Source organism: Taudactylus pleione, unplaced genomic scaffold, assembly GCF_031769625.1.
Source record: "Taudactylus pleione unplaced genomic scaffold, aTauple2 ptg001990l, whole genome shotgun sequence".
Taxonomy (NCBI): domain Eukaryota; kingdom Metazoa; phylum Chordata; class Amphibia; order Anura; family Myobatrachidae; genus Taudactylus; species Taudactylus pleione.
The window spans coordinates 1,428,592-1,500,680 of NW_028286386.1; the positions used below are offsets into that span (position 1 = coordinate 1,428,592).

The 72,089-nt window shown below is 43.5% G+C and overlaps 2 protein-coding genes and 1 pseudogene across 5 annotated transcripts in view; 1 reads left to right on the plus strand and 2 right to left on the minus strand.

Annotated features, from left to right (window-relative positions):
- Window positions 1-2,414, minus strand: part of FAM193B (family with sequence similarity 193 member B) — a 69,804-nt gene extending 67,390 nt beyond the window's left edge. The window contains exon 1 of the mRNA XM_088465442.1: window positions 2,165-2,414. Coding sequence (XP_088321568.1) covers window positions 2,165-2,308 — 144 coding nt within the window. The 5' untranslated portion in view covers window positions 2,309-2,414. The remainder of the gene's footprint in view (window positions 1-2,164) is intronic.
- Window positions 2,415-8,944: 6,530 nt separating this feature from the next.
- ITFG2 (integrin alpha FG-GAP repeat containing 2) lies at window positions 8,945-46,037 on the minus strand. Of its 4 annotated transcripts, XM_088465452.1 has the most exons (12): window positions 45,793-46,035; window positions 45,606-45,701; window positions 44,644-44,685; window positions 43,057-43,216; window positions 39,243-39,379; window positions 37,904-38,049; window positions 37,589-37,683; window positions 30,579-30,632; window positions 30,270-30,361; window positions 25,893-26,010; window positions 25,637-25,810; window positions 8,945-12,653 (listed from the first exon to the last, which is right to left on the minus strand). In XM_088465452.1, the coding sequence occupies exons 1-12, from the start codon at window positions 45,886-45,888 to the stop codon at window positions 12,541-12,543; spliced, it is 1,323 nt and encodes a 440-aa protein (XP_088321578.1). In that variant the 5' UTR covers window positions 45,889-46,035; the 3' UTR covers window positions 8,945-12,540. The 4 variants fall into 4 exon arrangements, with proteins under 4 accessions (XP_088321578.1, XP_088321579.1, XP_088321580.1 ...); XM_088465453.1 differs by lacking the exon at window positions 44,644-44,685; XM_088465454.1 differs by lacking the exon at window positions 8,945-12,653 and having other exon boundaries at window positions 25,643-25,810; window positions 25,893-26,066; window positions 45,793-46,037.
- Window positions 16,064-16,182, plus strand: LOC148435806 (5S ribosomal RNA; annotated as a pseudogene).
- Window positions 46,038-72,089: the final 26,052 nt, after the last annotated feature.

The window sequence follows — 72,089 nt, forward strand, 5'->3', positions numbered from 1 at the left end:
ACAGAGTTGTATGTAGATGGACTCTGTAAGTCGCATGCTGCAGTGTGTATTGGTGGTCAACCTTGTGCGACTTTATGCAAATGCGGCTACAAACTCCTTGCCTGGTGTACATTCGACTGGCCAAATGTGTAAGGTCTGAGACGCCCACTTTCAGCGCCCATGTACACTGCAATACCGATTGGTCAGGGCCAGCTCTAGGGGTGTTCGACTGGTGCGGTCGAACAGGGGTGCCACCCATACAGGGCACACCCCTCCCCGACATCCTGATTTCAGCGAAGTGGCTGAAGTGGCCCGCAGGTGGTGAAATCGGGAGGTTGGGGACCCCCACTGCCGCAGCTGTGCGGCGGTGCCGGACCCATGGAGTGTGAATTGATGTAGCGCGCATGAGGGAGAGGGCTGGGGGAAGCCTAGCCAGTGACGGAGGGCTAGGCTTTACCCCCAGCCTGACGTTATTTGGAGGCGTGCCATGCGGGCACGCCTCCAAATAATGGCACGTAGGAGCATGGCCTATGGTAATGAGGCCACGCCCCCAATTTCGGTTGCACGCATGCAAAGCCGCACGCGGTACGCTGCGTACCAGGCCGGCACAGGGTGCTCAGACCCCTGGAGCCGGCCTTGCGATTGGTGCATCCTTAACTTGCCACCATTGGAACTTGCACTATCGAAACTTGCACCAGCCCTATAGCAAGTGCAGTTTCTCCATCTGACTATGGCCTCCTATACTTGCGGTTGTGTGGCTGTGACACACTCGCAACACTCCCATAACACGCCCACTGTACGGACAATGTTTGCATTTATTTCTAACCAGCTCCCAGCCCCCATCCAGGAACGTCCATCACTTGTCCACAACATTTCTGATTCTGTCTGTCATGATGGCACCAGCACCTTTGTACGTACACTCTGCGTAACGCATGCACGGTAGTTTTATACTTTTTTTGCAAAGAAGCAAAAAAAAAAAAAATTACTAAACTGTGTGAGCATTGCGTGCGGCTCTGATTCAGGCCCACTGTGAGGACTGTAGACAGGATGGATGATGTACGCACTTGTGAGGAATATGGGGAGGAACTGTAAAGGCGGGTATCCACTTATAGATATACAAACAAGAGCACGATAACGACGTCGTTGTCATGCAATCGCTTGGTTAAATCGCTAAGTGGATACCCCCCTTTAGGAGGACAAGAGTTACGTTTTGTGAAGATTATAGATTGGAATAATAGGTTAGGAATCGGTTATTACAAGCTTAGATTTGTGTAAAGGCCATGCAGACCCAGGACTAGACTACATCCGGGATGGCAGGCTGTCCCTTCATTTTTTTATTCTGTATGTGCGCTAGCATCAACAAATATAATCATTTTAATCACAGGTAGAAAATGTAACTTTTGTATTTGCACATGTCCTGTGGCAGCGTCAAGTATCCAGAAGTAGCACCACATCCAAAATGGTAGGAAGTACATGTTTAGTGTGAGGATGTTAGGCAAGGGGGTGTAATCCATCTCATATAGGTAACAGTGGATGGTATTAGCAGTTGGTAGAAGGGTTTTAATAGGGGTTGTTCCAATTAAGCCTGTGGTTGGACTACAAACACCAACATCTTGGGACATTTTCTAATATATGGAACTAGTGCAGGGATATGCTATATTGTTTAAGTTTAATTCATGTGTTAAATGTATTTTATACACAGGCGTCATCTTTTCTTTGATTATGACATAGGAGAGTATAGAATGATGCTTTATAACAAGGTGTCCTACCATGCTGCCAGGCAAGAAATGATTGTGCAACAAATTTATACAGTAAATCTGACCAAACACCTGCAGCCTGGGAGAACTAGAAAAGTATGAACGGCTGGTAGGTAAATGGGACTGCAGGGTGGCAGAAGGATGGTTGGCATAGGAAGGGTAGGTAGGGAGAGAGGTGGATGGCAGAGGGAATGTAGGGAGGGATGGTTGGCATAGGACAAAGGTACTGTAGGGAGAAAGATGGTTGGCATAGGGATGCTAGGCAGAGATGGTTGGCATAGGGATGGTAGCTAGAGGAATGATAGGTCGCAGCAGGTGTGCATCACCTGTGTGCAGGCAATGTAGGACCGGTATGTACTATATGCAGCATGTATGGAACCAGGATGTACATGCTACGAGGATGGCAGGTAGGGGGTGTGGCAGTTTACCTGTCCACCTTTGCACATCTCTTCCAGTCTCTCTCCTGGATCTGCCTCTGGTCCATCACAGGCAGGAGATTCTTTCCCCGGCCTCTGTTGACCCACTGCTCGTTCTCTCCGTATGCTCCCCTGCTTGTTCCGCCGCCTGGTCATTGCTCGCTCCTACACACAGGTCCCTTTATCCACACAGTTCACTCCGACGCCAAAAATAATCCCCAAAGACAAAAACACAGACCTGTACACCTTGGACAGGACAACAGCCAATATGGCGGCGTGCTGGGGACAATTACCACGCCCCTTGCCAGCAGGGTAAAGGTTATAGGGCTTCAGGCATACAGCATGAACTTGATGTTGTAGTCGCCATCTTATGTACTGGCAAGTTTCCATGGATGTAATACAGATAAACAAGGCACAAACGAGCACCACCATCTTTAGTGTGGGCAGGGCATGCCTTCATTATAGAAAAATCTTTCAACTCGATCTCTTTTAAATAAGTAAGGAGGAGCAAATTAGCATTACTAGAGATACAGTATAAAAATAGATGACACTCCCACATAACACATTTTGACATGCTTAACTGTAGAGTTCTGTAGTGAATGGGAAAGCTCAAATAAGACAAACCTACAGTGTAATACAATACTCATTTACACACTCCTGCTATGGTTATGGCTACCAAACTAGGAACAAAAATATTTTGTACTAATTTGCTGGAGTAAGTAAAGCTGAGTACACATTAGACATTATATCGTCCACAGCAGATGCATACCTCCCAACTGTCCCGCATTCAACGGGACAGTACCATTTTTCTGGGACTGTCCTGCTGTCCTACCCGCGGGCTACAGTGTCCCACGGTGGGGGGGAAGTTGGGGGGAGCATAGCAGACCAGTGGGTAAGCAGAGGTAGAACAGATGCTGTGTGCACTAGTGTAGAGAGAACCTGGGGGCTGTGGGCACGCCCCCATAGTGACGCAAACGAGGGGTGCAGAGTTTAGGGGAACCGATAATGTTCCTGAAAGTCTACAAATGTGGTGGGAGCAAACTGGATAAATGCCAGTGTGCAGTAAATCTATTAGATATTAGGGAATAAAAGGTGCTTCCAAATAGGCTGTGGGGATGTATGAGGTGTGAGCAAGAAAAGTCTGTTCGCTGTGTCCCAGGTTGTCAATATAAATCGGATAGAAGGGTGGGCAAAGGCTGAGGCTGGTCTGTGAATACGTGGTTTACGATGGGAGAAAATCTACTCCTAGGCCTGGGGATAGAGCATTTTTAATATCAACCCATTTCTTTATGCCAGGAGGAGAGTGCCATGAGATAACATGACTCAGTTGTGTGGCATAATAGTAATTCTGTAACAGAGGGGAGACCCAGACCACCGTTAACTGTGTGTTTGGACAGGGCCAGACGCACAATCGTGGTTAATTACCCTCACCCCAAATTAATTTTGTTGGCACAGATTTAATTCAGATCACATCCATGTCCAAAAATAGATTATTGAACGCATTTTCTTTTTCTGATTGAAGTTTAGGAACAGCAGTCATTGACATTAAACAAAATGCGTAATTTACTTGTTCATACTGCAAAGATAAAACTTATAGAACATGGATTTTTCTTCATTCCCTAGGTAATACTGGGATTCTGCTTTGGGAGCAGTTGTGAATTAATAATATACTTTGTAGTTTGTACACCAATTCCACCCATCTTTACCTCAGTGATCCTAGTGGCATTTGTAATGAGTGGGATGGTGTGTACTGTGCATGCACCTCAGGATTGCAATAGCACTACGATCACGCACAGACATAAAGCCATCGCAGAGTGAGTGACGGGACATAAGGTGTTTGGAGGTTGTGACGAGGGAGTGGTCAGAGAAATGCAGGCATGCCTGTCCGTTTGAACGCTGTTGCATGGGTGTGCATAAATTAGCCACTGCGACGGCATTCGCAGCTTGAGTACTCACTGCGTGCAACGAGAGTTGCAATTTCTGAGACAGGTCAGACCTGCTGTAATTCTGCGTGAAGGTCCGATGTTACAGATGAACACCATACTTGCCTACTTTTGAAAAAACATTTCAGGGAGATTGTGAAAGCAGCACCTATAAGCGCGGCAGTAAAGTGGGCGTGTACTGCTACATCCGAGAGGCGTGTCATTAAATTGGTTTATATCCAAATGTAAATGAGCCTCAAAACAGTTAGTAAGATCTACTTGTTGATGAAAACACACTAATACTTTTCAGAAAATGCATGTAGTCATAGGGATCATTGTGCCTTATAACCAATGCAGGGAAATTATACTAATGATCCCATTTGAATATAATAGATATATTTAATAAAAACCGATAGATGTATATATATATATATATATATATATATATCTAACAGCTTCATAATGGGGGTAAGATGAAATCAGGGAGATTGCTGGACTCTTCAGGAAGATTGCGACGGTTTCAGGGAGTATCCCTGACAATGAGGGAGAGTTGGCAAGTATGATGTATATGCAAAAATGCGAGGTCTTACGGATGTGAGAAAGCGATAGTGGGCGTCTCCATGACAGGTGAGCAGTTGCAAACATTATATTTTCGCAGAACTGCGTGCGTAATCTCAGCTACAATCGCAATAGCGATCTGTAATGAATCATGCCGAGTCTGCAGATGCACAAATTTTTACTGATAAAGGCAAGCACTGAAAAAAACTTTGTTCTATCACTGTGCCACTCAACTATGCTATTTGGACTATTGCGATACATACAGAAACTTTTAATTATTGGTAAGTGCAAGTCCTCCTTCCTTGATCCACCTTTATAGAGGTGCGTTGAGTCACTCACCAGCCATATATAGAGAACTACTCCAACTACTCATCTGGACAGGTTGTGAGGGACATGTACAGGATGTTCTGCACTACTATAAATAAAGTCACATTTACACTCATGTAGGATCATTTATCTGAAATTGCAAATCACTGGGTTCTAGCATATGGAAACATTATGGGGTGTTCTGCATTAGTATGCTGTAGAAAAACATTGCTGATATGAGCCATATAATGTCAGATTAAAAATAATCGGTCTGTCCATTGATGATGAGTATAATATTCTCACCATCAATAGACAGACCAATTATTTTCAATATATACTGTATATCCACTGATATTTTATTTGACACTATCAGTCTAACAGACATTTTATCTAACGAGCTGAAACCCATCAGATATTATGGCCAAACACTGCAAGATATTTTAAAGTGTATGCTCACAATATCCGCATTCCGCTCCTGTGAAGGAAGAGGAGAAATGTTGGGCGGTCAGCCATGGGAGTGCATATACTGCCAGATGCGGCTGACCAATTATCGCCTATACCTGACATGCTGAACATTTTTGCATGTCTAATAGACCGATAATTACTGAACGGTCGCAGCAATACACTGTTCAGTTATTGGCTGATCAGGTCGATAATTGGACAGTGTATACCCAGCATGAGCAGCAATTTACCCGACAGACCAATAACTGCTGTTTAGTCGTGGCCATACACAGTAGCAATGACTATAATTGCACAGTCAGATAATTGGTCTCTGTCATAAGGTGCATACACACGTAAAGATTTTCTGTCCAACCAGCCAACTGGTTGATTGGTTGGAATGAAAATCTGGTAAGGTATGAAAGCAAATGACAATCAGCAATTTGCTCCCAAACGCCGGAAAATGGACAAAAACTGTTGTATGAACAAATTTAGATCAAACATGTAACAAACTTGTCTGACGACAATTTTCATCTGTTTTCTGGCATTTAGGAGCAAATTGCTGATCATCATTTACTCCCATACGTTACCAGATTTTCATTCCAACCAATCAACTAGTTGGATGGCTGGACAGAAAATCTTTAGGTGTGTACCCAGCTTACAGTGAGTATATCCACTATCAGATTTGAGTACCATTTATGGGCAATATTTACTATAAGATCAAGTTTTTTAAAGCCCCCAAACAAGCCTGATTTTGCGTGTACAGGTTGAGCATACGGGATGCAGTCAGGATACGGGCGGGCGCTATCCCGCCCGCCGATATCCCGACACACTACATCCCGACATGGGACTAAAGATAGCAGTCGAAATCCTGAAGCCTATCATTAGCCCCAATACGGAATCCCGACACACACCGAACGAAGGTATGCCGATCTTAGCGTCCAGCCGCGCGGGGGGAGTGGTTAGGTATAGGTACACCTGGGGGGATTTAGGGTTAGGCACCCCCCGGGAGGGTTAGGGTAGTGGAGGGGGGTTAGGCTTAGGCACCACTAGGGGAGGGGGCAGTTAAAGTTAGGCACCCCCCTGGGTTAGGTTTAGTGTGCGGGGAGGGGTTAGGTTTAGCCACTAACGGGGGAGGTTAGGTACTAGGGGGGGAGGATAGGGTTAGGCACCCCTAAGGGAGGGTTAGGGGGGGGGGGGAGAGGGGAGGGTTAGGGTACTTACCTTCAGCTGTCAGGATTTCGACCTGCTGGGCTGCCACTATTTGATCCGGTTTAGCCTAAACTTTTTGAGCGCCATCTCCAGCTTCGCTTTCTGATAGTTCAGTGTACACAAACTTTGTTTCATGACAAAAATTATTAAAAATATTGTATAAACTTATTTTCAGGCATTGTGTATAAGGTGTATGTGAAACATAAATTAATTTCATGTTTAGACGTGGGTCCCATCCTCAAGATATATATATATATATATATATATATATAGAAATTCAAAACACTTCTGGCCCCAAGCATTTTGGATAAGGGATATTCAACTTGTATCACTACAGCCCTTTTAAATCCAGCCCTCAAAGAGAATTGGTAGCTTTGAAGAAACAATCTTTAGAAAATATAACCCTATGACTCTTGTCTGTTTACTTAATAAAACATTAAGGGGTATATTTACAAAAGTAATAATTGGGCATACTTGCCTACTTTTTGGCTGCCTCCTCCAGGTCGGCACAGTGAGGAGCGTGGTGTGACACAGGTGGTTTTGATCGCATCAACGTGGTCCCGTCCGCTATACGATGCAGAGATTACCGCCATTGTAAAGCGTGGGGGGCTAGATGGCGCAATTTAGTGTGAATTACATCATCGGCCGCCCGGACTGTCCACTCGGGAAGTGGGCTGTGTCGGACTAATGCGGCCAGGCTCTGGGAGATTTGCCCACTTCCAAGTAGCCAGGAGCGCAACTCGATTTTTGAAAGCTTCAAAGTCTTTCAGGGAGAGTAGGCAAGTATGATTTGGAGGTACCCGAATATATTAAGGATCCCTTGCCTGCATCATGGAGGGACTGCAGCTGATATCTGTGATATCTGTCAAGGTCCCTACATTTCCTACAGCTGAAGCAGCCACCATTGCTGATAGGCTGTCAGATTTACCAAGCTCCAGAAAGCATCAGTAGTCTATGTGCTACAAAATTATTGGGCGAGGAAGGCCACACGAGTGGTCAACATTAGCAATCACTTCACTTCTTACACATTGCAGGGATGGCTTCCTTTTAGTGTCCCTGGATGTTATTATAATACATATGGGTGCATTATTTCTTCTTGCCGTGATTAGCGGTGATACATATGGGTGCATTATTTTCTTCTTGCCGTGAATAGCGGTGATAAGATATTATATTGTCTTGGGACAGCTGGGGCTGTTTGCAGCTGGGGTTATAAGCACCAAGTGTTAAATGCACAAAGTGTGATTACATAACAGTTAATCAAACAGTTGAACAAACATAGATCAACATCTTAGGTAATTTCAGATTAAGAAACTGATTGCTTTAAAATTTGTCTAAAAATAACAAACCTAAAACTCACCATGTACTACACATTTCTTTTTATCAACTCCCTCCTTTGTATTTTCTCTAAGGATATAACATCGACTAACTCTCCCTGCATCTCACCTCTCTGGGCACACTGCCGCCCTGTTGAGTCACTCACCTCCTCTAAAAACTAATGAGCTTTCTTTTCATCAAAAATTGACTATTACAGCCTCATTGTGTCACTATAAAAAACTTTTACACACCTACAACTATATCTACTTCTCCATCCTTCTGCTTTTATTATCTGGTGACATATCACCAAATCCAGGCCCCACACACACACACACACACACAGCGGATTTACTATGGAATAAATATCCTGCAAACCTCACGTCTCCCATCACCCTCCAAATCAATAAATGTGCCTTATAGAATTCACACTTGATCACAACTTATTATTTTACATCTCTTTACAATAACTACTTACACCAATATCTACATTTACCTGAGACTGCTGGTTCACACATTAACCAAACTCTCTAAATAGCCCTTCATGAAGTGGCTTCAGCTACCCGTCAGACTTCACGTAAACTGACATAACAGCCATGGCTTTCCACAGACACCTACAAAAACTGCCTCTTAAAGTAGAATGTCAGTGGCGTAAATCTTAATTCAAATGACTTCCACACATACTGTAAAATATTAATCCAGCATCTGTCAGCCTAACCCTCTGTCCCATGCTCACTGTCTGTTTGCCCATCCCCTCTAGAATGTAAGCTCTCACGAGCAGGGCCCTCTTTCCTCTTGTGCTTATCCTTTCTTTACTTACATTATCTGCTCTATACTCAAAAGCACCTAACCCGTGACTTTTGCCATCCTGCTTCTGTTGCAGCAGTGTTTATATACCATGTACTTGTCTTGTAGTGTCTTAAACTGTATGACACTGTTTTCTTGTTCTGCTCAACTGTTTATGTACTATGTTTGTGCACTATGTTTATGTACTATATAAGGCACTGCAGAACCCTTGTGGCGCAATATAAATAAAGGATAATAATAATAATAATAATATTTATTGGGTCTTAAACACAATATACCCCTTTACCTGAATGATCACAAACCCTTAGGGGTAAATTTGCTAAGAATTGTGTCTGGTCGAGATTGAAATCTTGGTTGTGTTTTACCATTTTTTACAACTCACAAATTTACTAAAGGCAAACTTGGGGTAGAAATCATGAAACTCACTGCAAAACTCGGGTGAGAACACAAATATAAATAAATACACCATCGGCCAAACTGGCAAGTACTTTTCAAATCCAGGAATACAACTCGGGAATTTACCAAGAATTGTGATTATAATTACAGGTGTAATTTAGCAAACATGGTCCCAAAAAGTTTTAAATAGACTACCTCCTGAGCTGCGAGTTTGGCAGAAACATACACAGATCAGTGTAATTTGTATATGTTTCTGCCTCTAATTTCTCTCTAAAGGGTTAATTCTTTTTTTATTTTTTTATTTTAAATGACGTAGGCTTCCCTCTCCCTTCCCCCACAAAGCATAACCAGCCCGGGCTCCTGACAGTCTCCTGCTTCTAAAAAATACAGGGGGAAAAACGTGTAGGGTTCCCCCGTATGAAGCAGCACTGGGCTCCCAGAGGGGAAATATGGGAAAAAATGGCATGGGGTTCCCCCTATTTTTAAAACCAGCACCAGACTCAACTCTAGCCAGGGTGTAATGCCACTGTCATGGGACCCTTTCACCGGGTCTCCCCGACAAAATCATTAAAACCCCAAGCTAGTCAGCCAAAGCCAGGGATCTCAGGGGAGGTGGAGATCTGAGATTGCTGTACTACTCCATTGAAGAACTTTCAGTGTGGTTATCCAACAATTCTTGTCCCGACAGAGAGTTCAAATATTCAAGCACATTTTAACCTTAATCCCCTCTCTAACGGTTTGCCCATTTCTAAAACTGGCTTTCTGGAGATCCCACAGCTACAAAGGGCTATTTACAAATAGACATGCTTTTCTGTGTGCATGCCACCACTGGAATACACTGTCAGTGATAGACTGAGGGCCAGACCCATGACACAGTTTTAGGAAGATTTATTTTTTTTGGATCCACATGCATCCCAATTATCTGACAACATGGACAAAATGGAAAAAAAAAAAAAAAAGAGCCAGAAGGTGCATTTATGGGGCTTCTTTTAGACACAAAAATATATACATATTTTCTTTTTCTCCATGTGTAAAAAAAAAAAGGTATTGTAGCTGTAATCACATACAATTATCACCCTAACCAAACGCATCACCTTACTAATGGCACCAGCATGCAAATGTCTGCAAGGTGACAAAATAATGACAAAAAAATATTAAGATCAGATTGGTGGCCCAATATATTTCTGATGCAGATATATAAAGGCTAGTGGTGCATCAATTATTTCATCTTCATTTGACACTAGGGGGTCTATGTACTAAGACTTGGCGAGAGCTAAAGTGTATGGAAATAAAGTACCAACCAATCAGCTATCATTTTTTTCAAACATCCTGTAAAGGGACAGTTAGGAACTGATTGGTTGCTACTTTTGTCCGGATTCAATTAGCTGTGATAAGTCCGAAACTGGCGTTAAACGGGTTTTTTCCTGAATCGTTTTCGGGGAAAAGTTATCAGGCATTTCAGATTCTGGGGCTTTTCACCCGGGAAAACTATTCCAAAATCCCTATTTTTGAGTAGAAATGTTGGGACTACATAACTCCTTGGGCGCCCCCCTTAATGACCAATTAGGCAAAAATATTTTTTTAATTAGCTTTATTTGGCCAATAACGTCAGTTTTGGGGTGAAAAATTGATTTAAAGTAAAGGGATAGAGTATTTAGGGGGGCCGTATAGATGGGATAGGTGATTTAAACATTGCAGATGGCAGCGACAGGTGTATTTTTAAAAAAAATAAAAACGTGCCCTAAAATGACTCAAACATAAAACACTACACACATTTATTTTGGCCCAAAAATATAGCTCTCTATCAGGGGCGTCTTTAGAGAGGAGGTGGCCCGTGTGCATCCCCCCGACATGTGCCCCCTCCTTTAACTCCGGTGGCCGTCAGCCGACTGATGCGGCTGGCCAGCCACGGCAGAATCAATAGACTCTGAGCACTAGTGTGTGCCCAGGGTCTATTGTGCATGTGCAGAACGCCGGGGAAATGGCACGGCGATCTCCTCACAGCGCATGCGCAGAACACCGGAAAAATGGCAACGCCATTTTCCGGCGTTTGAACAGTGCTGGGAGACCAGATGCGGGACTTCGGAAAGGTAAGTAATACAAAGTATGGGTGCAGGGTGTGCGGTGCGGGCCCGTGTGCAGAGCACCCCTTGCACCCATTATAGATACGCCCCTGCTTTCTATAATTTTTTCAATTTTCACTGTTTGTGTTAATTGGCTGTTTATAAGCCGTTTTCTCAATTTAAGAACCCCAAAACCTTTCATTATGGCCACTAACACACTTCAAGACCATAGGTTCTCAAACACGGTCCTCTGGACCCCACAAAGGTCATGATATCCAGGTCACCCAGCAGCTGCAGGTGTATTCATTACTGACACATTTTAAAATTTCTACTGGTGGAGCTAATTATGTCACCTTTGCTTCTGTGAGGAGATATGGTAAACATGCACTTTTTGGGGTCCTGAGGACAACGTTTGAGAATCTGTGTTCTAGACGATTTCCTTTTTTTTCTGAAATAATGATAAACGTGAGCACATGCAAAAAGGGTTTTGATCCAGAGAAAAAGCTTATAATTTTACTGACTCTAATTGATTTATCCACTTTATCTCTCTCTCCAAGACTTAGTCCTTTACTTCTAGTGGTCTATGGCCCTCATTCAGAGCCGCACGCTCTGAATGAGGGCCGCCCTCCATAAAAATGGAGCGTCCTCCTGGACGCTCGTATAGCTGTGGGTCACCACCCACAGCCTATACGAGCGTGCAGTTTGATAGCCGCGATGGTCGTGACCATCGCGACCATCGAAACTGTGAGCCGGAGCCTGCGGTTGAGGTTTTCAACCGCAAGCTCCGGAGTGATTTTGGCTCTATCAGAGCCAAAATCACTCCCACTGACATCACTAGTGATGTCAGTGGGCCGGCTTCTGACGGGAGGCGTTCCCGTGGGAATGCCCCCGTCAGGGAGGCACGCCCCCGGCACGCCCACCAAAGGGGGCATGCTGTCAATCAACATCGACAGCACGCCCCCTTTGATCAGACACAACGAGCGAAGGAAAGTCCTTCGCTCGTCGCATCTGGCGCATGCGCACGACGGAGCTCCCTCCGTCGTGCGCATGCTCAGTGCAGAACATCGACCCACTTGCGAGCGGACAGCCGCTCGCGAGTGGGTCTGAATCAGGGCCTATGTACTAAGTTACTGGTGCACAGAAAGAGATACTAGCATTGCTGGCCAGTAAAGGCATGTTAAGTAAGTACAGTGCAACAATGCTCTCTGCTCAGGCTCCTTCATGAGAAAGTAGAAAATAACCAAAGGCTTTAATATTACAGTACAAATGCTTATCCTGACATATCCATCAAGCACAACAGGAATGTTGGATTGCAAGAGATGTAGCATAGGATAATGATTTTGCATTGCGTTCATGATGAGTGTAAATGTTCTAGTCAAATTCCAAATGTCTGTGTCCCCTTCTTTTCAGCATAGTGTTTGTGTTCTTCATTAGGAACATACATAGTTTGATGTATCAGATCACGCACAGCAGACACATCATTCACATCTGAAATACAAGAGAACAAACAAGGTAATGAAATGAATCAGTACATTTGAAAAATAGATTTATACCTGTAAGTAACAAAGCAATATTAAGATTGGGATTTTCACAAGCCACTAAAGATATGGATCATCGTAACTATTTCCTAAACTGTATTTGTTCTCAATGTTGATTGATTCAAAAGCAAAAAGAAAAAGTAGGGCTAGTTGCTGGGGCACTCTTGTATCAAAATTATTTTTTTATATATATAATATATATATAAAATATAACTTTTAATAATCATATTAAAATTTTGGAGAAGGTCCCCACACTGTGTTAAATTTAATTGTAATATTAAGTGCGGAGTATGGCGAAATAATTTATCTTGTTTTATTTATTATTCATTAATTTAATAATGTTTTAATTATTTATTTTCTAGTTTTTATTTAATACAATCTATTAGGAATGCCTCATCTGACCTTTCAATATTCAGGAAACTTACTTCGGTGGCACGTAATTTTTATAATTACCATATGGGGAATCATAAAGATCTACGGATCTTTGGATTGGAAAAGGTCAAACTTTGAATCCGAGGAGGGGATATAACGCAGGAACTAATCAAAAGAGAGAGTGAATGGACATTCAAATTGGGTGCTCTTACTCCCAATGGAATGAATGAATACATCAACTACAGTACATTTTTATAAATATATGAACTTGATGCATTTGGGATCCTGTTCCCCTCCCTCTCTTCTCTGCCTTCGCTATCCTGAGTGGTTCTTTTCTATCTTCTTATTAAATTATAATTTTATAGTTTATAATTGATATAAAGAGTGTCTTATATTTAGAATTGATTGATCATTTGAGAATATTATGTCTTGGTGCTTTTTAATAGCACATATTTTGACTTCATATAACTTATAGGTTTGGTGTTTTTTTTTTTCACATGTATTTAATTTATTTCACTTTTTGAATTTAAGTGCTACACTTATATAATCACACTTATCCAGTTAATGGCTGTCTTACAGTCTATTATAATTGTGGGACTGCACATATAGATCACCTTATATAACTGGTTTTCCCCTCACATGGGTATGCAGCATTGTATGAATATATATATATTTACGTGTGTGTGTGTGTGTGTGTGTGTGTGTGTGTATGCAGAGGCATAGACAATTTTATCTTTATTACAATACACAATATTATTTATGTGGATTGTAGGACATATATAGCTATTTCATATATCACTTTATAGAATTGCTTTCTTTTCACACCTTCACCTCACAGGTATTCAGCGTTACACTTATAGTTTTACACTTTTATTATTTACACTTCAGTTTATACATAATCTTTTTTTGATATGACTGTTGAGACTTTTATATATGTATGCACGGGCACATACATTTTCACATACCTTAGCACTCCTATTATAATTTACCACATTATTTATGAAATGTATTGGTTACATCCTTTTTTTCTTATCTTTTTGGATGATAACCATAAATATTTTTTGATTATACACTATTAACTTTTATCTTCATTTATTATTTCTAATGTAATTGTATAATTTCTAATATGTATTATCACCTTTTATACCTGATTGGTATGTGTATATATTTATATATTTTGAAATATTTTAAATTTAGTGCTTCTTATTAATTAGGTTTTTTATGATAATGAAGGATATCCTTCAAGTTAGGATGCATTGCCCAATTCTTGGGACCAGTACAGCAAATTTGTTTCTTGCTCTCCACCCATATATATGGAATTTTTAATCATAATATTTTGACTAATTTTCTTTTTGTTCTACTCAATTTTTTATTTTCCAACCAAACACCCGTTCTAAGCTAAAATGAATAATGTATATTTTCCTTATCTACAATCATTGGGATTTATGGCTGGAATTAGGGTTATTACAGACTTTTAGAGGTTAATGTTGATTTTTGTTTGTTTCGAGTTAGGCTGGATTAAGTAATACAACAGATCAAGCCACCTGTCGGGCGAAACGCGTGTCCTCTGGAGGTCCGGTCAGTGCACGGACCAGACTCCCTGCAAGTTACTCTGAAAACTGTATGTATGATTACTGCCTGACCGCCGTGTCAGCGCAGCTGCCAAGCTCCACATTTGGGTGGGAGGCTTTGCGATCCTACCCTGAAAGAGTTCCTATACTTGTTGTCCGGCATATTATTATTATAGCTGCTATAATTTAACCCTGTAACTACCCCAATTTCTGCTGCCTGGCTTTTGTGGACCTAGCTGTTTGGTCTCACTCATTTGCACCAGTGATCACATGCTGGTGTGTCCATTTATTTTGGTTATTGCAGCATTGCCACTTCTGCCTTATTACAACAACGGACCTCACGAGCTAAAAGGTCCTGTATGTATTTCTGTACTTAATTACAGATATGTTATGTGGGTGTTATGCTGTATATTGAAAGCGTTCCTATACTTGTTGGCCTGCTAGTGTTATCACAACTGCTCCAATCTCTGTTGCCTGGCTATTGCGGACCTAGCTGTTTAACTTCATTCATTTGCACCAGAGATCATATGCTGGTGTGTTTATTTTGATTTTTGCAGCATTTCCACCTCTGTCCCATTACAATAAATGGACCTCACAGAGCTAATAGGTTCTTTATTTACTTATGCACTTAATTGCAGATATCTTATGTGGGTGTTATGCTGTATATTGAGGATTTACTATCTACTCATTTGCTCTGGTAGTAGCACCATTGATGCGTTGTGTCAGAAAAATACCTGACATAATTAACAAGAATATTATTTTGCACTTATTCATTAGTACAAGAGTTCTTCTTTCTTTTCTCTTGTGAATGGTGTTGTGTCTTAACCATAACAAATCCTGGCATATGACACACTTCTGCCTGGCCTTTTAATGGGTTTTAATATGTACTAAGCAGGCATCTGAACGGTGCTGTGTTTTGGTATTAATATTCCAACATGTGAAATCCGTTTTTTGCCTGGCTTACAGAGTAGGCTTTTGGTTAGGGTTATTATATGCACAAGGTACTTAAATCTTTGAAATATCGACATAAGGAGCATTTCATAGAGCGGTCACAATTGTACTTAGCTTTGTGAACACAATATAAGGAACAATTGTTGTTCTTGTTTGGTTTTGCCCCAGTATGTTTACCTCTTCTTATGGTTAACATATTTATGGGCATAATTTATCTATTAAAGATCTCATCATGTGTTAGAGGACACTTGGAATAAATTTGGATATATGTAAGCAATAGACAAGACCTGTGTATTAATTTGCATTATATGTATCAACATGATGATTCTTTTTGTGGAACAATTAAAGTATGCTACATTTTTGGACTTTGTATTTCTAAAAAAGTGGACTCCTCTTATGAGACAGTCCTACATATATGATAGCTGTGTTGTACCGGGGCATTTCATATCAATACGCAGGGTGATTGACCTACAGCCATACCACACCATATATGCCCAATCTCGTCTGATCTTGGAAGCTATAGAGTGTCGGGCCTGATCAGTACCTGAGTGGGAGACTACCAGGGAATATCTGGTGCTGTAGGTAATACATATAGGAGGTGAATTGGGAAACAATGGTTACACAGCATATCAATATTTTTCCTTTTATGTTCCCATATACATATGGTCTTGTCTGAATTTCAGGGTTTGGATTGTGTTCTCAGGGTATTGGGTTAATTATCTCCTTAAGAAATTCACGTATGTAAAGATTTTTTTCTGACACATTATAGTTGGAGATTGATACCCTTGTATTATATAAAAACTAGAAAATAAATAATTAAAACTTTATTAAATTAATGAATAATAAATAAAACAACAAATTACTTCACCATACTCCGCACTTAATATTACAATTATATTTAACACAGTGTGGGGACCTTCTCAGAAATTTTAATATGATTATTAAAAGTTATATTTTATATATATATATATTAAAAAAAAAATTTTGATACAAGAGTGCCCCAGCAACTAGCCCTACTTTTTCTTTTTGGTTTTGAATGATAGACTTTGGGAGCACCACCAATGCACTTATATGGTGTATTATATCATAGATTTGGAATATGTTGGTTAATAATAAATTAATTATAGAATTACTAAGTTCTGTGCGGTACCACTTTCTCTTTTTTTGTGGTTTTCAATGTTGATTGATGCAAGGTGTATTTGTATTGCCATTCTCTTTATTATTATTTACTATTGCCATAACAGGCTTAATTTTTATTTTAAGCAATACATACTATTTTAGTTATATATGATGTGTCATATACTATTGTTAAGTGCTATTTGCTATTTTGTTCCCAGGTGGTGGGAACCGTGTCACTACCCCCGTGGTTCTACCATTTTCGCCACTATGTTTCGTGGCCCCTCTGACTCCTGCCGTGGAGTCATTTATGTTTATGTCCCCTTTCACCCTTGTTTCCCCCCTCTGTGTCCTTTCCCTCCCCCCACTCAGTTTACAGGTTATATGATGTTTATCTTTTTTGCATTTCTTTATGCCAGTGTTGATCGACCCAATATGGATAGGATGTTCTTGCTGTGTTTCTGCATTTTTCTAGATTTGTTAAGATGGTAATGCCAAGGGTTTAAATTCCCCTCAGAAACGTAGGATTGCCCTCCACTATTTTAGAACCCACAAAATGGATGTTATAGCGATTCAAGAAACCCATTTCGCCAAAGATGCTTCTCCCACCCTCACTGACCCCCTACTACCCGTCTGGTTACTTTGCTTCAGGCACCACTAAAACAAAAAAAAAAAAGGAGTGGCAATCCTTTTTCACCGCAACTGTAACTTTGTTTTAAAATCCCAAGTAGCCGATCCCCTAGGTAGATATCTTGTTCTGATAGGGGAGTTGGAGAGGAAAGCCATTACTATACTGGTCAAATGTCCTTTATTAGAAACATTTTCAGGATTACCCAGAAGGTGTGCTCAGGACAGATTGTTTTACTTGGTGACATTAATCTAGTCCTAGATCCTCAATTGGATAAATCTAATGATGCAGGTGGTGGTACTTTTGCTGATCCTACTGGTGCTTCAGGGGTCTTTAGCGGGTTGATCCTGGAGCACGGTCTGTATGATGTTTGGCGGGCTATGCACCCTACGACCCGTGATTACACCTTTCTTTCTCGTGTGCACGGATCGTATTCCAGGATGGATCTTGCCCTTATGGATAAATGGTCACTGCAACAGGTCAGAGGTTCAAATATCCTCCCAATCACATGGTCTGACCATGCCCCTTTGACACTCCATTGGGATTGTGGTGGATCTTTCCCTTCCACCAGACCATGGAGATTCAATAATTTTCTTCTATCCTCTATGGAGGCGAAGCGGGCCATCCAGTCCGCTCTTTCAGATTACCTCCAATATAATAAACCATGGATACTACACCCTTTAATTTTTGGTGTGCCCTTAAGGCAGTCCTTAGAGGATCGGTAATTCAGGTAGCATCTAGGATCAAGCGCCAAGAAGCTCTAAAGCAAAAGGAAGTAGAAGCTAGACTCCAGGCCCTAGAAGACCAACATAAATCTGACCCTTCCAATTCCATTCTTTTACAAGATATTTTAAAAGTTAGGGAAGAATTAGAGGTTTATACTTTGAAAAAGATCAAATTCACTATTGATAGGATGAATCAATGATTCTATGCTGATGGTAATAGGGCATCCCGCCTTCTGGCTCGGAAGCTGAGAGGAAAAGAGGCTCGTGCTGCAGTTCGGGCCCTGTATAATTGTTCTGGAGCCAAATTGACCAATCCACTAGACATCTCTAATGCTTTTGCAGAGTATTACTCTCGTCTTTATAATTTGAAAGATGATGCACACACAGCTCAACCCACATCAGAGACTATCTCTGCCTTTCATACCTTTCTCTGCCCTCTCTCACTGACCAGTCTTTAGAATCCTTATATACTCCCTGGACGGAGAGAGAGGTGAGAGATTGCATCAATTCCCTGAAACGCAATAAAGCGCCTGGGCCTGATGGATTCTCTAACAATTTTTACATGGAGTTTCAGTCAGATCTTATATCGGCGCTGATGCAGGTGTTTGAAGCGGGGACTAATTCGGGCTCATTCCCTCCTGAAATGCTTGAGGCTTGCATCATTACTATCCTCAAACCAGGCAAGGACCCCACTCATGCCCAAAATTATAGGCCCATAGCCCTACTGAACACTGATATCAAATTATATGCAAGAATAGTAGCCAATAGATTGAGTCCGTTGCTTCCTGATTTAATCAACCCAGACCAGGTGGGTTTTGTGTTGGGCCGACAAGCTCCTGACAACACACGAAGAGCCTTGAATATCATTGAGTATTTTTACACAGGTAAAGGACCCGCTTCTGGCGCTTTCATTAGATGCTGAGAAAGCCTTTGATAGGTTACACTGGGGATTCATGAAGGCTGTTCTTTCCAAATTTGGTTTTTCAGGATGGTTCTTAGATGCCATTCTTGCACTCTATAGTTTACCTGGAGCACGAGTTTGTTGTAATGGTTTCCTGTCTTATTTGTTCCCTATAAGCAATGGAACCAGACAGGGTTGCCCCTTATCTCCCTTAATTTTTGTTTTAGCAATAGAACCTTTAGCAGAATATATCCGCACCACCCCCCTCCTTCATGGACCTCTCATAAATGGGTCACAACATAGAATCTGCCTTTTTGCGGATGACGTCTTTCTGTTTGTAACATATCCGGAAACCTCTCTCCCAAACTTACAACAGCTGCTTCATAATTATTCTGTGGCCTCATATTATAAATTAAACGCATCTAAAACGGAAGTATTGGCAATAAATGTTCCATCCCAACTTCTGTATTCCCTTAAATCTCGTTATAATTATAACTGGCAATCACTGTCTCTCCGCTATCTGGGTATCTCTTTGTCAGCTAAAGAAGACACTCTTTTTGAATATAATTATGGCCCTCTGTTGAACCAATTTAGTGCCTTCACAAAAGATTGGATGAACCATGAGATCTCCTGGATGGGCAGAATGGCGGCTGTTAAGATGACTCTTCTTCCTAAACTTATGTATTTGTTTAGGTCAATCCCTAGGACCCTCCCTCCCTCTTGGTTAAATAGATTTTATGCAGTGTTGAATAAATATATCTGGAATAATAAGAGACCCAGGATTGCTAAGAAATATTTAATGATGTCTAGAGCGTCAGGGGGCTTAGTTTATCCCAATCTAGCACTCTATCAAGCTGCGTGCTTGGTCGATCAGCTAGTGATTGGTCAAATGTTCTTAATCCTAAACCTTGGGTTAGACTGGAAAGCGATATGCTAGGCAAGCTCCCCCTTATGATTTACTCTGGATTCCATCCAGCTCTAGAGTTTCTTTAAAATCTATGTCATGGGCAACATTAGCTTCTCTCAAAGCGTGGGATAACCTATCTACCCTTCTACAATTTAACCTGCCATCTCTCCCACCTATCTATTCAGTGCTTATCATATTTAATCCCAAATCTAAATTTATCTTCCTGGCACCTCAATGGTATCTGCACCCTCCGTGACCTTTTTATAAATAATACCCTCCTTTCCTTTGCCCAATTACAAGCTAACTTCTCAATTCCCTCTAGAGATTTTTATAAATTTCTCCAAGTCAGGCACTGGATTCAATCCTTCCCACACTTGGTAGGCTCTACTGTTATGATTCCTCCTCATGTTTTTTCACATATATCTTCAACCTCCCACAGAAGAGGCATATCTTTTTGGTATTCACTAATACTTACAGCGGAAGAACCAGATAAGCTACCAGCTATTATTAAATGGGAACATCATTTAAATATATGTCTAGATCCGCATGTATGGTCCCAACTATTCTTATCTATATTTAAAATGTCTAGATGTATTTCACATATTGAAATATATATGAAATTACTCTATCGCATTTATTTGACTTCAGATAGATTAAACAAAATTTGGCTTTCCCAATCTAGTTTATGCTGGCGTGCATGTGGTCAAATTGGTGAGATCTTCCATATTTTCTGGAACTGCCCTGCTATACGTCCCCTTTGGCTGGAGGTAGAGGATTTGATCCTGAAGGTTACTGGATTGCGACAGTCTTTGTCCCCCTCCACTGCTCTTTTACATATATTCCAGGATGATGTCCCAGTTAATCACAGATATTATATAGGTCATGTATTTATTGCTACCAGGGCAGCCATTGCTCAGTTCTGGAAGCAGGATAAACCTCCTCCCCTGTCTTTGATAAAGTCTAAAATAAATTAGTTTCCTGATGGAAACTTTCAATTGCCCGTATTCTTCATCTGCTAACTCACCAATGATAAAGTGGTTCAGATGGCATGAATTTATCACAGTGGGTCCATGCCCTCCAATAAACACAAACTGATAACTCAGGGTTTTGATGTGTTTTGTATTTAGGTTTGTCTATTGCAGTTGTGGAGTATCCTCTACTATTTGTGTATGTCATACACTGATTTTGACTTGCTTTTTTTCAATATAATGCAATGTTTAATTTTTTTTATTTTCTGAATGATTCTTGCCTGTATTTCCCCATGTGTTTTCTTCCCATTCTTTTTTTCTTTTTCTTTTTTCTGTACCCCTTCCCTTTTATTTGTAAAATACAAAAAAATTGTTAAAAAAAAAAGATTGGGATTTTCATTGTCTAGTTTATGCACAAGTACAAGGATCATTCAATGCCAAATCACCACAAAAAAAAAAAGTAACTTTTCAACCCGACCGTCTCAGATTTTCGTGAATTTTGGTAGGATGGTAGATGGTATAAAATAACTCACTCCTGACCGAGTGAGCCGCATGAACTAGGAAGTGCGGTACAGTCTGTCTCAACACCTTAAGACCAGGTAGCCGGCTAAAGGACATTCTACACAGTCTCCTTGATACCATCGGCATCCGAGCACTCCTGCCTTAAAGTACCTCTCCTCCGGTGGTGATCGATTTGCGCGGAAGGATTACATAGGACTAAGGGTAAGTCACAGCATGGGACGCCTTGACTTTAGACACAACAATGACTTTGTAATGCATTTTTATACTGCATAACATCAGCACATGCATACACTATCTAAGCATACGGAAAGGTACTGATATTTCAGATCCCCTTATCACCCTAGAAGCATTTCTTTAACAGGAAGGTGGTCACCATTTAAGAACTGTACGGGTGACGTAGGTACCATACCATATGGCAAGTATCCCTCTAAAGGTGCACATTTGCCACCCACACCCCACGCAGGTATCCCAGAGATACCCAAACACAATCAACTCACACTGCCCAGGGGGCACTGGAACTCTTGTAGCTACTATGCGGTGACCTGGGGAACGTATGTACACTACGGATAGAGGCAACCTAAAGGAGCCTACTAATTTCCCAGCCACAGTCTTGTAGCAAATTTAAACCATTTTGGTCCTTATTTTTAGTCATTGGAGCACTGTATCTCCTACAAAATAATACATTCCTGTTTGATAGAAATACTTGAGAAACATCTGATATTACATTTATCACACAGTGACATACAGTTTTCAGATAACATATAGGTGAGCGCATTTTGTTATGTCATTTGTTTTACATACACTATCCGATTAGAGTTTGGACATCTCTAGACAAATAGCAGCTCCTGAAACTGGGTTGTTCTACTAACTGAGCGCAGATCACACCATTCTTCATTTCAGTCTATCATTCTACCAAACTTCATGAAAATCTGAGACGGTCGGGTTGGAAGCTGTGATGATTTGGCATAACTTACTATCATCATACTAGGCTACATAACAACCAGAACATGAAGTAAAGCACACGATTAAACATTGATAACTGTATGGTTTGCTTTTGCAAGTCTGGAGCTAGATGGTTCTAGTGGCAATGGAGATATCTACAGTAAGGTAGCCAAACCAGGTTAAAAGGTTTAGATAACCTTTTTTTCTATATTTTAGATCTGAAAACAAAGAGCAAGCATTTTAAATTATAATGTAATTTTACAAATACAGCACTCTCATTAGTGCATTTTATCAACTAACCTTATTAATACAATGATGTTTATCAAGTCCCCATGATGGTACTACTGCAGATAGCCAATCAGAACAATATTCTAGAGCTTTAACTAATCAGGGTCAAGACACTATGGAGTGGTAATTTGCAGACAGGGGAAAAGTTTTATCATACAACTTTTTTTAAGCTTTTCATTACCACAAATTAAAAAGATTAGATTTAGCAGCATAAAAACTGGGGAGGTTTGGGGGGTGTTTATTTAAATGAAAAGTTCTTGCTACTGTGTGTGGTTTATTAACATATTTTACTAGTTTTGCAAGCACCAGTATATATGATACTGATGACGTTGCAGCAAAATTTAAAGCAGTAATCAGTTCTAAAACAAAACCAGCCTTATTACTGATTGGCATTTTAAACTTAACATCAAACTCTCCAAGATCACGGTTTGTAATCTCAGAAACTATTAGATATTCAAACTACCTAAAGTGGATTATGTAATAGGTCATGAGATTATGAATCAATAGGATTTTGGAGAGTTTGGTGTTAAGATGGGTACACACTACACAATGTGTACCCAGCATGACATCGCCGGCGATGGGACCCTGCATGAGGCAAGTGCATAGACACTTGCTGATGCTGGGCCCGACAAGGCGGAGCTGTGTGTCACGCTGCATCATGCAGCATGGCATAGTTAGAAACATGCCCTGTCGGCCCTGCAGCAAAGCCAGCAGGCGATGTCGCTAGCGACCTGCGGGAGCGCGTATATCATGGGTACACACTAAACAATGAACCCGAAATGTACGACATACCGTCTTGTGTGTACACAGCTTTACATTTTAAAGTGCCAGTCAGCTATAAAACTGGTTTGCTATATTACGGATTGGCGCTTTAAATTTATTGGCAAGGTTGCCAAATTCATGCTGGTTCTTTAATCTCAGAATTTATTACATAACATCCAAAGTGAAAAAAAACTGACAACTTAGAGAGGCTACATCGAACTAAGGACAAGTGCCATGAGGAAGCACATGAATCAATGTTTATTGATTCGGTTGCACATTGTAACCAAACTGATTTAAAAATAAATAAATACATTACTTGAGACAAAGGAAAAGACTATGAGGGGAATTCAATTAGAGGTGAAAAGCCATATTCGCCTGTTTTTTTGTGAAAAATTTGCCTAAAAAAAATTCGCCAAATTCAATTCCAGGACAATTTCGCCTAAGTGGAAACAATTCTCCAAAAATGATTCTCCAATCAATAGCTGGTGAAAAGAAATGCAAAATCTTTATTTTGGGGTGCAAACGTGGGGAAACTCAGACCCCTTGGGACAGCCCCCCAAAGGACAAATCTGCAAAAAAACCAGAAACTAAAACCTAACACCACCCCAAAAAAGACATGTCATTTTTGGGGAGTAAATTTAAAAAGTGGGGGGATAAACATTAAAAGTAGCGAAAAAGACTTCTTGGGGGTCCACAAGTATGGGTCAGGTGTTTTGGGGATTGCAGGTGCATGCAGCAGGTGGATTTTTCACGGTTTTTAAAAGTTCACTTTAGAGACATAAAAACATGCTAACACCCATTTTCAAGCACCCCAAATTTGACAGGACTACTTATTTTCACCAAAAAATACAGCTTTATGCCATTCTTCACCACTTTTACAAAAATGCTAATAGCAAGCAATTTACACAACTTAAGTATGCAAAATAGTTTTATTAGGGCCATTAGTACACATCTATATTGATTCCCTATGTTAGAGCATCTTTTTCTGGGGTACAGACTGATTTCTCCAATTCTTTCAGTACTTTTCACCTGTTCCGTATTCGCCTATTTCCGTGTTCGCCTGTTTTGCAATTGAATTAGGCGAAAAGCGGGGACGAGCACGGAATAAATTCGCCTCTGAAACAGGCGAATGAAGCGAACAGTCGGACAGGCGAAAACTTCGCCTCTAATTGAATATGGCTCTATGGGCCTGATTCAAACCCGCTTGCGAGCGCTGTGCGCGTCGATGTTCCCCCACTGCTAATGCGCCACCTCCGGCGGGCGCATGCGCGATCCCCAGCGAGTGACGGCAGCTCCGTCACTCAGAACAAGATGGGGCGGCTGTCGATGTTGATTGACAGCTCGCCCCGTTTTGTAGGCGGGGAGGGGGGGGGGTGGCTGCACAAACGCAGGCGTTCCCTTAGGAACGCCTGCCGTTTGTGGGCGGCCCTACTGACATCACTCGTGATCGCTCCCATGTATCCCTGCTGTGTATCGCTCAAGAGGTATTTCTCCTCAACGATCTGTGTTCCCCCCTTTGTTCATTACAATTGATACATTTATAGGGACAGGTTTATTTCTATTCCCAGATTTTGTATAGCTTTATAGGTAATATCCCACCTTCTTTCTGTGGGTCTCATTAACTCCCCCCCCCCCCCCCCCCCCACATAGTACAATTGCGATCTGCTCATTCTATGATTGTTTCCTTTCTCCTCTGCGTAGGAGCCTCGCATTTTGTTCAGTCTTCTTTAACTTTACCTTGTGTATTGCTTAGTTAAATTGGGGGGAAACATAACTCTGCATATGTCCAAAAACCAGGGGTTTGAGCCAGGACTGTTCACTGCTGGTTCCTGTACCAGTGTTTAAAGAGTTCAAGAACTTGGGTTGGCATTTAGATATTTCTCATGAACATTTACTTTTTAACCAAAGTATATACATGTTCATGTAGTATATGTAAAAAGTTCCAGTTGTGGCAATATTTATTCTTCCAGGAAGAATTTTTCTAAGCTGTTTTTTGTCAGCTTAACAATATAAATGCATTGTAATCAATGTAATAAAAAAATTATTATTAACAGCATCAGATCTGTATGAATCTGCATACATCTGAAGCACTACAAATAAATGGATATCAAAAGATGTAAGATCATATGCAAAGGCTACTCATGTGTATCCGAAACTCGTATGATTAACACAAAAAGTGCAGGTAAAATCATGGTCACTAACCCTGCACAACTAAGGAAGCTGAACTGAGTAGGAAAACATAAGTTTGTTTCCATATGACAAAATACAGGTTGTACTTACCCACATGCAGTTCACTGAGAAGAGATGTAAATTGTTCATTTTCCTCCAAGACTCGCAAAAGGTTTGAGCACTCTATCCTCTCTAGTGTCACCGACCAATATACGTATATTTTCTGGTTGAAACCAACATAAACCAGACAAGGACTATTCTGGCCTCCTCTGCAGGCGTAAAGCCCTAGTGAGAACAGTATTAAGAAAATTATAACAAAAATTAACAGAAATCCACTTGTATACAATGGCAGACAAAGTTTACTGACCAGCACAAAAGGCACTGACATTCTCATCCACCTGGAAGCGCAAGACTGTGCGGTTGTGATCAATAATATAAGTTTGTCCATCCCATGCACAGGCAACAACTTCCTCTTGTCCATTACCCTGCAATAAGAGTCACAATCAACAGTGACACTGAGGAGTTTGTCTGTGGAGCACATCTATAGAACGGAATAGAATCAGGGTGATCGTAAATTCAGGAGTGCGCCAGCAATTCAAGAACCATCTTTTAAACAATCATAGTTGATGATCACTCACTGAAATCAGATATCGACCCAAAACTTGGGGCCTAAAGAAAGCACCACAAATGCAATAGCCATTATGTTATTGGGAGACATTTATGAAAACTATGCAAACAAAAGTTGGGGTAGCCCGTCACCAAACAGAATCTAATTATTTTTCTACTACAGTTTAGAAAATGAAAGCAAACATGTTATTGGTTGCAAGACACCACAATATTTCCTCTGCAACAGTTTTTTAAATGTTCCTGTGTTTAAGAAAGAAGCTGCAACACTACTTTAAAGCATACACTCTAGATCCAGTCCTCGGGGCACACTAAAGGCCTCCCCATACATCAGCGATGAATCGATCCAAAGATGCGGGGTCAGCGGATTGGTGAAATCCAAAATGTTTGATTGACAGATCGGTGAAATTTAACATGTAGAATTTCACAGATCCTGCAACGGATCGCAGAACATTGATGTCCGCCGGTTGGCATTTCTGACAGGTGGATGGGTGTTTCCGATCCAATCGCATGATCACAGTGATCAGTCTCTGATGTTTGGGGGCCTTAATGTGCATGCTTTCTATATTTCCTTGCTGGAACACAGGTGTATTCATTACTGACTGACATTTTAAAAGATTCACAGATAGTTATAATTTCACTTGTGATTGTGTAAGGAAACCTAAAAAACATGCATTAGTGTGTCCCGAGGACTGGATTTGAGAAGCACTGCGCTAGACTAATATTGAGATTTGCTCTTTTTTGTATTGTCAATGTAACGTGTAGTTTTTATCTATATTTATATATATATATATATATATATATATATATATATATCTATCACTGGTGTAGGAATGACAGCTATTCCTCTCCATAAATAGCAATCTCTACCCACCAGGATTCAGTTTAGATGATCTTAGTAATAGTAGTTGAATCAAAACTGTGGTCAGGATAGATTAGGATACTCTCAGGTTATAACTGAAAAGTGTATTCCATAACCAAAGGGCATGACTAACAATAGGGTTACAGTTATTCTGAAGTGGCTGGGGAATCCTTGAGACCCATTACAGATTTCTTATTTCATTATTGGTCAATGCAGAGTTATCAATGTCACTTAGTGTTTGCATCCAGGTAAAAATACTAATGGTTAAGATGGATGAACTGAGCTGCTTGGAAATATTTATGGAGATTTGGCACTGCCAAGCTTCCAATACCGGAGTGGCCGGTTAAAATGGATTGTCACTAGAATAGAAAGTGTACGGAAACTGTATAAAACCCTGGGAAGAAGAATTTTGATTGCAACTATGAGTCCGATTCTATTCCTCCAAGTTCTTTGTATAAAAATGGAAAGTTTGCCTAATGGCCTGTACCCACGGGACGATCAGACAACAGTCAGATATCGTTCTCTGATCGTCCTGCATGTTCGGTATCGAACATCCAGCACATGCACCAACCATTAAACTAATATAATGACCCGCAATCAACGATCGCAGGTCCCTATAGTAAACAGGCTAAGATGGTCGATATCGACCAGGTTGACCTCCATGCACGGGCGATGGTTGATATCAATATCGACCATCCGTGCACACGCATCAATGGTCGTTGGAGGGGGCTAAAAAAAAGAGGAGTATATAAACGATAGCGTTAATATCGTCCTTTTTATCTGACCATGTGTATGCTCCATTATAGAGAGATGACAGAGGAGGATAAAGTATTGAATGTACACACATTTGCGTAAAATCACAATGTGCAGGCTTAGAAAACATACACACGCATATGTAAGAATGCAAACATATCTACACTTTGGACTGGAGAAGAAGAACAGGATATGCGATTGGTTGTTCTCAGGTAGGCAAACTTCAGTAGGTGTGGCCAATGCATATCAATAAGTGGGTACATATATGCTTATTAAGAGGAGTATCCTTTGTACTTAGTATTTGAAATGTGCAAATATAATTTGCACCAATGGTACATTTTCTCTTAATCTTGCTGCTTAGTCTATGGCCTTTTCAACTTGGTTACTGATGCATTTGCCTTCTACTACAGTGTTAAATGTTAAGATAAGATTCATTTAACCTCTAGGTGTATAGTGTTATGTATACTGTCAGGGTTTTCTCATCATGGCCACAGAGCGGTTTGGTCAGGTAGCAGTTGTGAAAATAGTAGCTGAGATGACAGTATGAGTAAATTAGCAGACTGTCTCACAAGTGTTAATCATGTAGTCAGGACTCTAGCTAAGCAGAGATACACCCTGTGCAAGAATAACCCCATCACATTGTCTTGCCGACTGGAGAAATGAAAAGTGTGATTTTTGTGCTATGTTATTGTATTCCCCCTCAGGAAAATAATTACAATATAGACTAGGTATAGGTCAGTAATACGATTATGTATACCAGAGCCAGACAGCACAGCACTCAAAAGGGGGACTGATTCTGTCACACTTGGGAGACTTAAAAGCTGCAGCTCAGAGCTGGCAAAGACAGTTGGAGTTTTAAGTGGTGTTGGAATGATGATTTCAAAGGGTTCTGAGAGAAATCTTCACAATTTTTAGCCAAACATAGGGATTTTGCATTTTTTTTTCTTTTGATCTGGGATGGAGAAAACGTTTGTCCCCTTTTTTTTCCTCCATTTTCGCCTGTTTGACGTTTCATCTGTATATTTTTCCGAAAAAAATCGGTCAATTTCGGATTTTTTTGGGTCAAAAATCGGCCGATTTTGGCTATGGCGAATTACCCGTTTTCAACACTAATTTAATACGGCCCTTAGTCGCGATGCGACTAAGACGCACCAATTCATTTTATATGCGAAACTTGTATATCTGTGTACGACTGATATACAAAGTGCTACGATGCAGCGGCCACAGCTTTTTCTCATGCCAAGTTACATTGTGCTTCATCTAACAAGAGTACACTTCATGCAAGAGGCAGTCCTGTGTACAAAGTGCATAAGTACCCAAGTGCATCAACATAATAGAGTAAGTGCCTGAAATCTCTCCTAATACATCTTTATTAATTTGGAACTAACAGCTCATATCTGCAACCAAATTGGAGTGATTAAGAGAAATTGTTTTAGTAACTAACAAGTCATGGATATATACAGGAAAGAGCTCAAACACTTTTCTGGGTGAGACAACTGCTAGATATAAAAATAAAAGACATCCAGAGAATCCACTTGCAGTCACCAAAATGGGTGGGTACATAAGCCACAGCACCAAACTAGGGTGACAATACATGAATGGAGCTCAACAAGGAGGACAGAGTACTGACAAGTCATGGATATTACAAGGAAAGAGCTCAGACACTTGTCTGGGTGAGACGACTGCTAAAACTAAAGACATCCAGAGAAGACACTTGCAGCCATCATAATGTGTGGGTACATAAGCCACAGCAATATATGAGCGAAAGCTCAACAAGGAGGACAGAGCAGACTATTACAAGACAGCAAAGCAAATGTCAACATGCTAAGAGGCATGGGCCAACCTAAGAAGAACACAGGAAGAAAAACGGATTTAAGCAAATTCACATCTGGCACCAACAGAGATAGGGACCCGGTAACTTTCACTGAAAGTTTACAGATCACCCATCCTGAGGTAATAAACAAAGATCTAAAGAGGAAGGCAAAGCAACCATTCTCTGGTGGCTGAAACCATTCAACAGTCTGTTGTCCATCTTAGGAAGAGAGTTTACTACCTGAAATGAAACTTAGACATTGTGACTTTTTAATTTGTGGCCAAACTCTTTGTGCACCCTGACAGATTGAAGTCAGCCACTGTTGTGTCACTATGTGAATACATTCTGTGGATTGGTGAATTGGCCTGGGGGCATGCCACATAGTTCCCAAGATTACACAGGTACAAGTCTACATAGTTGATGGCATAAAAAGAGAAAAAAAAGAGAAAAACTGCTCTTTGCCATAATAGATTGATGCATAATACAGGCGGGGGTGGCTTGGAAGTTAACTGAGAATAGTTTAAAAACTAGTTGAGATCCTACAACTTTATGCATATGAGGAAAGATGTTGGTCATCCATAAAGATCCGCCACAAAATTTACACCCATGTAATAATTGTTCACGGTTTATATTTCAACAATAGACTGTGCTTTAAAAATTGAATAGAAACTTCAGGTGAGTCTCTGTCTCACCGTCACATCTAGTTTCTCCAGAGCAAAGAGCTGATGATCAACCTGAACTGACCATAGGAGTCTGTCGGAGCCCTGCATGAGCTTCATGGTGCCTAGAAGAGATGTAATGGGAGAAAAAAAAAAAAAAATCTTGAAACTGAGGTTCTGTATCCACCACTAATAAACTACTTATTTTACATATGAAGATATATAAGGATTTAAGAGAGACTCAGACTGACACACAAGTGGAAACAGGTACGTCAGAGATACACAAATTCATTATCTGAAACCGATAAAGAATATCAGCATTACTACACAGAAAATGCTCACCATCCAGTGTGCAGAGTGCAAAAAGACCAGCCTCTCCGTTTCCCTTAGCAGGTCCTAAACAGAGATAACAGATATGAACACAGAGGGAATAATAGTAGTATAATAGGCTTGCACCATGATTAAAAAATACAAAGCCCCAAAAACATTCATAGTGAGATTCTGTGTGTGTCAAACTAAAGGTGTGATTCCAGTTCCAACGATGTGCCATAATGTAACTGTTAAATGCTGAAAAAAGTAAATCCCAGCACCACCTTTACAAACCAATTATTCCATGCAATATATTTGAAATGAAATGCTATTCTTAGTTAATGTAACATTTTAACAAAGTGCACTAAACAAACTGGTCCTAATATCATGGAAGCCTAAACATAATTGCAAAACTCGCAGCACAGTATATGCCCGTCCAAAATGCTCCCCACCAAGGTCTTCTCTTAGTAGACTACTCACTAAAGCATAGAGACAGTGCGATATGCTATAAAATGGAGCAAAAGTGTCCATGTACTCAGACAGTGCAAGGGGGATACAGTACAGAAGGTATAAATTTGCAGGTTAACTGCCAATTATAATCTCCAAATGCCATCTTTGCCATGGTGAAGGTATTGGCACAAGGCCCAGCTCACTTTTTTGATACACCCCAGATGGCTAACAGAAGTCTGGACACTGAGAATTACAGATGAGCGAAGCTTTGAGTCCAGCTTTTGCTTAACTATTGCCCACTTTACTTGTAAGCAGGGGTGTATCTAGTGGTCCAAGCGCCCCTGGCAAAGTAAGGGACTGGCGCCCCTCCCTGTTGGCAGTTAGTAAACAGACAACGTTGTGGCTGTACAGGCGGCGATCGCCCACTCACCTCCTCTCCCTTGTCGTCCGGCGCTGAGGCTTCTGACTTAAGAGGTCAGCAGCAGCACAGACTTTTAACAGACAGAGAGAGCCGTAACTAGATTTTGGTGCCCTATGCCATATAAAGTATCAGCGCTCTTCCCTCCCCATTTTTTTTTTAAAAAGGGACATTAGTCACGTTCCATAGATGTGCACCAGGCTCTCCCCCGCACTAATCCCTCTATACAGCCATCATCTCCCCTGTATCACTCTCTATAGCTTGCATCCCACCTGTACCCCATATACAGCCTGCATCTCTCCCTGTACCCCCAAATACAGCCTAGCACAGGAGGCACTGATATCACTCTGCCATCCACACCCCCATCCACAGCGTTACTGCCCCCTTTATCCCCCATATAGAGACTTCCTCTCGCTTGCACTGCCATATACAGCCTGCCCCCCATATTTGTATATACATACTATATATTTGTTTCATTCACCATATACTGTATGTATATGACAGGTTAGCCCTTTACCAGAATGAACAGAAGCAGGGAGCCAAGATAATGGGGAGCACTGGGGTCCAATGAGAATTAGATGTATCTGCCCGAAAATGCCCCATCCCTGGGCAACACACTGGCTGTGGCCGGACTCTTTGCAAGACAGACTGCTGGGGGGAGGTACTGTCAGCGGCACCGCTACTTCCCTCACTCTGGGTGCCCAGGAGATCATGGTGCACTGCATGCTGGGAATTGTAGTCTGCTGGACGACTGCACTAGGAAGCATGACAGCCTCAGCAACTACAAATCCCGAGGGGCCGTGCTGCTTGCTGCAGTGCTGGATGGCTGTCCCACTGCTACAGAGGAGCCTGGAGATAATTGGCTAGCATAACATCGCAGCAGGCGACGGCAATATAGTTTGCAGCAGCAGGGGGTGTGATCGAAGGGTACCGGCCATGGGGCGGCGATGGTGCCCACCCTTAGTTACGGTCCTGCAGACAGAACTGGCCGCGGGTAGCACTGCCGTGCGGCGCCCCTGGCGAGTGCCATCCTGGCCAATAGGAAGATACGCCCCCTGCTTGTAAGGTCTACAGAACTGAGTGTATAAATAGAGCTGGGATAACGGCATTATCAATTCACCCTGCTATGTGACTGTGGCAGGAGTAGTGAATTCTGCATGGAACATTTAAGGCCAAATCATCAGAGAAATATGCACAATTCCAGACCCAAATGTGGAAGGATGTGAATATATTACATAACCTGTTTGACAATTTATACTGTGTCATATTCCAGGAAGGGCATTATACTGTCAAGAACAGCGCTAGTATCAATAATATCGATAACAACAATAAATAAATATACTGTGATAGTTTCCACTCAAACAGTTAATACATTGTTTATTTATACCCAACATGACCAATCAGATAATACCTAATAAAAATATATAAATATATATATAAATATATTGATGGCTCTCCTATTCAGAGGTCTTATACAGCTTGGTTCAAAATGTAAATATTTAATGATATAAAACCATAACGTAAATTAATGCATAAAATGAAACATAGAAATTAAAAAAGCAATGGTAATCAGATCCTGTGGATGGATAAATTTAGCTCAGTCTCATTAAGTCCATTGTCCATAAAGAAAGTGATGATAAAGATAAAAGTCACAGTGATAAAGTCACGTATTCAATAGCAGCATTGGTGTAAAAAGAATATGGAGTCAATTTTCAGGGCAATCCGGATGAATATTCAGCAATGGCATAATATATTACCAGCGCCAAACTTTCTAGCAGGAGGGGGGGGGGATAATACCACAGCCAGGGAAACCCTATTTTTTTGGCGGGAAGGGAGGGGGCTCCACCTCCCCAGGGACTAACGGTTAGGGGTAATGTTTTGGCCGGGGGACCTGGTGGAAAGGTTCCCCTGGCTGTGGCATTTACCCCCCCCTCCCCCCTCCACGCTAGAAAGAGTCCGGTGCTGGTAATAGAAATTACAGGGGATACCCGCTCGTTTTGTCCCCTGTATTTCTACAACCAGGACCGGATCAGAGAAGCCCTTTGCTGGTACTTAAAATACAGGGGACCCCTACGCATTTTGTCCCCTGTATTTTTAGAACCAGGAGAGGCTTTAAATAGCCTAGTGCTGGTTCTTAAAGTACAGGGGCCCCCTACACACTTTGTCCCCTGTATTTTAAAAACCAGCACAGGCTGTACAGAGCCCGGGGCTGGTTATGCTTCTGGAAAGAGGGTGCACGTCCGTCTTTTTTTTTTATTTTTTTATTAAAGTATTGACATATGTACACACAGAAACATACACATCTCATGGATATGTGCATGTTTCTGTGTTGCTCTGACCTGCTCAGGATAAACTCGCTATCCTGAAGCTGGGCTATTGTTTTTGTGATTTCTCAGTCAGCAATATATGCGAGTGAAGCACTCGCACTCTATTACATTGCCCGAGTTCTATGGGAAAACATCTGGATGCGAGGTGCTTTTGTGCAAGTAATAGTAAAGCCCGAAAAATGCGAGTTTTACTATAGTCACACCCTATTACATTTGCAAGTGAGTAAAAAAAAAATTAAGAGTTTAGCGTTAAACTCGCATTTTTAACAAATTCACAACCCATTAGATTTGTCCCCTGGTATCTTGTTTCCAAACTTTTAAAGTGGTTAATATTGTGGGTTTAGCCCTTGACACAGACTGATTCTTCTGAATGGCAATACCAGCAGCTTGTCATTCCTAAATATAAGATCGGGTACAACTTTAGCAAATAGGTGAATATCTTGTATCATAACACCAGGGTACAGGCAACACTAAATTCATATTTGGCTGAAAGCTCAAAAATAACAGTCAGAAGACAGTTTTGATAATTCTAGAAGTGGTTAAAAAAATTGCATATTAACTGGATTAGATTCACACTAATGCAAGATGGCCCAATATTTTGTATTCTCTGGACCAACTATGCAAATGACTATCAATATTTGAAGGCTACGATCTCTAGAACACAATCTGACTTTATTAAGCTTAAATGAGAACCTCTGACAGCTCAAAATAGTGTAGGAGTGCAATCATTGCAAGACTGAGTGATGGAGGAATGGCCGTTCCTAATCTGTACTTTGTTGATATGTGCAGTGAAATAAATCACTTATCTTGCTAGTGTACTGCACCCAGGGCCGGCGCGTTGTGATCAGCCGGCCATGCGCAGTAGGGAGGCCCCAGCGCCTTTCTCCATTTGCCGGGCGTCCGCTGAGGAAGGATTCAGGTACAGTTTTGTGTTTCTCGTTATATGTAAGGGCACTGCTACTGTGGGCATTGTATTTAAGGGGCACTACAACTGTGGGAATTACATTTAAGGGGCACTACTATAATGGGCACTACTATGTGGTAAAGTGAATAAGGGACACAACTATGTAGAAATGTGAATCAGGGGCACTACTATGTGGTAATGTGAATCAGGGGCACTACTATGTGGTAATGTGAATCAGGGGCACTACTATGTGGTAATGTGAATCAGGGGCACTACTATGTGGTAATGTGAATCAGGGGCACTACTATGTGGAAATGTGAATCAGGGGCACTACTATGTGGAAATGTGAATCAGGGGCACTACTATGTGGTAATGTGAATCAGGGGCACTACTATGTGGAAATGTGAATCAGGGGCACTACTATGTGGAAATGTGAATCAGGGGCACTACTATGTGGTAATGTGAATCAGGGGCACTACTATGTGGTAATGTGAATCAGGGGCACTACTATGTGGTAATGTGAATCAGGGGCACTACTATGTGGAAATGTGAATCAGGGGCACTACTATGTGGAAATGTGAATCAGAGGCACTACTATGTAGAAATGTGAATCAGGGGCACTACTATATGGTAATGTGAATCAGGGGCACTACTATGTGGTAATGTGAATCAGGGGCACTACTATGTGGTAATGTGAATCAGGGGCACTACTATGTGGTAATGTGAATCAGGGGCACTACTATGTGGTAATGTGAATCAGGGGCACTACTATGTGGAAATGTGAATCAGGGGCACTACTATGTGGAAATGTGAATCAGGGGCACTACTATGTGGTAATGTGAATCAGGGGCACTACTATGTGGTAATGTGAATCAGGGGCACTACTATGTGGAAATGTGAATCAGGGGCACTACTATGTGGAAATGTGAATCAGAGGCACTACTATGTAGAAATGTGAATCAGGGGCACTACTATATGGTAATGTGAATCAGGGGCACTACTATGTGGTAATGTGAATCAGGGGCACTACTATGTGGTAATGTGAATCAGGGGCACTACTATGTGGTAATGTGAATCAGGGGCACTACTATGTGGTAATGTGAATCAGGGGCACTACTATGTGGTAATGTGAATCAGGGGCACTACTATGTGGTAATGTGAATCAGGGGCACTACTATATGGAAATGTGAATAAGATTGTGCTACTCTGTAGCGTAATTTGAATTTGAGGTATTATTGTGTGGCCACGTCCCTCTCTTGTGAGACAAAGACCCTTTTTTTGCCTTTGTCGAACGCTGGCCCTTTATAAAAAATGTGATGGAGGGCGCAAATGTATTGTTTTAGGAGGGCACAGAACACCCTAGCACCAGCCCTGACTGTACAGCTTACAGATTCCTCTCCCAGGGGACTATAAGAGATTGATCAGCTTGATTTAAGTTGTTCTAATAAGCAACAAAAAAATTTTTACTAACATTAAATGGATATGGCTCATCTGGAGTAAATGTTAAAGTATCTGGCTTAATACGGTCTGTGCCCTTATGGACTCAGATTTGCAGTAGCTAGAGTGGGCATCTCAAATATTACACAATACTGGAGCTCTCAAATTTTAAAAAATGAAGTACGAGTTCAATATTCCAATTAGATTTTCATACAGCCACAGCTCAGCCCAGCTCACAGTGGCAGTTACACATTGGTATATTTGAGATGGGTTCTATACTAGTGAGAGCCCATCTACAAAGGGCCTAATTTCAAGGGTAATTAATAAAATTAATGAACAATGGTTTTAAAAAGGAGTCAGATTTGTTAATAAGGCATAAAACTAAACAGACAAATACACTAATAAATACTATTAAGGTGATCAATGTACACAGCTAACTAAAATATCTTTAAAATCACAGAACATATTATAGGTGGGTAGTAAGCCAGATAAAGTGCCACTTACACGTGGGAGGTTGGACCAAACTCCAAAGATATCAGTCTGATGTAATGAGCGATATCAGTACGGAGTACAAGCTCCTATAGAATACTATATAATAAAATCTATTATGCCTATCTACTAAAGAAGATTGAAACCTGGACCGATTGTAAGTGTCTGCTACATAATGTCAGAACGATGTGATGAAATTGTAAGAAAATGCATATACAAACAAATCAGTACTAAGTTAAATGAAAATATAATACTATGTTGGAACATTGAAGCATGGCAGGTCTCTAGTGATTCTCAACTTAGTCCCAACAATGCTGGTTAGCAAATGTAACATTAAAAGATAGACAATGTAGATATATGCTTTATGAAAAAGGACAGCAAGGAAGTGCTGCTATGATCATTTTATTCTGTTGACACAAGCGACCAGATGTCAGTAATAGGAAATAAGTTAATAAATTAAATCTAAAATTGCTTTGATTCATGTTAAATAACTTTGGTCATAAGGGTTTCAAGGCCCTTGTAAAGGGATGTCAGACTGAAGGAATATTTATGTCAATACACTATTTTTAACTCAATCATATCATGATTCAGCCTTTTAACATTTTAGGAGTTAAGGCTGTTGCTTAACTATTGACTCACCATTGTAGATCACTGTTGGAAACAACTTTAACCAAATGTAATAGCTTTATAAGTAAACTTAGAATTGTGCATGGTATTAAGAATACAGAATGAGAAAGTATACAGTTTAACAACAGAGTCACTTTTAGAAGCAAGCACATTTTAATCTTGCTACAGATACTTATATGTTTCAAAGGAGTGCGCTTTCTAGAGTTGAACAGTTATATTCTGTAAACTAGAACTCTAAAATAAAGTGGGTGGCAGAGACATTAATTTGCATGTATAGTACCCAAGTACTGGCACCTCCATCTTGGGCTGTGGTGTCAGGCATCTTTATTTATGAATAAACACTGGCCTGTGAAAGACTAGACAGCAATCAAGTCAGCCAATAAACACTCACCTTGCTTTATACTTCCAATGAGGTGCGTAGAAACATTTTTATTATGGATACGGCCAGAGGTTTGGTGGAGGATGACATCCCGAGCAGATATCTCCCTGTAAAAAACACAGAAAGAGTAATAATGGATGTGTAAATGACCCTGTGCTTCAGTTTTCAGAATAGTTTCCATTGTATTTTTAAGTTATGAATATCAGCTAGAAATCACTGTCCAAATCTGATTGCCAAGGCAGCTTTCTTTTGTCTGCTATCCCCCATAGGTACACGGTTGTTCCTCGCCTCTAGCCATCGAGTTTAGCAAATGCTAAATCTCCTTACCTGGCCTCAGCAACTCCTGACTCATCTGATCCCAAGCTAGATTCATCTCCCCAGGTACACCGCAGAATTGCATAGCCACAACCTGGCTGTGATACCATCAGCTCAGGTGTGCCATCCACACCAGGGTTCACTGAAAGGCTATCCACCTGTAGTGATAGAAACAAAAAAAAAACTGACATGATTTTGGAATCACCTAGTTAGCATCAAGCTTCCTAAAACAATGCTGCGACTTTAGTATTCTGCAGGCAACAACATTTTGCAGAAATAGTGAAACAAACAAAAAAACTAAAACCACAGTGGCCGCATTGCATGCCTAGAAATAAATGTGAATCTGCCCTATCCATCGGTTTACATAAGTAGCTGTCATCGCTATCTGCACACAGTTGGACCAGCCCTATCCTTGGTGCAAGAGAGCCGTCTGAAAACAGATGGATCTCTGGAGCTCATTCAGACCCGCTCGCTAGATGTATACGCTCGCATCCAGCATATGCAAATTTGGGAAAGCAGGCGATCGCACGGCAAGGCATTAGCAGGCCCACTATGGCTTAGCGTGCAATCGCTGTGTATGCAGACGCCCAGCCAGTCTTAAGACGCCCACTTGCGCACGTCATCTCCAGGAAGTGTACGTAACCATCGTTACCACCGAGTACCATCAATTGCAGCGCTTGTAGCAGACCATACCCTACCGTAACCACTTCAGTGTATAAACCAGCCAGGTGCCGTGTACTATGACGCTGCCTCTAAATTATGCACGCCTCTGAAACGGCGTTGTGACGCTCAGGCACGCCTGCGTTCGCATCTCCACTCCCCCGTTTCTAGCAGCCAGCCCCTGTCACCACCCACAAACGGCTTGTCATGTCACTCACTCTGCTGGGCAGTGTATGCGCAGCGAGCAAACGTTTCCAGATCTCTCGCTGCGGTTCGCAAACCGCGATGCGTATGCATGCGCACAATGCGAACCATCGGCACCTGCGAGAGGGTCTGAATCAGGCCCTCTGTGTATGCAACTCAGCACAGGCCATAATTCTTGCCATATGCCCACCGAACACTTAGCCTACATACGAACACCAACTGTTATCCAGTTACACTCATTCAGCCACAGGTGGACATACAACGGAGATGACTAAGTTACCCGTAGCTGCTTATGCTCGGTTCAGCCCAATGTGCTTTGCAAAAAAAAAAATCATAAGATCTTTTCACAAAATGTGATGCTGAATCAGCACTATATAAACCAATTTTGATATTCTAAGGGCAGGATATCTTGCAATGCAAAAGAACTATGGGATGATTCACCTGTTGATAACTAGAATACTCACATCCCCATGTGTTCATAACTTACTTGTCCCTCCAGCAACCACTTCTTCAAAGGCACAAGCTGGCCACATGCCACATCAGCATCTGGGTGACTCTCCCAGCGGAACGCTCGGACCACTCGGTCAGTGTATCCCAACACTAACTCACAGCGGCCATCTCCGTCTAAGTGAGAAAAACACACACTTACTGTTAGGGAAGCAATCACATAGGCACAAACCTAAAACCTATTCATAGAAAATTTTCAAAATCACTGGCACTAAAACTCATGCAGAACTTCATGTATCATTGGCAATAATGTTTTTATTACATAGCACTAAATCCTCTGGGATTGAGAGGCATACCCAAACTCACTGTCCAGTTATACACTACTGACATAAGGCAAGGCACTTGGTCAACATTACTGCCAAAGATCGCCTCAGATAAAACAAAAACATCTGTATGTAGGTGTATAGGAGGATCATATTGCCACCTTGCACAATTGTTCAGTTGCAGGGGTTGGGTATGGCATTCCGACAGTCAGAATGCTGGCAGGCGATCCCGACGGCGAAAATGCTGGCGATTTTCTGTAAGTATTCTAAGGATAACCTTAACCCATCCCTGCCGCAGCCTAACCCTAACCACACCCCCACAGCTTAACCCTAACCTCCCACAGCCTAGCCCTAACACTTCATTCCCGAAACATAACCCTAACACTTACTATTTGGAGTTGTCAACAATTTGACCAGCCAGAATGCCGACTACTTCTCGTCTACAGACACCAAAAGGGGCCCACACATCCCACATACATCAAGCAGTGAAAGAAAGGAAGCGGCTGAGTAATGTCACACTCACCACAAGATGAACTTTGAGAACATCATACCCTTAACTGGATCCCAGGAAAGCTCCAAGACTTGAAGGAACAGAAAAAAAAATGGTACACTGCAAGTTTATTATAAAGGCTCCCACCACAACAGAGTGTATGGGGACTGCAGGGTTGAATAAAAAAGTGCAGAGACCATGGAATCAATGTATTTTCTGAAAAAGCCTTTGTGACTCAACTGAGACACTTGCGCTTTCTGAGGTTCTGGAAAGGGATCCCAAAGCAGAATATATGTACAAAGTGGAAGCCATCAAAGATTGTTCATGCCTATGGATAGATGGTTCACATACCAAACAAGCTTCAGCCAATCCTCCTTTCGGATCATCAAAACCCTGGGAGAAGAGATAACTTGGAGGTTTGACCAGTGGTTCACCATCATATCCAACCCAGATACCAGAGAATCATGTGTATCAGCACAATAGGAAATCTTGCTGATGGCCCTTAAGGCTATAAGGCCTCCATCCAATAACTCCAGTTTGCCATGCGTTGTTGAGGAACCCCCAAGTGCAGAGAAAGGTAGTGGATCCAAATGGCCAAAAGAGTGGCATCTGTTCCTTCCTTCCAGTACAAGATCACATTTACTTCCAGTATGGCTAAGGTTATGTATGTGCCACTATGGTGGCTTAAATGTGAGTGATGTTGTCAAACTGTAGCTTGGAAAGAAGACCACCGTAAGCTCCAGTTGTAGAATGGTCTCCCCTAGTCTCTTCTTATAGTTCCTGCAGGTGGCAGTCTCACCAAAACGCTCCCAATAAAGATGCTGGCATTCACAATTACAATGCTTGGTTCAGTCATAGTCATATGCCAACCACTGGACTGGTGAGATGTATCTAACCACCACACCAGAGTCCCTTACCTTCATAGGCAGACAGCGTGTTATATAGGGATCTGTCCTACCTGAAGTTGTCTCTGTAGAATATGCAGATGGAATTGTGCGAGCAAAGGGGACATCTTCCATGGTAGTGAACATAGATGAGAAGAGCATGACCAGACACCTGTAAAACTAAATCCCCTGTGCTGCAGTCCTTTAATATTCTCCTTGAACCCCACCCTAAAGAGGGGTGCCAAACAGAACCCCTAAAAAAGTGGAATGAAATTGGGGAAGTCTAATCATGTGACAAAAAAATAAACTAGTCTCCGTCAACTGAAAAATAACCTTCTACAATTGAGGGCCCAAAAGCAATTTTACTTCCAATGGAAAGTAAAGCAAGGTGCAAGAAGAGATCAGCCTACTGTAATTATGCATATAACTGAACTACGTCATCCATTCTTCCAGACTGCCAAGAATGGGAAGACCGTGACAGGGCTGGTCAGCTTGACAAATTATTGCAATACTTTGGAACTAACATTCCCTGGAATTAAATTAAGTACAGTTTGGAATATAATGGTAAGTGCTGAGTTTGTATGATTTTTTTTATTTAAATGGTGTGGTCACATACCAATGTTTGATTTTGATGTTTGAGTGCCATGAGTCAAAGCCAATTGTTTATGTAAAATTTTTGTGGTAACACTTGCTCTTGCACCCCAAGTTACCATATGCAAGTCAAATTTTGTCAGCTTATCCCCCAGGTGTCATTACTTAGTATGCTTGGGTGTGGTTCTGTCTCTAAGTCAGTGAGCCAGCACTTAAACCCATGGAAGAAGCATAATGTGAATTTAAAATGTATGTGATACATGGAGCCATTTTATGCAGAGCAATGCTCATATTTTTGAGGTCAGTGTAGGGACTGACCAGAAAGGGAAGACTGTGATGTGGTTGGTCATCTTGACAAATTATTGCAAAACTAACATTGCCTGCAATTAAATAAAGTACAGTTTGGAATATAATGGTGAGTGCTGAGTTTGTATGATTTTTATATACTAGCTGGAGTACCCGGCGTTGCCCGGGATTTTAAGAATGTTTGTTTATACATCATCCTCCAACCAACCTCTCCTTAGGCAGGCCTAACGAAAAGTGTGACAAACTTCCCCATCAACAGTCCTAAGGTCTTCGAAGGAAGTAGGACCTGTAATGGTGTCAAGCAAACTTCGGCATTTGTAGGATGTACAGTATAAACACGGCCAAGAGCTTCTGTTGCTCTGATACCATGATGACCATCTACATCGACTCCCAGTTTTCTGCGCAGAAAAATTTTGGGAGAAGCATTCCATGAGTAATATTTTGGCAGCTCACAGTACAGCAGGGTCCTTGCAAAGTCATCCTTTTGACACAGTTGGAAGAAAGAAGTGAATGTTGTTGTGTAATTTGGTATGTTCAGAGAGCTGAGAATGCTGGCAAAGCCTGCTAAAGATCTCTTCGATAATAAACATTAAGATCATGACAAAACATGACAACACAAAACGCTTGCTCCGAGGCCCTACCCATATGCCGTGAGGTCCCACAATGAGAATCCAGCAAAAACTGTGTTTTTTAATTAATTAAAAATTAACAGTAATAAATTTCCATTTAAACATTTTTTAGTTGCCTCCGCTGTGTTTTAATACGCTCGTATGTAAAATGTCACGATCTTCGCTTGTAAACTGTGGATTTGTATAGAAAGACAGAAGGACAAATTTTCGCTTTTATATACAGCAGGTCCATCTGATATATGCAGCTGCTGAAAGATTAGCTTCCCGCAGCCGTCTAGTGGGCGTTTCTGACTGGTCACATCAGATGCGACCATATCAGTTAAAGTCCAGTCTGGCGTGGTCCAAACCACATCGGTGACGAATGCAAACCATCGAGTTTGCTTAAATCTCTGAATCAAGCCTTATGTTCAGAGTATTGGCATCATCGTCTCTGAAATCAATGTTAAATAACTTGGGACCGGGTGTCAATTCTCATATGATTTTTTTTAAATAACCTAAAAATACAGTAAACCACATTTGCCACATTCACACATACACCATCTGCTCATGTTTACTGAACAATTATTATTAAAATATAAAACTAAAGCTTCCCTCCACAATAAAATAAAAAAAAATATTAGTTTGCTCTTACCAATGTCACTTATAAGAACAAGCTTAGTATTGGCAGGGAGATGCTGTGTGTAAGTGGCTTTTAGGTCCTCTCCCATTGTAAGGTCATTGGCAGCCTCCACTTTAGAGCTCAGGTCAAACAGATGAAACCAGCCTTCAGCACTAACTGCAACCACAAAATTCTTTAAAAAATAAAATACAACAATTAACAGAAATCTAAGCGCAATGTGCTATTTAAAACACTGAATACGTAATTCCAACTTTTAGAGTACATCATAAAATAAGAAAAGCACATGGACACGTAACCTGGTATCTTCTCACCTTTTGCTCTGGAACAAAGGCCCTGATTCAGACCCGGTCGCTCTGACAGAGCGCTCGCTCTGAATCTGGGCCGGGCTTTTTTTTTTGGCGCGGCCTCTTGGCCACTCGCATAGCTGTGGGTGACCACCCACAGCTATAGCGAGCGGCCATGATGATGGTCGCGATGGTCAAGACCATCGGGCTTGCGACGAGACCCTTGTGGTAGGGTCTCGTGGCCGCAAGCCCCAGAGAGATTTCGGCTCTAACAGAGCCGAAATCTCTCCACTGACATTACTCATGATGTCAGTGGGACCGCCCCCAAACGGCAGGCGTTCTCATGGGAACGCCTCAGTTTGGGCAGCCACCCCCCCCGGCCCGCCCACCAAAGGGGGCGAGCTGTCACTCAACATCGACAGCTTGCCCCCTTTGGTGCGAGACCTGGAGCGACGGATTGCCCGTTGCTAGCCAGGTCTCGCACACGCGCACGACGGAGCCAGCTCCGTCGTGCGCATGAGCTGTGGGCCACCATCGACCCGGTTGCGAGCGCTCAGCGCTTGCGACCGGTTCTGAATCAGGCCCAAAGACCCATGTCTAGGACTTTGTCTGTAAATGCCTGGGACACTGCATCTTACATTGACAACCACTTAATATATTATCAGTGTCAGAGATACTATCAACAAGAAAACTGAAGTTAAATAACTGGGCTTTTCATATCAAACTGGGAGCATTTCTGGCCAACTAATAAAACAATCAGTTTACAACTCCATATGCTGTGTAATGTCGAGAACTGTCCTGGGCAGGCATATTAGGTGGGGAAGTAACCAATGAGAACATAGAAGGAAAGCAAAAACACCAGCCTATGAACAGACACATAAACTGGTTATGTTTTTGTGTAGGAGCACACAGGTGTTTGTGCATTCACAGACTTTCTGGTAAGGTAGGGGAGGGGGCACTCTCCAAGGTTATATACTGCACAGCCTTCTATCCTCTATCCCAACATTCAGTAGATACGATGCAACAAATATTGTAAACCCAGGAAGGGGAGGGTAGATGATCATTTATGCTGTATGAAGGAAAGAAAACGCCACCCAATATAATGGAGGGACAAAACACATTTTAATCACATAATTGAGAAATGCACCAAACTGGGCTAAACTGGAAATAGAAAACATTTATAACATTATCATTAGAGTCAGAATATACCTAATTCACATGCCATGTTTCTATGCAAGATGAAGATGACGAATTCTAAACAGAAATTAGTATAACACCAAAATCATCCTATTATGACACTAGCCTCTCCCCTTACCTTTCCCTTATTGCAGACATCACCTACACCTACACAGGTCAGCTAAAAAATGAAGAATAGAACAAGTGTCAATATATGTACAATGATAACAAGAAAAACTGCATGTGATCTCCTGCAGCAGAAGTTACTTCTACCAGTTGCAGGAGGCTAAATTGTATGAGACTTAAACCTATTGTGTAGCCCTACCATGAGCTGCCCTATTAAGGGAATAATTTAAGCGAGGCCTTCCAAACAATGAGGGGTCTAGAGCAGGCATGGCCAACCTGTGGCTGTTGTAAAATTACAAGTCCCAGCATGCTGTAGCAGCTGATCGGTGGGACTGCAAGCCTGGCCAACCTGTGGCTCTCCAGCTGTTGTGAAACTACAAGTCCCAGCATGTCCTGCCAGTTTTAACATTTCCTAATAGCAAAACCGTGGCAGAGCATGCTGGGACTTGTAGTTTCACAACAGCTGGAGTACCTCACGTTGGCCAGGCCTGGGAGGGAGGGTAGGACTTGCAGCGGTGGAGACACTGGTTGGCCAGGCCTGCTCTAGAGGGCTGCATGTGGGGTGGGGAGGGCACAGTATAAACAAACCAATTCTCACTACTCCTGTGTGTGCTTTACAGTTCAAATTGACAGTGAAGCAAATTAGAAAATATATTTTTTCCATACAGGTCACCCAAAGCTATAGACTGTGTAGTTTATGCAACTTGTCTCCTAAGATGCTTGTTTGGGAGGAACAGCACATTCACACCTGATGGGTCAGACCTGATCGTCATAACAGAAATCCAAATAGGCTTATGAGCACTACGAGTGTGGGAAGAATTACAGAAACAATTATACATTTCTTTAATGTTAGGCGAGCATGAATTGCGCACAGTACGATACATAGAGCCTGCTGCATGAGATGTCTCGGCTATATCGGTGGTGGGTAAAGACAAATGAGATCCAGGCCATAGGCGGGAGAAACCCGGGGCTCACCATGCCAGAGCAGCAGCGGGTCAGCCACGGCTTGCTGTGGTCACTCCGGTACACGTGCAGCCTACCACTGGTGTCTCCCAAGACCAGCTCATTGAGCTGCAGAGAGAAAAGAGCAAAGAGGGCGGGATCAGTAGCTGTCAGTCAGTGTGACCGGGAACCCCCGGCACACCACCACCACCCCGGTTACCGAGTCGTTGTCCGCGTCCCCCAGGCACAGCGCGTGCGGGAAGAGCGAGCCGCTGAACTCCAGCACCGCGCGCTGCACGTAGCAGAGGGAGCGCATGGTCACCACGAGACAGGCTACCTCTCAGCCGCACATCACACACAATCACGGACACACACAACGAGACTGAGCAGACACTGTGTGCGACGTGCTGCCGGCGCTTCATAGTGACGTCATCTAGTCAGACGATACTTCCTCGGTGCGGAATGCGATTGGTCGGCTCTTTTGTTCACGTGACTGGGCTTTACATCATCACGTGATCTTGTAGCCTTAAGTTGTTATTGTTTTTCGGGATGGTCATCGGTGATTTGGTGGGTTAACCATCTGGAAGGGGGCGTGGTCTCGCGGTCGATATCCCGTGGTTCCGTTGTTACTGGGGGGGCTAGAGGTGCGGACTGCCCTGTGTGCAGTGCCGGCCAGCTCCCTCAAAAGTGTCAGGAGCCGAGTGCTGCACTTAATTATACAGTGCAGCACCCACCTCCTTTCACTGAATGGGAGTCTGCACCTTGGTGTCACCACTCGGCTGGTGACAACCAGGTGCGGCCCGCACCCCTTTGTGATGCCACTGCATGGTATCTATTCTTCCACTTCTCCATACCTCCCAACTGTCCCGCATTCAGCGGGACAGTCTCGTTTTTCTGTGACTATCCCGCCCGCGGGCTGCAGTGTCTCGCTGTGGGGGGGAAGTTGGTGAGAGCACAAACCGCTGCTCTGCTATGCTGAGCAGCGGGTATGCAGGAGGATATCTGTTCTCGTGCGAATGGACTGCCTGGGGGGTGCTGGGCACGCCCCCAAAGTGACAAAATCGGGGGAAGCCGTGAGGCTCCGCCCCATTTTCAATAGACTACACTCCCTTTTACTTAGGCCATGCCCCCTTTTCGGTCGAAGGCGCGCGACCTGTCCCTCTTTCCAACATTGAAATGTTGGGAGGTATGCTTCTCACCCGCTGCTCTGCTTTACCCCCTGCAGCCAGCCATCTGATGGGCATCGGAAACCTGCATTTGTTGGCTGACAACCATCGCATTTCCGGTATTCGATAGTACTTCCATAAAATTGGAAACATCGATGGTTGCAAACCATCGGTTTTAGATTTCCATCCCTAGTGTGGTACAAGAGATAGACAGTAAAAGGGTCGACAGCGTCTAGATAGACACCAGATGTTAGACAGTCAATTGGTCGATAGGGACTAAATGTCGACATGTAAGAAGGTCGACAGGGACAAAAGGTTTATTGCTAAGAGATATGCTGCACTAGTGTTTAAATCTAGTACTAGGGGCATGGGCGTCACTGGGGTTGTTGAAACCCAGTGCTCTGTACTCGCCCCCTGCCTCGTTCCATGCACAGGGCATGTGTGCGTCACCCATCACCACTGCTTGCCGCTCGGTGACACCATTGGTAGGGGTGACACCAGAATAGTAGAGTTCTGCTATTTTGGTGTCACACCCTCGGACGGTGTCACCCTGTGCGGCCCGAACATCCCTAGTGACGCCACTGACTAGTGCGGTGCTCCGCTCCAGGATTGCTGCCCTGGCACCTTGTCAGCAGCTGCTGATCCCAGTCATCTGATATTCGCCTTTCCTAATGCATCCTGTTGTTTTACCCTCCAGACTCCTGTGTAGACTTGCATTTACAATCTCAAGTGTCTTCTGCTACTGGTACAAGACTTTGATCAAACCTGTATTTCCATACTCAAGTGCTTTCTGCAGTTATTCCAAGACTCTTTTCAAATCTGCATTACCTTGTACATTCTGCTGTTATAACAAGACTGCAGTGTGACTCTGCATTTACTAAAGCTGGCCACACACTAGACCAACTTTCATCCAACCATCCAACTAGGTCATGCTTGCCGACTATCTGGCTGCCCCTTCCGGGAGGGAGCAGCCAGATCAGCTTTACTGGCGGGAAAGTGGCCAGCAAATGGGGCGGGGCCGGCCAGACTAAAAGAGTATGCGGGGGGTGGAGCCACGTGATCACGTCACTTTGGCCCCGCCCCCGCTACACTGCCGATATTACAGGCAGCGTGAAGCAGGGGGAGGGGCCAAAATGACGCATCACAGGCCCCCTGCTGCCGAGGATTTTCCTGTAATTGCGGTGGGGGGCAGGAGGGGTTTGCAGCCGCCGGGAGACTTGCCTGCCTTCCCGGGAGGTCGGGAGCGGCACCCGATTTTCAGGATGCTCCCGACCAAATCGGGAGGGTAGGCAAGTATGAACTAGTTGATTGGTTGGAATGAAAATCTGGTAACGGATGGGAGTAAATGATGATCAGCAATTTGCTCCTAAATGCCAGAAAACAGATGAAAATGGTCGTCAGACAATTTTATTAAATGTTTGCTCTAAGCAATTTGTTCAAACAACAGTTTTTTGTCCATTTTCCAGCGTTTGGGAGCAAATTGATGATTGTCATTTGCTTTCATACCTTACCACATACTTGCCGACAATTAGCTCCAGCCTTCCGGGAGGGAGCTGATTGTTGGCTAATAGCGGGGGGCGGGACTGGCCATTGTGGGTGGAGCGGCCATTTTGGGTCACACTGGGGGCTGAGCCAAACGATCGCGTCATCGTGACTCCGCCCCCTCTTCACATTGCCGTGATTTTTGGCATTGTGAAGCAGGGGGCGGGGCCACGATGACGCGATTCTGCGCGAATCGCATCACCGGGCCCCCCGCTGTGGGGATTTCTGTTTTTTTCAGGGGGGAGGTGGGGAGACTTCCGGGAGGCTTGCCTGCCTTTCCGGGGGGCCGGGAGCGGCACCCGAAAATCGGGAGGCTCCCGGCCAAATCGGGAGGGTAGGCAAGCCTGCCTTACCAGATTTTCATTCCAACCAATCAACTAGTTGGCTGGTTGGATGTAAGTTGGTCTAGTGTGTGGCCAGCTTTAGTGTTTCAGCTTCCAGTATCTGCATTACCAAACATTTAGGGCCATATTCAATTTCCGGCAAAAAGTTCTCGCCGGTGATGTCACGTCGCCAGGCGTGAACTTTTCCCCATATTCAATTCCAAAGACTTTTCGTTGGTGCGAAAAGTCTGCGCCTTGTAACCAGCGGAAAAGATTCGCCTCTGAAAGGTTGCGGCAACACTTGGGTGCGTTTTTTTACGTCACTTAAAACTTAATTTTAATCATTTTTAGCCATGCTTGCACCCATTTTCATGTACCCCAAATTTGTTGGGACTACTTGCTTTTGCCAAAAAAACCTACTAAATGCTATTCTTCATCACTTGTGCAAAGACGCTAAATAGCACCAATTGAGACCATTCAAGTACCCCAAATACTTTCACCAGGGCTAATTGGGGGTATCCAAAGTGATCCCCATATCAGTGCATCTTTGGGGGTGTGAGGCTGATTTCCCCAAATCTGACAGTGCTTTTAGCCGATTTAAGTTTTGCCGGGATGCATTTTCGTGTCTTTTGGAATTGAAAAGGGTGAAAAGCGGTGACGAGCGCGATACTTTTCCAGAGCCAAAACTAGCGATGATGGCGAAAACTCCAGCATGCGAAAAGTCTGGGACTATTCGCCGGCAACTGAATATGGCTCTTAGAGTCCAGATTTCACTTATGCTGGGTACACACTGACAGATACATTGGCCGATCAATTGATCAGCCAATATATCTGCTGCACGTCGGCTAGTGTGTACCTGCGATATGTCGGTGAACGTCGTTGTTCACCGACATATCGCATTGGCTGTGCTGCACACTTGGAAAACCCTGATTTCCAGAAGTTGTTTTGTTCTTATGCTGGTTTTCTTTCTTTGGCTGCTGTATGGAATTTCTTATCATTCTTTTTTTTTTATTGTATTGTGGAACAAATTTTTTGAGGATTTTTATCTCTTTGGAAATTGGATTGTGTATGAATAAATTATTTGATTTATTGGATCTGGAGTATTGAGCTTCTTCCCCTTTGGATACACACAATAAGTGGACCAACACTTATCAGAACCTATACAAAGAAACCTTGATGTGCAAGTACAACATCTAAGATACAGTGAGTGGGGTACGCTATTTTAAAGAAACCTTTACAATATTTTTACAATCAACTTTAGAGTGAGTTAATGGTACGCTGTGCCTCTTATCTTCTGACACATATTGGGTGACGGTTGTTCCGGTTAAAGATACCTTTATGGGATTCACACAGGGTTTCCTTTGTGAGTAGGGTATGCTCCATTCTCTACCCACTTACCTAGAGTGTGAATTTCCTTCTCACTAAATGTACAACTGTACTACAGATTAGTGACACAACATATATTTCCTTTGTTTTCATGCAAATACTTATTGGAGGGAAACAACTGTGAAGTAAAAAGAAGGAAAGAAAGAATTGCAAAGACAGATTCCTAACACAAGGGACATTTTATGATCTGATTCAATAAGTATATACCTGTACTAAGTGCCTATCTGTGTACCCCTTTTATCCCTTTCATTCCCTTTGTGTTCATATGTATGGTTAAGGTGATTTCCATTTAAGAACTAGGAATTCCTCCAGGCAGCTTTTGCGCATCCAGTTTGGAACCCTACACATTTAAAATATATATGCTACATGGAAGTTTGCCATGAAGATGCAGTTAAAATGGGAAAAGCTGTGAAAGGTCAGCAGTGATCTGCGTGATATCTTCAAACCAGTAGATAAAGCCATGAGGACCATAGTATTAGCTGTGAAGCAGCATGTGTATTCCATAATCCATGGGAAAACATCTACAAGTGATGTATGGATGACTTTGCAAACAACTTATGAGGAGAAAAGTTTAATGAGTAGAATCCACGCTACTCATGTACGGCACTAAGCTAAGTGCGTGCAAGTATATGAATTAATATATAGACACAATGCTGTCTATCAGCAGTTGACATCAGAATGTGTACAACTAGATGATGAGGAAGTTGCAATAGCAATGCTGCAAAATCTTACACCAGTGGTTGTTCGAGCTAAGCTGCTGCAGTTTCAAGAGCACAAACCTGTAGAGACCAATACTGAGAACTCTATTCTGCTGTCAAAGGGTGTAATGTTTAAAAAACCCAAGTACAAGTGCGTAAAGTATCACAAGTTGGTACATAAGACCTCAGAATGTAGAGCAGGTAAACCAAGTGGTACTTCATCATGCATGTCACTACCAGGGCTGTGTGTCACCAGAGATCGTGGACCTTAACTGTCCGGGCACTCTGGTTGGGTCCCTTCAGCAGGGGTGCTGGCTTCTGGAGGTAACCCTAGTACTGGTGATCTGTCAAGGGGGTAGGCAAGACAGCTGGCTGGTGATTTTACTAGCAGTGCTGCTGACTACTGGGCGTCGCCATCTTGGATTTGGACATGTGACCTGGTTGAGCCAATCCAATCACAGCCTCTTCCTGGGAGTCCTAGCAATCAATCCTGTACCTTTTCATGGTACTTAAGGGCTGTTTGGAAGCTCTTTAGTTGCCAGTGCAACGTTATAAACAGCACAAGCTGTGTGCTAGTTCCTGTGCTCCCTCTTCCTCAGTGATTGCTGCAGTTCATTTGTAGTCTGCCTGCTATTCAGCTTAGTCTCAGTTCCAGCCTAACCGCCACTGATTACAGTTACTGTGTGCATCCTGTTCGCCTATCCAGCTGGAGGTCCTGCCGTCCCCATGGTTCAAGTGTCCCCTCCAGTTCCAGTGTCTGCCATACTCCACGTCTTCTTCAGTTTACTACAGTCTGAGTCTCCTTCATTCATGAATAACACCCTCCTAAGGCCGGCTTCTATTCAATACCAGCAAACCGTTCTACGGACATCTCCTGTCTCTACTCCGGATTCAAGTTCTAATCAAGTTGTGACAATGCAAGCCTGCAAAGATTGTTGGTGCATGGATTCAGGAGCCATTGTGCATTGGTGGATCAAGGGCAAAACAGTTGTCACAGACATAGATTATATACTAATTGTGCCAGATTTATTGGAATTAGTGCACACAGACATATGTGGACCAATGTAGGTGGAGACAATGGCCCTCATTCAGAGCCGCACGTTAACAACAGTACGCTCGTTGCGTTCCGATGTTGACTAACCGCGCATGCGTCGGTGTTACACTGCGCATGTGCGTACGGCAGATTGCGAGCTTTTTTTCTCTCGTTCCTAAAATAGCGTACAGGAAGTGACATGTCAAATGTGATTGCCAGAACAGGGCGTTTTTGGGTGTTGACGGGGGTGGAGATGAAAAAACGCAGGCGTGGCGAGGCATTTTTGGGGCGTACATACATTAGCAGATGCGAACGTCAAATGTGTTTGGACCGTCTCATACGTCACTGGAACATCCGCTTTCCCTTCAAAATGCTCGCACAGCTTAGGGTCTGGATTACTCGACCACATTGGCGATGGCCTTCTCCTCCGTCCCGGGACTCAACGATGGTGTTGCGATTAATCGCGGCTGGTCAGTAAAGTAATTAGTGTTGGATTGAAACCCGGCTTGGTATGTGTTTGGAAAGCAGTTTATTGGGATAGCACAAAAGCGTACGCAGGTGGAAATCAGAGCTGCTAATGTCATGATTACACAATCAATTAGCGTACATTTTTGGTTTTTTATTTTGGCCACAATTTGTTGGTTATGGCCTATTGTAACAATAATGTCATCATGTTTTAATTAGCTCCCCTTTTTTTTGGTTTACTGTGGAATTTGCATCGCTATGTGATTTTTTAAACGTTCCTTAAAGAGGCCTTTTTTTTTTTTTAAGAGGGTCAGTTTTTGCCTTTAGGGCCAGGATTAAATGTAACCCATTTGTACAATAATGTCACAATACAATCTCAGTTTTTTGTTTTAAATTTATTGTTTAAACACAAACAAATTGGCCTAATATTTTGTTGCCTTTTTTTGTGGCAAAGATATTTGTTATTAAAAAAAAAAAAAACATAACTGCTAACATAAGCGTAAATACAAAATTTAAAAACATTTCACAAGAAAGGAGAGGGAAGTTTTGACCAGAAAGGAATATGAGCCAAGCACACAAGGAGTGTGGGAAAAGTCGCCATTGCTGTCACCGTTTTCTCGCCCGTTTGGCTGGGTGAGGGTGGGCGCCAGACCGGGTCCGGGATGCCATCGGGCTGGCCTGTCCCGAGGCAGATGTTGTGGCCTCTGGACTAGGCACATTTGGAGGATTGGCTGATGTTGTGCCAGAGGTGGAGGATCCGGATGTTCCGGCAGGAAGGGAGGTCGGCTCCACCATGTGCTGGCGAACGAGCTGCTCCAGGGCATCGGCGATGCAGATGTTGGCCCTGGTATTTTCCGCCAGGGCCTGACCAATGGTCACGTTGGCCGCAGCATTTTGCTCCAGGGCCTCAGCCACCCGTATCAGACTGGCGTCCATCCTCTGCAGAATCTCCGTATGGCAATCCGATTTAAAATTGAGTTCTGTGAGGAGGCCCACTGCCTGCGAGGGGGCACGCCCTGGACTGGCTTCTGCAGGGTCCTCAGCCGGATGTACTGGTTCCTCCCCTGCAGAGCCAGCAGAAATTCTGCGGCCAAGGCTCCCCTCTGGAGCAGACTCATCCGCCTCTGTCTCTGTTAGGAAAATTGCGAAAAGACTCACATTAGAATCTACATATTGGCACAATAGCATTTCAGAGTTGGTGACATCACAAGACTTACCTTGGCCAACATGAGGAGCCGCAAAGTCTGGCATGTCCGTATCCATGTTGGACACGCCAAACACCTCCACAGCCTGCACACACCCCTGTGCCAGCTCTTCTAAGTCTGTCAACTCCAATGACACAGGGGTGGGACCCCCACCTGTCCCCCTTGCATGCCTAGCCCTGTCGGCAAGTTTTTGCTTGAGACGATATTTGAAGTCTGCCCATCTGTGGAATGAAATTGGACCCATTATCCTTTTTTTTACAATGGGGTTTGTTTATAGGATGGGAAAGTGTTTACTTACCGCCGTTTGACATCCCGGGCTAGACGGACATAATCACCCACCCTATTGACAGCAACGGCGACCTCCTCCCACATTCTCCACTTCTGGCTTTGGCTCAGATTCCTGGCTGCCTGGGGCAGGATGTCAATGCACTTCTGGATCAAAACCTCCATCTCCTTGCTTGTGAAATGTGGCTGCCTTTTTTTTTTGGCAGCTTTGGCGGGTTGACTGGGGCCAGCAGTCTCTTCCATCTCATCCTCCTCACCTATTTGGGTAAATATGCAGATTTAGCCACTTCACAACTTGACCAATATATTTGGTTTAAAATAATCATTGAGACAAAATGCATGAAGGCCTTACCGCCGGATTTTTGGCCATTGTTTCCCTGGTCTGAAGCCATGTCTCTGCTTCCAGAATGAAATCAACCAGAAATTCAATGTGATTTCGTGACGTATTTATACATGCGTCCTTTGTTTGCGGCCGCATCATTGATTGTGCGTCCCTATGATTCATCCTTAATTTGTGCGGGAAAATAAACACTATTTATGGCTTGGTGTGTGTGGAGTCGAGGTTGGGTTGTTGGATTGTTGGCGGTTAAGTTGTTTGGATTTGGTTGTTTGCGGTTGGAGGATTTGGCAGAGTTGGTTTTTTGGTTGGTTTTGCTACAGTTGTTTTGGTTTTCCGTTCGCATTTTTTTGCTTTTTTCCACATCCTTTCCTGATTTGGTAAGTTTTGTGCAGTCTAATTTGTGGCCAATTGGTGTCTACTTCTGTTTTTTGGTTAGCTATTTTTTTTTAACACTAATTTCATCTTTTTTAGTTTGTTTTGGCTTTCGGACCCAAAGACCTTTTTTTTGGAAATCTTATATATTCGAGTTGGGTAAGTCCATTTTTTTTCTTGCATTTGCGAATTAATTACCGCATTTTTGATTGTTGTTGTAGTGACTTGCATTTGCGAACTAATTAACGCATTTTTGACTGTTGGTGTAGTGACTTGCATTTGCGAACTAATTAACGCATTTTTGACTGTTGGTGTAGTGACTTGCATTTGCAAACTAATTAACGCATTTTTGGCGGCTTATTCATCATGTAAACCAGTTTTGCTTTTCCCTTTTCCATTTTTGGGGGCCATTTGAACCCTATTTGACGTACGGTGTGCAATGTCGTTTTCCTCGATGGCCAAATGTGTGTTTCGCCTATTTTATGTGTTGGCTTGCAACAATTTGAACAACAAAAATTCACCCTCTAAATTTTTGATGTCTCATTTTTGGCTTTTTAACAGTTTATACGTATCATGACAATACCCCGGCATGTAAGCAGCTATGGATGGTATCAGAAAGCTAAGTTGTTTTTTGTTACTTTTGGGGTGGCTCAAAAGCCTTACATTGTAAACTTTGAATTTCAGGTAGATCTGGGGCGCATTGTTCTGGCCCTGCTCCCTGAAGACGACCAACCTCAAACTCGTCCCAGGCGTAGGCATCGTAGGCATGCAAGGCCCCAGATATTTCGAACACGTGTCACCCTTTTTGGAATGCCCGATGATGAGGTTTTAAGACGCTACCGTCTACCTCCCAAAATCATCATAGACACTCTCTCATTAATAGAAAGTGATCTTGAGCGGCAAATTGACAGTCCAACAGCAATACCACCACTGACGCAATTTATGGCGGTGTTACATTTCTGTGCCTCAGGATCGTTTCAAACAACGGTGGGAATAGTGGCGGGCATCTCCCAATCCTCCTTTTCCCGGATCCTGAGGGCAGTGATGGAGGCACTTTTCAAGCACCTCCATCATTTTATTAAAATACCTTTGGATATGGGTACCCTTAGTGTGGCCAAGGCCAATTTTTACCAAATAGCTGGCTTCCCACACATCATAGGGGTTGTGGATGGTACTCACATACCACTTCAGCCTCCAGCACGGCTGGAGGCAATATTTAGAAACAGGAAACACTATCACTCCCTGAATGTAATGGTGGTATGTGATGCCTCCCTCCAGATCCTGTCCCTGAATGCTAAATTACCCGGAAGTGCTCATGACTCCTTCGTCATCCGGCAATCAGGGATATGGCAGAAATTAACCAACCTACAAGCTGGTGATGCGTGGCTTCTGGGTAAGTGGAGACCTTTAGTACATAACAATGTTAAGCTTGATACACAGTGTTCCTGATGTGGTGTATTTTTGTTCACAGGAGACAGTGGATACCCTTGCATGTCCTGGCTGCTCACTCCTTATTTGGCTCCCACACCAGGGCCACAAAGTGCGTATAATTCCGCACTTACAGCCACCAGGCAAGTGGTGGAGCGCTGTATCGGCCTTTTAAAAGGCCAATTCAGATGCCTCCACCGCTCTGGTGGCGAGCTCATGTATTTGCCGGATATGGTATCGAAAATTGTGGTCCTGTGTGGGATATTTCACAACATTGCCATAAGGAGTGGTGTCCCAATGCAGCCAGAGGATGCCTTACCTGAGGATGGCCCCCCCGAGGTTGGTCGGAGGTCAGTATGTGGGGGGGCCATACGCGATGATGTGGTGGCCAGATTTTTTAGGTAAGTTTTTACAAAACAACAGTGTTTATACCTAATGTGTTTGGGTTTGTTTGCGAACCTCTAATTTTTTGTTGTTTTTTTCACCATCTTCTGTTTGTTCACATAATCTTTGGCACTCCAACGCTCACTACTTCCTGCTACCCTTACCAAACCTGGATCTGGACATTTTGGGAATATATTATGGAACCCATATCACAACGCCATGTTTGTGGAATCATGTTGGCATGGTCCTTCGTCAACCAGTTCTTGATTTGTTGTTTTTGGTTTGTTTTTGTTTGGTATGTGTTGTATTTGAGATTATCACTGTGTGTTTTTTTTGAGAGTGACCACTTTGATTTATCAGTTATGTTGTGAATAAATGTTTGTAGAGTGAAATGTTCTTGCTTTTTTTGGACGTTACCAGCAAGTGTAACCAGGTTCACACACGGTACATTTGACTAAGGGGTAATCCAGTACTGTCGCCAGTTGAGCTAAAATGAAATATGTTTTCAGGTTCAAAACCCACACCAAAAGGAAGCCTGTACAATCATTTGGCTTTGTAAGATTGGCCTAAGCAGCTTGCACACCAACTAGGAACCTGTAAAATGTAGAAATATCTAATTGACACTACACCCAAAAAGGGAAATGACATTGTGACTGTTATGTGTTTCTTGTGGCTGTTTTACATACAAATACAAAACACAATCTTACTTTAAAAAAATGGAAATCCTTGCAGGAACAGTCTACTTATGTCAGGGTAAACAATCTTTGGGTTTGAAAAAACGAATTAGCCGGAACGTATGTTTGAAAAATACAATTTATTTTGAAAAAGAAAAACCACAAATAAAACTATTGGCGAAGGATGCCAGACAGACGGTCAAGGGCCACGAGCACCCCAATTATATGTTGGCGCATCTGGGCCACACAGTCTTGTACTTTTTGACGACGCCTCTGTTCCTCTGTGGGTGAGAAAAGTGTGTGGATTAATACAACAATAGGGAAACTACATTAAAAATTAAAAAAAACAACGAAATCACTCCAAAAAAAAAAAAAAAATGGGGGCTGCAAAAAATACAAGGCCTATGTACAAATTCCCCCAGGTGTGATATGTGTATGTTGAAATCAGCAGGAACAGGTAAAGGCAATCTGCTAAATCACCAAAAGTCGACCCAAAAACACAGAATAAAGGAACGACACATGATTACATACAAACAGTTTGTGCTTAAAAAAAAAGGCTAAAGAAAAACATACCGGTTGACAAAACGGCAGCTCCGGAAGTCCCACCATCGTCCTCCTCGGAGGACCCTCCATTCCCCAAAGATCGGGGCGGGGTTATTACGGACTCCGGGGAGGGGGTAATTGGAAGAGGGGTGGTTGGAGGAGAGGGGGAAGTGGGACAGAGGGGAAGGAGGCCCGACATTTCCGGGAGAGGGTCTTGGAAGGCTGGGGAGGAGTGGGGAATAGGGGAATTATTGGGGGTGGAGTGTTGGCTGGGGGTTGGGGAGAGTGGGCGTGACCGCCGTCTGGCCGGACGGTGACGGCGTAGTCTTGGCTGTCCCCCTAAAAGATGTCAAATAAATTGTGGTAGGTTTCAGCACAAATCCTGGCCAAAAAACAATTTAAAATCACCCCCCACCAACAAAAAACATGCAAATATGAGGAGAATGAATAATTATGAAATAGAGGGAAAACATGGCCATGCAAATATGAGGAGAATGAATAATTATGAAATAGAGGGAAAACATGGCCATGCAAATATGAGGAGAATGAATAATTATGAAATAGAGGGAAAACATGGCCAGGCAAATATGAGAATGAATAAATAGGACAGACATGAAAACATGCACACGCAGTTTGGGCCACAAAGACAAACATGAAAAACAAAATACATAAAACTTACTTTCTGAAATCTGCATGCGAAAGCATGCCAGCAAGCGGGGCGTTCGCCGTTGCAGGTCCGACCACCTGCGCTCCAGCTGGCCGATGTTGCGGCGTGAGCCGAAGGAGCGCAGGCGGGCCCGTGCCTCCGCATATGCGGAACGCTTCTGCCGGTTGGTGATGGGTGGAGGCTGGCTGGTGATACGTCTATCTATCACCTCCGTTAGCACCAGCAGCTCGCGCTTGGTGAATGCGGAGGCTCTCATGATGGCAATGGTGTTTTTCCTAAATATCATTTTTGATAAAGTGGCCAAAAAATTACTGATTGGCTAATGTATTTGGGAAATTAACAGGAGCAATTCTATTGGTTAGTGTATGAGTCATGTGTTCGACAGGGCCAGAAATCTCTTGAGAGTTATGATAGGCTTGATGCAGTGACATGCGTAAGCAAATTTAAATAAAGAAATGAACCCCGGGAAATATGCGGGGATCCAAAGCAATAGAACAATTGTTTAATTGTGGGTAACATGTTTTTTGAACAATAAAAGCGAATGTTTAAGCCGTACGTATTCTGCGGGAAAACACAAACACGGACAAGAGTAAAGTTTCTTGCATTGTGTTGAAAAAAACAAACAATTAAGCTAATTGATACATTGATTGGCATGATACGATTGATGGAGGTAGGCAGAATAAAGGAGCAGGTAATCGGCATCTGACAAGGCCACTTCCTGTTTATACTTGTGCGTGCGTTCCTTTCAAGCCATTTCGGGGATGTACGCTCGCTATTTCGTACGCTCGTTAGTTAGAGGAGGGGTCGCCTGAGTTTAGGGAGGAATTTTAGATGCGAACGAAAATACGAGCGAGCCATTGAATTTAAATATTTTTGTACGTACGCCTAACGTACGTGCGCCCGCTTGCGAGTGGGTCTGAATGAGGGCCAATGAGCAATAATCGCTACTTCATTATGCTCATAGATGATGCAACAAGGATGATGCATGTATACGTCCTTAGAGCCAGAGAAGTGACCAGTAAAATTGCAGAATACAATAGTCTGATGGAAACCCAAAAAGGCCTGAAATTGAAGAGCCTATGGTCTAATAATGGTGAAGAATATGAAAATAGGGATCTGTCTATTTTTCTAAAGTGGAATGGCATCCAACTTCAGTTGACTACACACCTGAACAAAATAGTTTGAGTGAAGGAGCAAACAGAACAATTGTTGAAAGATCACGCACTATGTGGATGCAAGTCTGGACAAGAGATTCTTGGCAGAAGATGCCCAACTACAGTCAATTGTAATATACTATTGGAGGTGTGGTCCAGTAATAAGCCAAGTGTCAGTCATCTACTGCATGTGTCTTTGGGTGTAAAGCATATGCCCTTATTCCTAACGAAAAGAGGCACAACCTGGGTCCTTAGGGTCTGCTTCAGAGATGAATGCAGTGTTGATATTTGCGCAGTTGAATGATTTTTTTACTGCTGCATATGCACAAAAAGTCCAAGAAACACCTATTGCATATGTTTACCACTGAGTGTACGCAATCACCCTCATTTGAGATGGTGGCGAAAAACATGGGCGATCCTTGGAGGCGACCTGAAGTAAGCTAAAAAAAAAAATGCTGACTCATGGGCATGTTATGGGAGTGTCAAGGGCATGTTAGTGAATGAGGCTATGTTCTCAAACATAGAACGCAGCTAAAGAGTCCATGATAAGAGAAATTTTAAAAGGAGACACTGCGGCAGACATAGAGTGTCGTAAGTGTCAATGGTCATCGTGGTGGTGCACCGATAGTAGAGTGTTTCAGTACAACGGTGTCACGACCAGGGTCTCTCGGCATGGTAGTCGACGGTTAATACCTGTGAGGACGCTATGGCGAGGGGCGTCTGGCGGTGGCGGTGGTGCCTGGTGAAGAGCATTCGCTGTGCTTGGTTCTGTGGGGGCATACTGTCACTCTGGTCTGGTTAGGCCTGGTGGTGCTTCCGTTCCGTTCTGGCATGGGCGCCGCCATCTTGCCTCCGGACATGTGACCTAGTTGCCCTATCCTGGCGTGTCACATGCTCCTCTCTGACCATTCACGGCTGTGCACTGGGGATTTAAGGGAGTTCAGAGATCCCTTGCATTGCCAGTGCAACGTGTTTCTCTGCGAGAGCTGAGAGAGAGTGTTCCTGTGCTTAAACCTGTCTATTGGATTCATTGCCTAAGCCTGCTTTTCCTAACCTGCTCCAAACCCTGCTGGATTCCCCTACCTCCTCCATATACCTTTCTACCTGCCTGAGTACCTGAACCTGCTGTTTCCCTGCACCTTGTTTCATTTCATTCCCAGCTGGACTTCACTACCTCTGTCTGCATCAGCTACATCTCACCAAACCTGCATTCACTTACAGCTCATCAAGCCTGCATTCTGTTTTAGCTCACCATACCTATACTGGACTGTTCTGCCTGTCACTACCTGGACATTTGTTCATTAACCCTCACAACAGTTATCAAGTGCACTTTAGTGCTATACCTGGACTTTTGTTTGCCACTCCCATGTCTTCTCAGTCCCTTATTAAAAACCCCACTTTTTCATTTAAGTCTGCTCCTGTGTCTGCTTCTATCACTACCCCGGGTCCACAACAAATTCAGAACCTAACAGTTTGCACTGGCCCCATGGATCCGGCCACGGAACAGGAGTCTGGAGCTGATTTTTTCCGAAGTATTGCTGGCCGTTTGGAAAACCTGGAAGCTATGCAGCACCAAGTGGCTCAGTTCCTGCAAGAAATAACTAAACAACAGGATTTAATTCAGAGCATAGCAACTCGCTTGGAGAGTGTGGAGACTATACAGCGACAGATGGCGCAGTTTGTGCAAGACATTGCACGCCGTCTGGATACTGTACAAGCTACTTCAACGGCTCCTAGTGTGCTTGCAGCTACTCCTGTCCCCACTCCTGTGATTTCTTCATCTGTATCTACTCCTAGTTTGCATCTTCCCACACCTGATAAGTTTGATGGTACTCCAAAACTGTGTCGTGGATTTCTCAATCAGTGCGATGTGCACTTTACTTTGCAACCCTCTAACTTTCCTGCTCCTAGAACCAAAGTGGCTTACATTGTGTCCTTGTTATCCGGCTCTGCCCTAGAATGGGTTTCTCTGCTCTGGGAGCGTTCAGATCCGCTTCTGGACAATTACCCAGAGTTCCTAGCAACATTCAGGAGGATTTTTGATGAGCCTGGAAGAATTTCCTCTGCTTCCTCCAGTATTATGAAGTTAAAACAAGGGACCCGTCCTGTCAGCCAGTACGTCATTCAGTTTCAGACTTTGGCATCTGAACTCAAGTGGAATGAAGAAGCCTTGACATTGGCCTTTTGGCAAGGTCTATCAGATCGTTTAAAGGATGATCTAGTGACTTGCAAATTACCCTCTAGTCTTAGTGATCTCATTTCCCTTTGTAATAAAGTTGATATACGCTTTAGAGAGCGCCAAGATGAAAAACACAGAGCTAAGCGTTTCCCTTCCCCTACCCGTCCCACTCCCTCCCTTTCCGAGGAAGAACCCATGCAGGTAAATCATACCCGTCTCTCTAACGAAGAACGACAGAGACGCTTTAAAGAGAACCTTTGTCTATACTGTGGAGACTCGGGTCACCTGGTGGCTTCCTGTACCCGCAAGCCGGGGAGCGTCCCGTTTCTAGCTAATTCTGGGTGCAGTCAGCTAGGAGCAATTCTTCCGTCCTCTAAACATATTGACTCTGTGTTGTCCATAGCCTTAGACATTAATTCTAGCCCTGTGTTTGTGTCTGCCCTTTTGGACTCCGGGGCAGCGGGGAATTTCATGTCGTCTCAGTTGGTAGATAAATTACAAATTCCCTGCAGCACCTTGGATCATTCTGTCTCCTGGACCTCTATTGATGGTAAATCTCTTTGTAATGGAACTTTGTCTAAGAGAACTCAACCTGTTTTAGTTCGTGTTGGAACCCTCCATGTTGAACATATCAGTTTTTTCATTATACCCAAGACTTCCCATGAAGTTATACTCGGATACCCGTGGCTGTGTAAGCACAACCCCAGAATTGATTGGAACACTATGCAGGTTCAGTCATGGAGTGTGGAATGTCAAGTGTCTTGCCTTCCGAAGACCGACGCCTTGTCACGGTCATCATCCCCTGATAGTGGTCTAGAAACACTACGGAATACACCCATGCTTGGGGCAAAAGTTTTGACAGCTATACAACTACAACCACCTGTTGGGAAGTCCTTTGTAGCCCCAGGAGGGGTGCCTCCAAAGCCTCAACCCCAGAGGATGTCTCTAAGGTCTCAACATCAAAGGAGGTCTCCAGAGCCTCAGCCCCTTAAGGGATTTCTGAGTGTCCAGCCCCAGGATGGGGTTTTCAGCCCCATACCTCGAGAGGATGTTTCAAGTTTTGTTCCCCAGGAGGGGATTTCAGATCTAGCACCCCAGGAAGGGGCCTCAAGTCTCGTACCCCAGGAGGGGTTTTCAGTTTGTAGTTCCTGTTTCTGGCAGGTCAAAGCTGAGGATATCCACGTTTCCAGTCCTGTCAACAAAGTCCACTTGGCTCATCCTGAAAAGCCTAGGTGTCCTGAGGCCACCCATAAAGAGGGGGGTACTGTCACGACCAGGGTCTCTCAGCATGGTAGTCGACGGTTAATACCTGTGAGGACGCTATGGCGAGGGGCGTCTGGCGGTGGCGGTGGTGCCTGGCGAAGAGCATTGGCTGTGCGTGGTTCTGTGGGGGCATACTGTCACTCTGGTCTGGTTAGGCTTGGTGGTGCTTCCGTTCCGTTCTGGCATGGGCGGCGCCGCCATCTTGCCTCCGGACATGTGACCTAGTTGCCCTATCCTGGCATGTCACATGCTCCTCTGACCATTCACGGCTGTGCACTGGGGATTTAAGGGAGTTCAGAGCTCCCTTGCATTGCCAGTGCAATGTGTTTCTCTGCGAGTGCTGAGAGAGAGTGTTCCTGTGCTTAAACCTGTCTATTGGATTCATTGCCTAAGCCTGCTTTTCCTAACCTGCTCCAAACCCTGCTGGATTCCCCTACCTCCTCCATATACCTTTCTACCTGCCTGAGTACCTGAACCTGCTGTTTCCCTGCACCTTGTTTCATTTCATTCCCAGCTGGACTTCACTACCTCTGTCTGCATCAGCTACAGCTCACCAAACCTGCATTCACTTACAGCTCATCAAGCCTGCATTCTGTTTTAGCTCACCATACCTATACTGGACTGTTCTGCCTGTCACTACCTGGGCATTTGTTCATTAACCCTCACAACAGTTATCAAGTGCACTTTAGTGCTATACCTGGACTTTTGTTTGCCACTCCCATGTCTTCTCAGTCCCTTATTAAAAACCCCACTTTTTCATTTAAGTCTGCTCCTGTGTCTGCTTCTATCACCACCCCGGGTCCACAACAAATTCAGAACCTAACAAACGGCAGATTTCCACTGTTAATGGACATTGAAAGTGAGCATCTCAGGGCTTGCAGTCTCCGGTGCTCCCAATTGCTGAAAAGGAAGGCTGAGACTAGCATTTGTATATTATCTCAGCTGCAAATCCAAAAGACACATGAGACCTTATGCATTAACGTCCACCTCTGAATCAGACCCTATGTCGATCTCCTGTAACATGCTAGGATACTGTCAAGAAAGAAAAGGATACAGATTGTGGGACAATAAAAACTCTTAGCGGCATAGGTCGGCTCAGACCTATTCAATTAGCATAACGTGCATTTATGCATGTTAAGCATTTCTTTGCAGCCTCAGGAGTCTGTGTTATAACGCACCCTATGGGACTTAATGCATGGCGAATCGCATAGATTCCAGCATTTTATCATGCATTCAGGGCTGCAACTAGGAGGGGGGCTAGGGGGGCACATGCCCCAGGAGCAGAATTTAAGGGGGCACATGTGCTGCTGAGGGATGCTGGGTGGAAGCAGTTATGGATTTGAAGCCGTACACCCGCACCTGCTGCCAGCCGCCCGCAGCCCTTGAGAGACACAGCTTTGTCGTCTGCCGTCATTCTAATCATAATGTGGCTGCTTGTGGCACCGGTTGCGAGCCAATCGGAGCACGCGGACCAGCAGCCAATCATCATCAGCTGCTGATCCGTGAGCTCCAATTGGCTCACGATCAGAGCCACATTAGAATCACAGTAGTGGGTACTGTATTTCTCTCAAGGAAGGCCTGTGGGCAGCTACCTGCAGAGTGGGCTTGTGGCTTCAAATGTTCACCCGCTGGGCTGCTTTCAGAAGAGGGGGACAAGGTGAGACTGCGGGGTGGGGGCCATAATGGTGTAAGGGGCATTACTGTATGTGACATAATGTATAAGGGGCATTACTGTGTGTGGCATAATGTATAAGGGGCATAATTGTATGTGACCCAATGGGGGGGAGGCGCCAAATTACTGCTTTGCCTCGGATGATGAAACTCCTAGTTTCGGCCCTGATGCATTACCCGATGGTTTAACGCATGAGGAAAATAAGAGATGTAAAGGTATATTTACTAAGGGTCGATTTTGGTATCGATTTTTAATGCACTGCCAAAGTCTCTCATTAACTAACATTTGATTTTGATTTCAAAATTGAAATTGCTGTTAGTCGGTTTTGGCAGGAAGACACACAACATGATGTCATGATGTTGTGCAAAGGGGGCCAGGTCCGCCAGCACTTGGAACTGCAGCAGTGCCCAGAGAGACTTGAAGATACTCCTGGCAGCTATAATTACAGCAGGGTGTCTGCCTGTAGCATCCAAAAGATGCTATAGGTGGCACTTCCGCAGTGATACTGGCTGCAGGGTACTGTTCCAGGCACTCTGCTAGCCAGAAGCATGGGCACAGGGGTGGCAACAGTGCTGCCCACAAAGCCCTGCACTCTGTGCGGCCACACTGGTCACACACCCCTAGTTACAGCCCTGGCATGGAGTATAAGTGAGGTTCTTACACATACGTTTGGCCAAAAATGCTTGTTCATCCACCACTTCAAGGAGAACCCCATCAGATGGGTTCCTAACATCCCTAACACTACACATTATGTAATTTTATCATGGAATTATCTGTAATAGTGCCCATTCTAATATGTAGACAGCAAGGTGCTTAGAGTGTGAACCTGCGATTTCTTTTTTCTGCAGTGTTGATATTTTCCCAGCAGGAAAAGTGTGTTTTTAAATAAATAATTGTATGGGCTAAAACAAAGAGGCTGTTGCTGGTACATCAAGCTAGACAGTGTGCTGCTAGAGGTTAGCTTCATTCGTTCAAAGACCGATCACTGATTGTTTTACAGAGAGAGTAAAGCTTATTCATAATATTGGTATATGTAAATGATCCATTGCTTGTAGGTCGAGAAAGCCAGATCGCCGGTGTCAATTTGTTGATGAGTGACAAGTTCAAACTAAAAGACATTGGGCTGGGTCTGAGAATCTTATGAAACTTGCATGCGGGGACTGTTAATATAGATCAACACTGGTACATGAGTCAATGCTAAACTATTTGGATTGAGAGATGCTAAACCAGTCTGCACACCAATCAATAAAAGCGTGAAAATCTCAAAAGCTATGTCCAGTAGAAGAAATGAGGAGAGTTCCTTATCAAAGTGCCATTGGAACTTTAATGAATGCAAGTGTAGACACGTCCAGACATCACCCATGCTTTCAGCCGTGTAAGCTGTTAAATGCATCCTCAGATATTTACATAGTACAAGCTCCTTAAAGTTCATGAAACAAGCATTCTGTGATGCCAATTGTAGATCGGTTGAAGATGACAGGCGTTCCTGCTCCCGATACCTATTTGCTTTTGTGGGAAACACGAGACAGCCTACTGTCACCTTATCCACTACCGAGGAGTTTATGGTTCTTACAGAAACCGCCAAGGAGGCGTTGTGGCTGAAAAAGACCTTGTGGCTTATTTATCAAGTTAAAATCATTTGAAAACAGGTGTTTTTACACCCTTTTCACATTCTTTTAGTATCACCTAAATTTATCAAAGGGCTTTTGCAGGAGTTTTTGTAAAAAAATCCTCCAAGCCCTTAAATTTGCATTCTTTTAATAAGCAGATTGCATTTCTTATACTTGTATTGCGATCTGTTTCAGATGTTTAAGATGGCATTCCCTCCATTTTCCCCATCCCCGTACTCTAGCTCTGCCTTTCCTGCATGAGATCAGCCTGTGAGTCTGAATACACCTCAGGCTGTTCTCAGAGAAAATAGTTATAATAGAAAATAAATAAAATTAAACTTACCTGCAGCCAGGGATTGGTGATTGGGCTTCTTCTCTGTGGAGCCCATCGGTCAGATGATCTATGTGGTCAACTGAGATACCTGAAAGGACTTTCACTGCACCTCAGTTGACTGCACAGATCAAGTGAGTTGGTCACAGAGATGGAGCCCACTGATCGCCGATCCTGGTCCTTTCAATTATAACTAGGGAGAGGAGCAGGAGGGGAGGCAGGGAGCCGGGCAGCAGCAGGTGGGCGTACAGGGGTCCAGAGCAGACAGGCAGGAGATCCAGTAGCCAGTGCATGCACAGACTAATTTTCAGGGTATTTTTTTTCACAAAAACTACCCCGAAAAGTGCAGGTAAAGGATTTGCAAGGACAGATCTTTCTCGCAAGCTCTGGCCCTGATTCAGAGCCGGACGCTCTGACAGAGCGCTCGCTCTGAATCAGGGCCGGTCTTGTTTTTTAGAGTGGCCTCCTGGCCGCTCGCATAGCTGTGGGTGACCACCCACAGCTATAGCAAGCGGCCAGGAAGATGGTCGCGATGGTCAAGACCATCGCAACCATCGGGCTTGCGACGAGACCCTTGTGGTACGGTCTCATTGCCGCAAGCCCCAGAGAGCTTTCGGCTCTAACAGAGCCAAAAGCTCTCCCACTGACATCACTTGTGATGTCAGTGAGGCCGGCCCCATACGGTAGGCGTTCCCATGGGAATGCCTCCATCTGGGCAGCCCCGCCCCCAGCCCACCCGCCAAAGGGGGCGTGCTGTCACTCAACATCGACAGCATGCCCCCTTTGGTACGAGACCCGGAGCGACGGTTTGCCCATCGCTATCCGGGTCTCGCGCATGCGCACGACGGAGCCGGCTCCGTCGTGCACATGCGCACTGGGCCACCATCGACCCGCTTGCGAGCGCATAGCGCTTGCGAGCGGGTCTGAATCAGGCCCCCTGTCCCATGTTACAGATCTTAAGGCATTCATATGATAAATGCAAATATCGCAATGTTATTGTAATCGATTATTTCACATTTTATTTCTAAATAGTGATAAATATACTTGTGTGAGTTAGGTCTTTTTAGTTTAGATAGTGCAATTAACTTGTCTTCCAGCACCAAACAACATAGTCGGTCTAAAGGGCCCCATACATCAGGCAGCCATTTCCCCGATTCGACCAGAACTGCTGATCCGCTTGTTGGAATCGCCTATCAGCGGCCATCAATGATCACTGATCCCTCGAGGAATCTGGGAAATTCTTCATGTTAAAAATCCCTGATTTACCAATTTATACCTTATTTCTGTCGGGATTGGCAAATCAGGTGCCCTTACCCTGGCGTCTGGGGATTGGGATATTGCCTAGGGTATCCTATAGGCTACTAATTTCCTTTTTTTGGTGCCCAGGAGTAAGGTCAAATTATACTGGATTGGGGTATGTTGCTGATGCATGGGGGCCGTAAGTATATTGCCTTAAGACAGCATTTTATAAGAGAGCTGGTAGACAGCACTTTAGTTAGTGTAAAATATGTGACAAGTGAGGAGAATATTTCTACCAAATTGCAGACCGGAATGCAATTAAAATGTTGATGTTTTATATTATGTTTTGTTTTACATATCGCCTTATGTTTTTGGTTACAGGTGAGACATTCAAAATGTTAAATGTTTATATTATTGTGTAACCAGAGGCAGTCTTGAGCGAGGGGGAGTTGGAGGAGAGCGCTACAGTATGTGCTGCCTCCTCACCCGTCCGGCACTAGGTGACCCTGACCCTGACCAAATATGCTACTGCTCATGTGCGTTTCCCAGCCCCTGAGTGTCTCCTGAATGGACACAGTGCAGCAGTGATGTGTGGTCAGCTGAGGCAGAGTCTTTCCTGTCATACTTAGTTATACTCCACAGTTTTTACTATAAAAATTATGAGAAACATTTAAAGAAAATATCTTCTTTGTATTATTCTAATAATTTTTTTAGTCAAAACTCTGCAGTAAAAAGTGTATGGCAGGTGAGGCACTGCCTCCCCTGTCTACCTTTTCCACACGTCCCTGATCAAAACACACCAAATTTCCAGCACTATATACTTCTGCACCTTTGTATAATGCCCACATGAACCCTTGGGTTCATATATGTGTGTGTAAATCTGGCTCTGATACTAGCCAGTGCCTCCCCAGCCACTTACCTCACCGCACGTCACTGCTGTGCATGTACATCAGAACCATCCTCTACTACCGCTGTGTCACCATCACTAGCAATATAGTATATCCCCCCTGCCACCACTGGATATTTATACATACCTGGGTGTGCCACCTGTATTAACCCCACACATCCTGGCTGCACCTGGAGAAACTGCATTGTGTACCTGCTGCATGACTATCCCTGTGTTACTCTACACCTACTTTCTACCAGTTAATAAACCAATCCCTGGTTATCTACCATGAGGACTAACCTCCATAGCATACCCTGATACCTATTAACATCACAGGTTCTGCCAATATGCTATACTGAAAATGGGCCTCAGACTGCATACCCTGAACATATATATATATATATATATATATATATATATTTATATATATATATATATATATATATTTATATATATATATATATATATATATATATATTTATATATAAAATTGGAGGTGCTACCTGTGGAGACAATTGATATATACACTAAAAGAGAGACAGGTGCTCAACTCCAAATTAACTGATTGTATAAATAAATACAGTTTTGCTCTGAATAGAGGTTTTTGGCATAATCTTGGCCAAGGTTACACTGTTTTCTAAAAATAGTCATACATTACTAATTTGAGGTCAAGAAAAACTAAAATGATTTCAGAATGTTTTTACTAGCTCTTTCTTTTGAGCTACACTACTTGCACTATACTGTATGTACATTAGTAATATAGTCACAGTGAAAAGATATTTTAAAATAATCTGATATTTTCTTGATAGAAAACAAATAACAATTGTTTTAATTCAATCAATCACAAATAAGAACACAAAATGAAACAAACATACAGCATACGAAAGTACCATCTAATATAGTGGCCTATTCATGGGAGTGCTTTGTCTTTGCTTGTCGCTTGTACTCCTCTTCTGGGGGATATCTTGTCACTGTCCAACAGTAGTGATTCACCTACCCTGATATCTTTGTTCCATTGCTGAAATGTCTTGGTGGAATCGCTCACTATGCTTGTCACTCAGTGCACCACAGTTATCTTATGTGGGTAATCCCGGGCATAGCATATATTTTGTCACGACCAGGGGTGACAGGCTGCTGAGATCGCGGCGCTTACCGCTCCAGGCGCTGTGGCATGGTGTTTCCAGCAGAGGTGCAGGTTCCTGGAGAATAGCGCTGGGTGCTGTGAGTCTCCGCAGACCAAGGGCTTCCATCTGGAGGCAGGTGAGAGGGGCTGAGACTGGCAGAGCTTCCATGCTGTGACCACTGGGTGCGGCCATCTGGGATTTGGGTCACATGTCGTTTCTGGCCAATCAGGTTCAGTCTGGGCTGGGGAGGCTAGCAACCAATCCTGCACTACCTGAGGGTACTAAAGGGCTGTCCAGAGGCTCTTTAGTTGCCAGTGCAACGTCTATCACAGCGTATGCTGTGAGCTAGTTCTCTGTGCTCCTTTGCTCATTTAAAGTGTCAGTACCAGTGTGTTTCTGCAGACTCCCCTCTCAGCCTTGGTGCAGTTTGCTCCTGTTACTACCTGTCTCCTGATCCCGTCTACCTGCTATACCCAGCCTACCCCGGGTCTCTAAGTTCCGCCAGTGTCTCGCAGCCTGGTTCTGATCCCGTCGCGTGCCACTGCTTTATGATTCATACTCCCCTAAGGCCGGCTGCCTTCAAGTACCAGCAAACAAGTCCTCATTCCTCATCCGACTCCACTCCGGGTCCAAGCGCACGCCAAGCCGTGACAGTTTGCACTGGCCAGATGGATTCGGCCAGTGGACAGGATCTGAGGGCCGACTTGCTCCAGGGTATCACCAGTCGCCTAGAGGGACTAGAGGCGGCTCAGCGCCAAATGGCTCAGTTCCTGCAGGAAATGTCTCTTTGTCAGGATATGCTGCAAGCTTCCCTGGTTACTGTTAATTTGCCTGCCGCCACCAACCAGCCAGCAGCTCCAGCTGTCCCTGTTCTACCTGCACCATCTCACTTGCACCTTCCGACTCCCAATAAGTTTGACGGGAACCCCAAGTTGTGCCGAGGGTTTCTCAACCAGTGTGACGTCCACTTCATACTACAGCCTGCGAACTTTCCTTCTCCAAAATCCAAAGTGGTATATATAGTGTCTCTACTGACCGGTTCTGCCCTGGACTGGGTTTCGCCTCTCGGGGAGAGGTCCGACCCGTTACTAGACAACTACTCTGGATTCCTCACGTCCTTCCGGAGGATTTTCGACGAGCCTGGCAGAACAACCTCCGCGACGACGGAAATCCTGCGACTTCGCCAAGGGAACCGACCAGTCAGTCAGTATATCATTCAATTTCAAACGCTGGCTTCGGAACTAAAATGGAATGAAGAAGCCCTGACTTCCACCTTTGGAATGGATTGACAGATCGCATAAAAGATGACCTTGCCACTCGTGATCCGCCGGCTACCCTCAATGAGCTTATCTCCCTTTGCAATAAAGTGGATTTGCGGTACAGAGAACGCCAGAGTGAAAAAACTAGGGGAGATCGCTTTAGGTTCTGGCCGACCACTACTTCAACCCTCCCTCCGTCTGAACCTGCGGGTGACAAACCCATGCAGATTAACCGGGCCCGCCTCACGGTAGAAGAACGGCAAAGATGCCGACGAGAAAATCTATGCATGTACTGCGGGGAGACCGGTCATATGGTTGCAGCCTGCCCACATCGTCCGGGAAACTCCCGATCCTAATCTGTGCCGGAGACACCAGGTTAGGAGTGATGTCTCCGTCTCCGTCAAAAAATGAATCTACCCTCTCCATTACTTTTGAGATCTCCACTGGTTCTAAAACTGTTCTTTCTCTCCTCGATTCAGGGGCCGCTGAAAATTTTATCACCGCTGAACTTGTCCAGAGGCTCCGGCTTCCTGTCTCCTCTCTCAACTACACCATCACTCTATCTGCTGTAGATGGCACTCAGATTACCAACGGAATCATCTCTCAACGTACCCTTCCTGTGCCAGTTCGTATCGGAGCTCTCCACGCTGAAACTATCCGATTCCTAGTAATTCCCAAAGCCTCCCATGAGGTCATCCTTGGATACCCCTGGTTACGCAAGCACTCCCCCAATATTGATTGGGGCACCATGCAGATCTTGTCCTGGGGAGAAACTTGTCAAGTATCCTGCCTTCCTCAAATCAAACCCGTCAAAGGTAGTTACATTGCAACCGCTACTCCAATTCCCTACCAGTATCGCTCCTTCTCCGATGTCTTCTGTAAGACCGGAGCCGATATTTTGCCTCCTCATCGGGAGTGGGACTGTCCTATTGAGTTGATTCCTGGCAAAACTCCTCCGCGAGGTCATACTTACCCACTCTCCCTACCCGAGACTGAAGCCATGTCAGCATACATCCAGGAGAACCTGCAAAAGGGGTTAAATCGACCATCCTCCTCACCGGCAGGGGCAGGATTCTTTTTTGTGTCTAAGAAGGATGGAGGCCTGCGTCCTTGCATCGATTACAGGGGCTTAAACGATATAACCATCAAAAATCGCTACCCGATACCCCTCATTACCGAACTTTTCGATCGAGTAAAAGGTGCTACTATTTTTACCAAGCTGGATTTAAGAGGGGCCTACAATCTCATTAGGATACGAGCCGGGGACGAATGGAAAACAGCATTCAATA

Coding starts and splice junctions, on each gene's coding strand:
- ITFG2 (XM_088465452.1), bottom strand. CDS start 45,888: ATGCGCTCCCTCTGCTACGTGCAGCGCGCGGTGCTGGAGTTCAGCGGC. Junction 30,362..30,578: donor TGCACTCTGCACACTGGATG/GTGAGCATTTTC, acceptor CATCTCTTCTAG/GCACCATGAAGCTCATGCAG. Junction 12,654..25,636: donor TCTCAGTGAACTGCATGTGG/GTAAGTACAACC, acceptor CTTGTATTTCAG/ATGTGAATGATGTGTCTGCT.